The following is a 72,089-nucleotide window of genomic DNA, read 5'->3' as shown; positions in this document are numbered from 1 at the left end:
AAATGCGGGCGTTTCTTTCAGTGTGAGTGGGCCTTACATTAGCTGTGTCCTTGTATCTAAACTAAATTGGAGCGTACTCATTCCCACTTCAGTCCATTTAGCATAAATAGACGGACGCGGCGTGCATTTGAATGGTTTTCCGGTCGCATTGAGCCTACCAGAGCAGTATACAGCCGAGCGCTGCAGGAGATCACCGGGAAGACTATCTGCAATCCAAGCAAGCCGAGAGGTGAACAGCGCCTTTTCTCTGCAATTTGGGTATACCTTCTCGAGTGCGGCAGTGTTTCCCTTCCGAGGGATCGTTTGATGTTATGATCATGGGTTACAGTGCCAGTCAATTACAACTTCATAGGCGGCGCATGCAAACTGTCCTAGATAGAGGTTCTGAAAGATCGACAACTTGAGTTTCTTTTTTTCTGTTGTTTTTGGGAGGCGGGAGAATGAATTGAAATGAATTATATTAAAAGAACTAGGCTTAATGTTCACTTAAAAATTTTAGAAAAGAGCACTGATTCACTTGACAGCACTTTGCTTTCACAAGGAAAAGGAGCGGATATTCATCCAGTGTACTCTTCAGGAAAGGAGTTTGAGAGCTTGCTTGCATAGTTTCTAAAATTGCCACAAATTGCTTGAACGTTTTCGTTACGTTTTTTTTTAAGATTCAGCCTCAAATGACGATAAAGGCATTACTGCGCTACGCTCATTTTGGCGCAGTTATTCGCATTAACAGACAGCGCAATCGTACGGGGCATGCATTACTTAGCAATAACTCGTGCAATTTCTGAACTACGCGAATGCATTTTTACCATTTTGGAAATTCAGTCGATTTTTCGATGCCGCTCATGGCATTTACGGATTCTTTACTTGACACGCAAGGCGACGGGGATAAATAAAACGTATTTACTATATTGTACAAAATGCACAAAATTGTCGAATAGACTGAATTGAGCTGTACATTCGCGGAAGCCTTTATTTAAAACAAACAAGCAAGCAAGCAAAAAATATGGCAGTAGATGTGCGAAAGCAGGTGTATTCTTTAATTGGACATGACACTTTAGGTCCACCTTAAGGGTATGACGCGAAAGCTTTGGAGAGTTAATGCCTATAGATGCTAAATTGGCCTTTCTTGGTACGTTTTTCTGACCGCTTCTGACGCGTCGCAATCAAAGGCGTCCACGGACATAGTCAATTCCCTAAGAGGCTCATTGTAAAGCCGCCAGCCTTCCTTGTCGCCACACTGCTGACGGCAGCACCAGGCGGCATACAGATGTTCCATGACGGGAAATTGGCCCAGTGCAGTAGGTGCAATGTCCTGCCATTGTTTGCAGCAGAGACAGAAACTATCGCCACTATAGTGCCACTAGGCGCTCCAGCAAAATGTTAGGCTCCACCGTCGTGACGTTTGCGTTGTGCTCCTGGCATCGAAGGCAGGTGGCTCTTGCGAGCCACACGCTCGCGTTCGCCTGCGCTGTGTACTATAGCTCAGCTCTCACGAAGCCCAGGCTGGCGAGTTTCAGTACTTGAGGCGCACTGCTACCGTAGGTGGGCACCACAACAATGTCGGGCCGCCGGCTGATGTCTTAGGACCAGCTGTCGATTTCTCAAAAAAAAAAGGGTTTCCTGCATAAGGATGCCGCCTGTCCCCATTGTTACTTGAACCCAGAAGGAGCCCGCCCCCTCAGCATGAGTCGTTTTCAGTTGATGAGCGGATGAGAGCTCACGTCCTCGCAGCTGGTATAGTTCTGTTCGACGGACTGCTCGTTCAATACACGTTGATTTTCGAAACTGCTACCGGTGTCGGTGTTGTAAGGTGGTTTTCAGTTGTGGTTCGCGATGATGATGCCATAGGCATCGCGCACTGCGCGCCACAATTTTTTTATATACGCTGGTTTTTTAGGAAATTTTTATTGATTTATTCTATAAGTGGTTTCTAGCGAAACTGTTCCCTAACGTACGGTGCTAGGAAAGCCTGACTGCCAGTGTGCTCTATGATTGCGAAGTAGTAGCGGCACTGATGCTCTAGCGTGCTTCTGTGAGCTGGGAGCTCTCTCATGATTCAGGAATCACATATATTTTTTTTTTGCCAGGATTCCAGTGACGTACAGCCTAACCTACGTTGCGCTTGCTCTGCGCCAACAGCATTTGGCAGTGCCATGAATTCCTTGAAGAGCTCGAGCGAATATTTGTAAAACCTCCGCACCGTAGTGGGGTTGAAATAGGGACCCAGTCCTCCCAATGTACTCGTGAAATGCCTTAGGCAGAGTGATGGATTTGGGTTTGTGTGTCTCCCCGCTCCCCCGTAACATGGACACCGACATGCATGAAAACAGACGACAAGCGCGGGCTCGGGCTCTTGAGAGACAACACGGCTCCCGACCCGGTGTATATTATGTAGACGTAGCAGGGCCATCGCCCACGGGATTTTACTCGGCCGCTGTCGTTCACCAGGAAATGCACGTTGATGGACTCTCCTTTCGAGCCCCGAATTCAATGCGGGCCGAGGAAGTAGCGATAGCGCTTGCTGCCGCCCACGCCAATTCGAGAATAATCATCACGGACTCCCGAAAAGCATGTGAACATTACTTGGCAGGGGAGATCTCCCCCTTAGCTGCTTGTATTCTACGACGGACTGCCACTGATCCAACACCCAAACGAATCATTTGGGCTCCTGGCCACCAGGGCTTACGAGGTAATGAGGCCGCTGACGCGGCTGCCCGAGCGCTTACTCACCGGGCTCCTCATCCCAGCTCTTCTGGCTCGGAGACTAACCAGCCGCTGCTGCGATTCCGGGAAATATTAACACATTATAGCGACAACCACCGCCTTTTCCCGGCCCCTGCAAAAGGGCTGAGTAAGACGGAGGAGCGAACTTTAAGGCGCCTGCAGACAGGTACTCTACTCTGTCCTGCAATAATAAAACATTACGACCCTAACACGGATGGGCGATGCCCACACTGTGGGGAGACCTGTGATATCTTCCACATGGTGTGGGCATGTACTCAAAATCCCCACCTCCCCCCTTCCCCTACCCCTTCCAGAGAGGCATGGGAGACTGCCCTCCTCAACTGCTCCTCGCTTGAGTCCCAAAGGGCTCTGGTGAAACGGGCGAGAGACGGGGCCTCGTCGTGCGGTGTCCCGGACTAGGGACGCCGACCATGTAGCGGGGCCACTCTGTGGCTCCCAAACTCTTTTTTTACAATATAAAAGTTTTCACCACCACCTTGGCAACCTTCATCGCACTTAACACCGGTAGAGTCCATGGTGACGTTCCAGCCCATAAACACCCACTTGTCGGAGGTCAACTTGGGCGCTTTATTTTTAGCGATCATCCCCTCCAGCATCTTCAAGCAATTTTGAACCTGAGCACTGACGTCAGCCGCCAGCCTTCTCTCAACGCATGCCTTTAACGACTCGCAAGGCTCCAGTTGGATGGTGACGTTCCAGCTGGAACTGCTCGCGTACGCGAGCCTCATTGGGGCGGCGATTCACCGCTTGACGCCCAAGTAGAACGAAGCGTTGAGAGCTTTCACCGGCCGAGTGCAGAGTGGTGGCGAGTAGAGTCTCGCCTCCTCCGGAATCTTCTCCACGGAGTCCAGGAACGTGTTGTTCTTGCCTACAATGTTCTCGCGCGCATGGTAGCAAGGGTGGCTTTCTACAATGGCGACTGGCCCGTCGGTGGCGGAACATCGTTCCGTGTCAGCTCGGTGATCTTATCGAAGAACTGTTGAAACAGAAAACCTTGGCCTTCCTGAAGAAATAGCCCAATGTCGTGTGTTTGCCTGCATAAAAAACAAAGACCACGTCTCAATCCTATTAAAAGCTGCGCGGACTCAAAAAGAGGCTGCGATTGACCCGGAAGCCAATCGCTTGAACCAAAGATCTGGCAACCAAAACCGGTCCCGCAGCGTTTTTACGTGTGAACTGCTTCTCGGATTTCACCGCAGATTCATTTCGGCCGTTTAACACAGCACAAGTTGTTTGCTTCACTCACCACCGGCCATTAGCAGAAAAGTAGCGTGCACGTTGTTATATGCGCAGAAAAAGATTATTAGGGTGCGCGTAGCATCTCACTGCAAAGAAATGCTTGCACTGCATGCGTATTTTTGTTTGTAATTAATGCTGCGGCATCTGCCGTCATCATCAAATTACGGTAACTTGTTACAGGAGAGACTGTAGAGAGATATAGCATATCGTTACCGTGTTTACGTTACCGTTTACCGTGTTACCGGACGCCGGACTTTCCGGTTAGCGCTGCGCACGCTAGAAGACGTTTTAGCATACCGTCTCTCCCTTAGCAGGTTGCCGTAAGGCGAAAACGAATGATGATGACGGCAAACACCCCAGCATTAATGACAAACAAAAATACGCATGCATTGCAAGCATTTCTTTGCAGTGAGATACTACATGCTCTTTAATCACCTTTTTCTCTGCGTATACTTTCTGCGTACACGTGCACACTACTTTTCTTCTACCGGCCGGCTCAGCGGCTTTAAAAATACCTGACCAGTAGACAAGTCTACTACACAGAACGCACAGGCCTTGTGCACGCTGCGCTTACTACGTTGCGAACGCTGTAAAAAAAAATGCAGCTACAACATCTGTTTGCCGCGCGAAGCGTCGCTTCTTTGGATGTTTGTATAGTGCCTAATGTTTGGATGCATGATTTGGATGTAAACATAGAGGCGCTATCTGGTTAGAGTACGTCAAAGCGCTTGAATTCTGGACTGAAAAAAACTTTTTTTTTTCTAAATTTAGTGGTGAATATCACAAGCATTACAGGATTTTTTTTGTTTTTGAAGGAAGAAAACTATGAAAAAAAGAGGAAAATGTTAAAGCTGACACAAAAACTACAGTGTTGTCGTTGCTGCTTTGGGTACATACGCGGACAGCTAGACTTAACGTCTCGAAAATCACTGAATTATCCCAACAACAAGGGCTAGTCGTCACTTAAACCTCGACGTATGAGTGAGAGTATGCGAAATAAAAGCGAACCGCTATCATTTCAGTGAGCTATCGCATCAAAGAATCCAGCGGCGACATGCATTTATTCCGAAGCGGGCGAGCAGGGCGCCGCCATGTTTGTTTACAAGCGAACGCTAACTCTCTCCGCAACGCTAAAGAGGTTCCGTAAAGTGTTACCGGTCCGGTAATGGGCGCGCATGCGCAGATGTCGCGAGCCGAGCCCTGTAAACGGTAACGTAAACACCGTGACTATGTGCTAAAACTCCCTAGTATGCTAAAACGTCTTCTAGCGTGTGCAGCGCTAACCAAGAAGTCCGTCGTCCGGCAACACGGTAAGCGGTAACGTAAACACGGTAACAATATACTATAACTCTGTAATGCCAACAACGGTTTTTCTGCGACACGGGACCTTTAACGCTCATGCGTTAAAACGAAGCTGAAAGACGAAGAAATGCAATCCGTAGCTCAGACAACAAGACACCAGATGTCGATTCGAAGCACCTATCTTCCCGTCATGCCTCGGCGTCCTTCATCGATGAAATGCAGGGCCGCATAGAGAGTTTTAGCTTAACGACTCTGCGGTCCGCTCCACTCACGCTGACCCTCTGAGCATAAGCGGAGTGAAGGTGCAGCGAGCATGTTTCAGCAAACCACCCCATTGGTACGGCTAAGCGGAGTGGTTTAGACTTACATCTGGCAAAAACAAAGAGCCGGTTTGACAAAGAGAATCAAAATTTGTCTCCTAGATCTGATCTTTTTGTTGCTGCTTCTCTAGTACTTTATTGGTACTTTATTTCTGCCTGTTTTTTCTAGTGCGCTGCTTCTTAGTTAAGGCAAACCATCTAGCCCAGTCTTTCGCTTTACTTTATTGGTGTTCAATGAGCATGCTAGTTGGACACAGGATAGCGCAGCTGAATTAAGGAAAACGACATTTGCAGGGGCAGTTTGATCCATACAGACCAGTGCTGCACTGCGTTGTTCATGCGAGTGGCCGCTTTCACTTCAGTGTTTTTCCTGCTTCCTACCCTCCGCCCAGCAACAATTCAGACTCTTGAGACTAAACAGGAGATAAATGGACAAACATCAACTCAATGGCAAAGTAAACTTTGACAGACGGGAAGGCAGCTACTAACTTTACAAATATGCTTTGCATCCTGCCTAACATAGCCTGCCGAAAATAGCCGTCAAGGGGGTCTACGCGGTTCTTCACAGAGCGCAACGCCGAATCGCTCTTCACTGCGACCACGGCTTTGACTTCCGCGTTTACTTATGTGCACACGCTCTAAAGGATGCACAGTAGGTACGTCGCACTGCAAACAGGAATTCCTGTCGATTTTGAAGCGCTTTCGACGACTGTAGTCAGGGAAATGAGCGCTTAGTCAGTTAAACGTGGAAGCGCTCTGAGACGCGACTGTTGAGCCGGAGGCTGCCATCTCGAACTAACCAGAAAGCCCGAGACGTTTCCGTACGACACGACGCTGAGCTAACAAGCGCGCCAGCGGAATGGAGGCGACACGTCGATGATCCGCAAGCGGGTGAGCGTGCTGCGGTTGCGCGCTTCAGCGCGCGCTCCACTCGGCTGTGGAGCGGACCGCACAACCGGCCAGCTAAAACTCCCTAGTAATAAGAAACTGTATGCCTAGGACGACTCAGAGACGGTAATAACACCACTCAAGACTTGGGGCCTCCGTCATCAGACGCTTTTCCATCCTTTTCATAGGGAGCGACAGCGCGCTCGGCTACCTTCGCCGTTTCTGGTGTATAGCGATCCCCGTGAGCGCCAGCATACGGAGAAAACGAAGTGGTGTAAGGACGCGCTGCAGAACGCGGGCGACTGCGCCTTGCTCTTCCTCACAAACGGTTTTTCTCTTATCCATCTTCGAAAATATGCGCGCTGCAGAACGAACGTATGAAAGAGGATGAAGACGATTTCGAACGAACAACGCGAGAGACTACCATTTGTGCACATGCTGCCAGATGATCGGGGACCTTCATGCCGATAGCGCCTGCATTCTTTCAAGATAATTTAGTTCACGCTTTGCCTACTCTATGGTGTCTTCTAATAGTTGCTATCGTCCTTGTTTCTGGAGGTTAATGTACATATGTGTTAATGCTCTTTTTTTTACTGGTTCGTTTTTCTCCCGACAGTTGTACAGATATCCGACTTTTATGCTTTTTCCTCCGACTAGGTTTTACTTTTTATACTTTGGCCAGTCTGGACTTGATGTACTTTAGTACGCCGCCGTGTACGCCAGCCTCCTCTTTTAATTTGCACAATGAGTCATTGCTGGCTGAAACATGGCTAGGGAAAAAGAATTTTTGCTTCGTCAGTAAAATGTCGCCTATGTAATGTTCCAGAAATCCTGATCAAATAGCGCTAAAAGGCACACAAAGAAAAAAACACAGCGCGTCGCGCTTCGTTCGTCTGTGTTTTGGACGTCAGACCGGAATGGCACTCTTTGGTGATGTTTTTAGCCTTGCGTCCGCACTAGAGCTTTGTTGCCTTAGGGTATCTTCTTTTGAGATAGATTTGATATTTCTTTCTGAAGGGCTTGTTCATATTTCAGTTATTGGCAGTTCTAGAGCTTTGCTAACTGGGCGTGTCTTGATACGAACTGCACTTCATGCTGATTCATAAAGATTTTGGGAATAGTTCTTGTACATAGAACATTATTTCACAGTAAAAAATGCCATGTTTGAAGGGAAGTAAGCGGCGACGGCGCCATCTTTTTGTGTCGCCTCTGGTTGCCGTCCTGCTCGTGGCAGATTTCTCCTGCTGGACACCATTAGGACGTAAAGTTTAAGAATATTTCGCATAAGTTAGCCCTCACGTTCGGTGTCAGGTTCTCTCACATATTCGGCTTCAGGATCGGTCGATGTGAGCCTTAATATGCTGAGAATGGTAGCTAAAAGCATTTCATGCTAAAATGCACTTCTCGTGCTTCTGCACTCTTTTTACGCAGCAATCACATCGCGCAATACAAAACAGCCAGTGAAGCCACCCTTGTCCAGTTTAATGCACGCTTGAATCAATCCAAAATCTTACTCTCTATCGTACCTGCTGACCATTATGAAGGAAAGTGGTCTCAAAGTGACAACAGCTACATTTATTGGGCCGCTGCAGCACATCCGGGACGAGTGACCAGCGCAGAGGTAAAACATAGTCTTAAAAAAAAACAGTTTGAACGCTTCTCTCTTCATCCACTCGAAATGGCTGAAAGGTTATTGCTTACAACGAACTGGTTTCGTTCGAAAACACTTCAACTGGCTGTTACTGCTGCTGCTGCAACAGGCGCTCGGCTACTGACCAGAAAGACGCGGGTTTGATCCCGGCAGCTGTGGTCGAATTTCGATGGAGGCGATATTCTAGAGAGCCGTATACGGTGTATTGTATATACATCTTAAAGAACTGCAGGTGGTTTATATTTTCGGAGCCCTTCACTACTGCGTCCCTCATAGCCTGAGTCATTTTGGGACTTTAAAGCTAACTTGAACCAAACTTCAAAAGGGAATTCAAAACTGTCATGCTAGTGAGCAACGTTGCGACAAGGTAAGTGGCAGCAATAGGACAAGAATGACTAGCTGCATGCGTAAAAAGAGCAAAACTGATGCCTAATTTATGTGAGTAGAGAGGAGGAGGTCAAAACAAATTTTCAGGATGATCTACCCTTAGGATGATCTCAATTTATTGATTCACAGTACCTCGGCCATATCAGCTGCTGCTTGTTTCTTTGGATGCGTATGCGCATGAAGAAAACTGCCAGCAGGAGGACAGATGCTCAGCTTATCCGGATAAACGCTGGTTCTTTCTTCCTGCGGTCGCAGCCTTTTTTGATGGCAAATCTTTGCCGTCCGACGGCTTCGTACTTCGAATTGTGCCAGTGGGTGGCTTTACTGTGCCCGCGCCCACTATGATCGGGAGCTGGCGACCTTTGAGGATGCCTGTACACGCTATCTGTGTCTGAAGCATGCCGGTATTAGTTGCCGCAGCGCCATAAAATTGATCACGACAGAAACGTGTTCGCACGACAATTTTAGAATGTTTGATGCGACGGCCAGTTCTAGGAAACCAGGGAGTGTATCCTCTTGAGCACTCCCCTTCTTCATCGCGCTACAAAAGTTCAATCCCAAGCATTTATCACTTCTCTTATTTCACGCCCAAGATTGCTACATATAGACGAGGAACTTCCATTTGACTGAACGAATTCGTATTTCGCACGACATTTGTTCAATTCATGAGGTGTAATCCGGTGTCGCGAAAACATTTATACGCTAATGATTTGCCTCCTGCTTTAGCTATTCCTTTACTCGGGACGCAGATAGAGGAAAACTATCTCCAGTGCCATGCATAATCGAAAACTCCGGGTTTCTGCATTCGGCGAATGAGAACGTAATCCTGTTAATTGATTAGGGACATCTGGAATCCAGTAAATCTACTAAGCGAAACAAAGTGGGTTCAGTTTCGCTACTCCACCAAGCCGAATAGTGGAATAGCTCATAAACAGCCTGACATGTAGGGCTACGGCCAACTTGCTGGCTGTGGTTTTTGAGGCTGCATTCGCAGGCTGTACTTGAGGAGGTAAGTGCGAACTGTTGGAGCAACGAGTCATTCCATGAGGAATGTACTTCTAGTACTTCCTGCGCCTACCTGGCTTTGCAATTACACTGTCTTTGTTGTAGCTTGTTGTATGCATCCTACACAAAAAAGTGCCTTTAATTGTGCCTGCCTTTCTGAAATCAATGACCAAAGATGGACAAGTGGTACTAGAGTCCTGCCAAAATGTTAAAGAAGCGAATGCACGGTACATGCAAATCTATGTTTAATTATTTACACAAATATTTAGCACTCCATCCAATCCATTATGGTTGGAAACCTACAATAATTACTAACAGGCAAGTTGCTACGAGCTCTCTCAGTAGCTCCTCCGGGCTGCCCACAAGTGCCTAGGAAGCCGAGCAGCTCCTTGCAGGCCAGTCTGCGCAAGGGACAAATAAATGAAAGTCGTTGGTCTGTAAACTCATGTTGCTCAAACTAAATTCACTCAAAGATCGTTTTCAGGGCAGCAAATCGCAGACCGGCAATAAGTGAGACTCGTGCAATATATGGCAGAGCGATGCACGAAAGCATAGTTTTCTTCTGAACGGGGTACCCTCCAAAATTCCCACTCCTCTTTTTTGCAGGAGTGGTAGGCGGCATGCGGCCGTGTCCACTTGTCCACATTTTAGGTTAGGTTTTACCCACTCATCGTGGTCATTTAATAATTATTGGAAGAAGCGGGTCATGCCTGGAGCAGCAAAAATGAGTCAAGCTTTCAAGAACGGGTTCATACTCAGCAGGGTTGCCAGATGGCTCCGACCTCAAGTAGCCAAATTGGCCTCCCTAGTAGCCCAAACGTAGCCAAAAGCGAAATTTTCGCGTAGCCCAAAAGTAGCCAAAATATTTTTTTGACGACATTTCTTAAGCATATTGAATTAATTTTCGGCAAGAATATTTACATATTAGATTTATTTCCCGCAGATGATGTCTGAAGGGGTGCGCACGGCATGTTCTTTGCGTTGTTACGTTTCCCATCCGTAATGCGCGCTAACCAGTGCGGCTAACAGGTGCGGCTAACCAGGTCCTAAAGACGGAGCCGCAGTTCCACTTTGCAGGCGCGGCAGTAGGCCATATCACCTGAGGCGGGTGGCGCCCGCCAGTCTGCATGCGGAAAAGAAAGGCGGCGCTAAAAAACGCGATTGCAGCTCTAGTTTAGGGATATTTCACCTTTTAAATGTTCGCGCGCAGATTATAGACACATCGACAGTGGAAATACCTTACTGTATACTTACGCAGCCTCACATTTCAATTTTATGCTTTAAGAGAAAGGTTCTCACTGAGAGCGTCGCCTCAAAGCATCGAGCATGCGCCTTCTTGAAGCTACATTCTACGATATGCATGAGCTCAGAATAAATCAAGGATATATGCCATTAGATGATAATCTATGTCGATTTTATCTTCAGTCTAACAGCACGTTCACAATAATGAGAAAAACAATTACCCTTGAATTCCGGCTCCTTTTTCCATTTCTTTTTGTAGTTCCGGATGTACCTACATCGCCAACTTGCCCATTCTGAAAGTTCTCGTAGCGACGGATCTAATGCCATGTCATGCCACTAACTTCCGCCGCCTTCGATAGTTATAGTGGGATCCGCGCAGCGCCGAAGGATGGCTCCGCATGAGTGCACGCAGATTACGCAACGGACAGGGCGCTCTCGCGTCGCTTGCAAGGAATCTCGAGGGCTGCACGTGTGCCTCTTTAGGCTGCAGAAAAAGCGTAGGCTCTTGCGAGTGGCACGCTTGCTGTGTCCACCACGAGAATAGGAAGAAACAGAAAAAGACCTTATTAATGCGCGTAAGCATTACTTGCCTCATGCGTGTCTTGAGCAGAATGTGTCCACAGAACCAGAATAAACAATACAAGAAAAGAACATGCCTGCCGGTGGGTTTCCAACCAGCCACCTACCGCAGCCGAAGCGGACGCCCAAACCACTAGGCCACGTCTATGGTTAACGGTTAACACGTGAAGATCACGAAACCAGGCAACAGAAGCGAAATAGTAGCATTTAATGCTTACGCATTCGCACCACGTAGGGAGACTTAAGTTCTCTTAATGTTTTCTCTCTATTCTGGTACCATCGTTGTCATGGTCACCCGAGGTGCACCGTCAATGGGAGAACGCTCACATGTGCAGACGGCAACAGTCTATATTCGGTGGCGCGCGCGCGCGGGGGGGTGGCGTTAGTTCGCGGATTAAGTGGAATCCATAGGCCGTGAAGTGTTTCCGGGGGGCAACTTTCACGTAGTGTCCACTCTTTAGAAATCGAAAGGCCATGATCATTGACCGCCTGAAGTACAAGTTTTCTCGAACACAGCGTTTACAAATTGTCATTTTGTAGCAAACGCGTTCAATTTCTTTAACCTTCTATAGCCTGCATTTTTATTCCAGCATGCCTTTTATTTCTGTCACTGTATAATTGTAACAGAGCACATTATAACTACTTTAACTTTTTTTTTTCACGCACGAAAAAGATGTAGCCCAAAAGTAGCCACATAGCCAAAACGAAATTTCTGACGCCAACTCGGACAACAAGTAGCCCAATTTGGCTATTAATAGCCCAATCTGGCAACCCTGATACTCAGCTGAACAATGTTGAGGCACTTCTTTACGAACACCCACCGTTAAAAGTTTATGATAGACAACTCTGGAAATAAATTTATGTGAGACCAAGGCATAACGCTTCTGACACTATGTAATCTTCAAATTACAGTTACACTACACATTTCTGAACATTTCTGTACTTCTATTCTAAAATGCATAAAAGGACTGTGTTATAATTAAATTTTTTGCTCAGTATTGCCTTGCATGAACCTTTGACTGCGAGTCCTGAGTGAACACTATGGTCTTGTGGTCTGTGGTCTACTCGGTTTTAACAGTACTCGCCTGCAACGTATAACTCATGTGATCAGTGACGGCTTTCATGTAATGCGTGCAACTTCGCCAGCCTCAGAAATCGCGCTATTGAGAGTTGGAGGTGAGAATTCCAGATAAAGGGGGTACTACTTCATTACTTTGACGTCATAAATTTGCTGGAACAAATAATAAAGAGATAATTCCGGAATCCGGTAGTTACCTTCGTATTGTTTAGCATTACCCGGGCGATGCATGAAATCAGACTAACGGCCAGATTTCAGCGCTTTTGCCTGACCAGAGCCGCGCAGCCGCGCAGCAGAGCCGCGCAACTGACAAAGCGCAGGGTTAATTGGAGAGGCATGAGAGAGGAATTTGCCCTGAAGGGGGCACAGTCACGCTGCTGCTGATGATGATGATAAATCAAACGCATCATATATGTGTGAGCGCGCCTGTGAGTCCGTGTTTCATCCTGTGTTTACTTACACGTGCTAGCAGGCGTTAAAATAATTTTCGAACCTTCGATTAAGGAGCGATACTCCCCCCTGTCTTCGCTGTCAGCGCCACTTGCTAGAAGAGAATTCAGCTAGACAGCATGGAGGGGGGCTGTGGATCTCATTGCTTGTCCATGAACCACTTAGCTTCTAAGCGTCCGAAATTTGTTATGATCAACTAAACGAATACGTGCATAGCGTAACGCGTTCGCAAGGGTGGCTTTTTACATTTGAATGAAATCTTAAAAACCATCATCTTGTTTCATCATGTGAAGCCGTTTTCTCCTCAAGTGGCATATGGCAATAATTTCATAAGTGAAACATCAACCACACCCAATGTGCGAATACCGAGTCCAGTGTGACAGCTGTGATCCTACTCCTGAGTACAAGCTAGGGGATTCGCCGTCTGGACCACTGAAAGAAATGGGTGTGACAAGAAATGTTGAAAAATGGGCTTCCCAAATTCGGCTTCACTCCGGTGGTTGTCACGCAGCATCTCTCGAACGCGCGGCCGTGTGTATATTTTGAAAAGACTCATTAAAACACAGCCACAGGCGTGGCAATCCAGTGAATTCGACGCCCTTTTCTTTGACATTTCTATCCCAGTCGGATTGTCGCAACCATCCGGTAAACACGATCACCTAGATTGCAGGTTGGGGCACTGAAATGCGCGAGCTACTACCTGCCGACGCCGTGGGCTCGTTTGCACTGTAAAAAAAAATGTGAATGCGATGAACCATAAACGAAGGGCAGAGTAATGGCTATACCGTGCAAAGAAAAAACGAACCAGGGCAAGGAACTAAAATATATGCTTCTTTTTGTACCGGAATGGGGGAACCGCGCCACAAAAAGGAACGATAGCAACAAGCAGACAACACGAGACGTCGTCCGTCATTCATCCATGAATCAATGATGGACCAGTAGAATGCAGTTCATTGTGTCGTCAGAGCGAAGCCATGTGTGCGAGCCTAGAAGAGGAGGAGGTTGGCTATGTCCAAAGAGCGTGAACGAACTTTTATTTCAATTTTCATCGTCATTCAGGGTATGCATGGATGTAATATTTAACGGAGACGATCACAACGCCACGAACTCCATACTGGGCTTGTTTACTCGACATGTCCAAACCTTGTCAGGGACCTTTTGAGCGGATTTTGAGAAGAAATATAGGTTATCCTGCTTCCATTCGGTACTATCTTCTAATCACAGTGAAACCACACGCAGCGAAGACCGAGCATTTCAAAGCTAGAAAAGGCCGAAAACGAGATGCAGGTGTTGCCATTCATGGCCGATTTCGCAGGTAAACTGCATGAGGTGGCACCATTTCTTTTTTTTGCGCGGATCCAAGAGGCCACCCTTCATCACCATTAACTTCAGAATGGCGGTAAGCAGTCCTTTTCGATAAGGTGGTCACGAATTTCATTCCACTGGCGGGAAGATTTCATATCCAGTTTTCTCGCCAATAAACGCGTCTTCTGTGGCAAAAAAAATATTAACACAGGCCGAAAGAGCGAGAGAATCTATTTTTACCGAGAAGAGTTATGCTCAGCGTCGCATTGAAGTGCAACACAAACGGTTGATTTGAGCTGAACCCGCAAGAAGCATCAACATAAAAACTTTCTACGTGGTGCTATTAGCGCCTCTCAACTCGTCAGGGAAGGACTTACGCCTAAGTTAAGAAAAACAGCAATGTTTGCCTCCAGCAGAACCCAGCGGCCATCCTGACATGCGGCTGAATGCTTTGCCAGCGGGGGCCGAGAAATTTATGAAAATGGAAATACTACGTGCTCCCTCTTCGGGGTTATAGCCAAGCCAGGCCTGTTTGTATACACTCTACAGAGCCTCGGCTGCCGCTTGCTCCTCGCCGAGAATTCTTCCCGAAAATCTGCGTGGAACCCTGACGAGGAGCAGACCGCTTCTGTCTTTGAGGCATCACTTACGGACGCGGTCGGAAGTGGCAACAGCAGAACCGCGGCCAAAAGGCGCCTTCCACATCCGGCGCACCGCTCTCGGGCGCCTCCCAGGTTGCAGCACTTCACTGTCAGGATGGTGGCGACAGCCGCCTGGGCTGCCATCTGCCGATGGGGCCCGCCACGTGTGGAGATGCTTGGAGCGCAAGACAGACCGCCTGCTTCACTGTAACACTGGAAAGATGGCTGTGTCGTTGGCTGTACCTCAAGCGCGCAGAAAAAATGTTCACAGCATAATTTCTGCCAATGGCTGCAAGCTTCCAAACGCAAAAAAACCGCGTGATGAAAATTCAATTCAGAATAACGTCGAGTTCATAAGGAGAAAGCACAAAGATCTTGTCTGTTCTAGGTGAAGAATAATCACCGAATGAGTGCTCCTTCAACTCCTCCCAATTGAGCTATCACAAGAATTCTCACAGTGTAAGCTGTGCCATCTAATTCACAACTAGAACTAGCATTAAGCTTTTGCTCCAAACAACATTTTTATTGAAAGTAAAAAGCATGCAGAAAAGGAACGAGCTTACGGCCTATATTAGCCAAGTATAAGATTTTGGAGCAAGCACCACCGTTGCGCAGTAAATAACCAATCAATTTACATCAGGGGAAACAACTTATTTTGAGTATCTGTCAAGTTTCTTCCTCATCTGTGACACAGATTTATTCGATTTCGACATAAATGGCGCCAACCTTTTAATACACTGGTTAAAACATGGTTACTAGAGTTAAAAAAAAACAAAAGACAGAAGGCTAGACCTTCTGCTCGGCTTATTAAAGGTGAAATTCTTGTTAAATATGTCTCTGATAATACCTTGTGTAAAGAAACAATGGGTATGTCCCACACTTTTTTAGGGCTAGTAACCAGGTTTCAGCCAGTGAATCAAATGTACCAACTAGCCCGTCTTTCTTCTTTAATCGTGTAACCTTTTCAGTAACACTAAATATTAAACACGAAGGACACTACCTTAGCCACAGGCCGTGACACCCAACGTCGAGCCTCCACTATTGTTCTGCTTTTAAAACATGTTCCATATGTCACTGTGTTCACCAAACACTCGCTGGCATCGAGATGCAAGCACTGAGCCCGAAGCCGGAAAATATTTCGCGTTGCCTGGGCAGCGCTCCACGTCATTCGTTGACATCTGGCTGTTCTTCAGTTACACTGGTGTGTGACACCTGGATTGCTAACTTATAGTGGAAATCAGGTTGAACACACATAAACGCGAGCTTTGACTGAATACCTTAGATGCAAGGTGCTACATATAACTCTAGAGGCGAATTCATATGCATCAAGGTAACTCAACAGGCAAGACATTGAACCAGTGTTACCTTGCAGGTCGCTCGGGATACAGCTGGCGGCTGTGCCCTACTGGCTGCTTTCCAGCGCGGTGCTTCTCGGAGCTTAAGATCCCCTTGGCGTTGACCGCGGCAGTGGTGACAGTCCCCAGCGCCTCCGTCCCTTTGGGTGCTGTTCCGGTGCCGGACTGAGGCGAAGAATCTCTTGGACACCATGGGGACCGGGGCCTGCCCATATGACCGCGAGGCGCGTGTTGTGCCGGGCTATCTCCTCCGCAACGCAGGTTGGAACATGGATCCGTACTGAAGCACCTTACCAGACGGCCAATCGGGAGGGCCTTCGTAGAGGAAGATAGCGTGTAGATCTCCCTGCAGGGAAAACGTATTGAAGATGGCGTTTTGTGGAAGTTGGTTGGTTGGTTGGCCTCAAGTAGAATGGCACATACCCACTACGGGGGAGTGGCCAAGACACAGGCGGTGAACTGTTGGAAGTCTCGTGCTGCTCGAGGGATTTTTTTTCCTCTGGCGCCGACTTCGTCTTCTTTCTAGCGAGCACAAGGAAAAATTTTGGCAGTGTTTAAGAAGCGCCAGTGCACGCGAGTAATTTTAATGCACGCGATCATTTCACAACTATGTTCGCATATTGGACGGCAGCGGTAGCCTAGTGGTTCATTAAAGAAACGAAAGGCCATGGTCCAGGGCTTTGTGTATTCGCCAGGCATCCGGCATGAGAGACTGCGCTAATTCTCTGGACCGGAAGATATCGAACCGAATGCAATCTCATTCACGCAGTGCTTCCGAGCCTGGCCTCGCTACAGTGAGTAGGAAGTTTTCATTTGTCTCCAAAGGGAAATGAATAAATTTCAGAGTTTGCAGACAAGCAAGGATGCTTCCAACGGGGGCGAAGCTCTGCTAAAAGGGGGAGAGGTGCCACGAGTGGCGCTGGGAAGAGAAAAGCTTGGATCTAGACAGGACGTCAGCATGCCTCCTCCCCTCGAGCGAAAAATTTTACACCCGAAATCAACTTCGGACCTGTTTTTTTTTTCATAGAAAACAATATTGAAATTACAGTGATGATAGGCCACCCTTCTGCACCCCCACCCTCTTCCAAACACCACCGCTTCCTATTACGAAAGTGAGTGCTCCACGACAGAGTATTACCAAGCTTCATGAGTGCCTGCGGCCGTCGCAGGCACGGGTAGCGGAGCACAAACTACGAATGGACTTGCATTGTCCGCGTTCATAGTTACAAGCATAGTTCCATAGTTCATAGCATAGTTCCAAGCATAGCTCAACTGCATATGTAGAATACTTGCATTTGATATTTGTCACAGCACGTTTAACAAAATAGGCACGAATAACCCGGCTACGTGGCTCCTGTTTGTGGAAGCTTAATTGGATTGAAAACGTGGGCAGAAGTTCCAAAAGTCAGTAATTAAAAACAAGTGAAAGACCTGCTCAAAATAATGGACGACGTAGCACTTCATCGGCCTTAATTTCCTTGACTTGTCAATTGTTATGACTAACTCATGAATAAGCGCGAGTTAAAAAAATGCCTCTCCCGTAACCGAGAGTAGAGTAAGCATGAAATGTTTACGGGCCTAACACAGGCTCCATTGCTTGGCTTAAGCAGCTGTGACGGTGGCGGCATTGAAACCCAGGACGATGCAGAAGCGTACGCGGACACGACGAGACGCAGGCCTGACAAGAATGTATATGCAGCGCGTTCGAATACTTCCCGAGCGTGCCTGCCAGAGGGGGAAAGGGCATGAAGGCCCTGCGGCCGGTCTTTTACATGCGTGAGTGTAGGACCGCAGCGCCATCATTGGGGAGCGCGCGAAAGCAGTTTTTCAGCCGAAAGCCCTTCTCGCCCTGGAGCTCCCGTCTTTCTCTAAGCGGCCTTCTCTCAAAGCCCCTAACAGATCACATATGAGAACGAAGTGTATTGGGGCATGTATGTGCTTTTTGCACGCGTTATTAGAAATCGGAAATTATAATTCCGTGCATTATCAAATGCATAGCTCGACTGATCTCTTGATAAACATTGAGAAGACACTGGCAGCAGTTATTTTTTGTGACTCGTTTGGAGAGCAACCGGCGCTTGTATGCCGGTCCCGTAGGAGGGCTTAGAGAGTCTCGTTAAATCTCGTTAAGTCTCGTACGGTGCCCGGATGTTCTCGTTTCAGAGCCCGGATGAGTGCAATTCAGTGCCCGGATGAGTGGATTTCAGTGCCCGGATGATGGCTCTCGGTCTCAGCGTTACGTCACCACACTGCCGACAACGGCAGCTAAAAGTATTTCATGCTTAATAATCGCCCCTAGCTTCTCTTGATTAAGGCGCGCATGTTCAAAATGGGTGTCCTTTAACAATAGGTTCAGGGCTCAGCAGGCCATCGGCATTCGGCGTGGGGCCGCTCCGAATATTGCGGTCTTGTTTTCTTCACCAGTCTTATCAACAGAAAGATCCAGTCTTTCAAGTCAATGAATTTAGCTTTTTCACATAAACAAATAAACTTTTTACTCACTTCTCAAAATAAGTAAAGTTATAAAATTGCATTACTTTGAGGGCATTAGCGCAACGAGGGAGATGAAAAGACCAACAGCTTTAGTGTGAGGGAGTTTGGATTGGTCGCCCCAAGCAGTAATTCCCTCTCTTGGTTTGCCTTGCAAGGAGAGACGAAAAGAAAAAAAAACGAATTTGGGTAACTGTGAAGAAAGGAATTGACAGAACAATACAATGAACTAAGCATGCAAATACAGAAGGGCATTAAACACGTAGTCGGCTTTAGAGATGGGTGTCCAGGCAGCACTGCTCTCGGTGCGCGCCGACCTGGCTGAATTTCTTTCTTAGCGCCTTAGAGAGTCTCCTTAGACAGAAACCGAGATACCAGTTGTTTAGTAGTTTTACAGAGCGCTGCCCTTTTATCCGCGCGTTGCCCAAACAGTCAAAGAACGTGTAAGAACGGTGTTGAAGGGCTCAGCGAGCTAATATTTCCAAGGCAGTTGAAATGACTGCCGTCACTGTTGTACGTCTTAAACTCCGCTTTCCTCCTCCTCAACGAACAAGAAGTTACAAGGGTGGAGCTCAGTCATCAAGTACATCGCCATTAGGCGCTCGGTGCTCAGGGTGCACCCGCCCGCGGTCACATTACCTATGGGGAGGCTTACGGAGGGCGGACTCAAATCCGGAGAAAGGGTGCGATACACTTTTACTGTAACAGTTACGCTCCATGCATGGGAGCGAGCAGTCTGGTATTTGATCCTTGTTATATGGGCGTGATCACTTGTGTCCTGGAGTCTTTTACCTAACAGTAAGTTATAACAAAACGTATATTATCACTTACGAATTTACCGGGCCCGGCGATGCATGAAAGCGGTCTTGAAATTTTTTCCGAAACTTTTGATCGACGTGTTTATTTGGAACGCTGACCCTTCATTCTATTTATATACCTTGGTTCATTTCATCGTCCGGATTGAATGAATAGCGAAAAAAAAAATAAATTTTGTTTTCCCGGAGAGAAGCCGAAGTGTTCCTGTGTCGCCGAAGTCTGTGACAAACAGAAACGTGTTGGCACTGTGCTTATCCCATACTGCAGGTAAGGACTTTGGCAACTTTGCCACTATTTAGCAGGAAAGCAGCGCGGCGCTCGCTGTAGACGACTCCGTTCATCGCGTTTTTATGCGTCGTGTTTGTTGCTGCTAACTTCTTGGTAGCAACCAGCAGTGAGTACGTCCAGTCGCCGGCATGTTGTGTTTGAGAACATGCAGCTATCTGTGTCGAGGAGCAGCAGCAAAACAAGTCGGGACGTGAATGTGTTCAACGCGATCACACAAAAATAAATATGCTTACGGAAAGATTCGGCCTTATGAGTGGATAGAGCGTTCACAGTGCATTTTCGCCGAAGTAGTCCAACAAACTTTTTGAGTGATCGATCGTGTCGGTTGCCTCTCTCGGTGCGCGAGTTTGTGCTAATGCTAAAGGTGAAGTGGCAGCCCTTAAGATAAAGTTGAGAAAGCGGTTGTGGCGGAGGTAAAACAGCCTATATCGTGTACGTGGGCGCGTACCGTGACAACGCGAGTGTAATAGGGCTACTCGCCAAAAGTCCGCGTGTTGCTTTTTTTGTTTGTCTATCCATCACAGCTATAGCTCGCCATAAACTCGTTCCCGAGCGAAGGCCTCAGGAGCTATCGTTTACGCAGGCACTGCGCTCAGAAGTCCATCAGTAAAGAGGTGTTCACATGTGACTTGGACGACATACGCTGAAACACATGCGGACAGAAGCTTAGAGTAGCCGAATTAGATTCTCTTCATCGTGAGCCTGCGGGGACATAGTGTGTTGTTTTAGTTTTCTGAAACTTCACAAACCTTTGGTGATGAAATTAGAGTAATTTTTTCGCCGATTTCGCTTGGCAAACCTTTTGTGCAGATGGTGGATTTGTATTCACTCTTAATTTTTGTTGACCATGAAAGCAGGTAGGTTACATACCTTGGATCTTTGCCGAGGCTTTATTCACACTTCATTTTATCTTTATGGGATTTCTGCAACCCGTAGTGCTCCTTAATTTCAGCTCACAAACAGCTCATGCAGAACGCTGTAAGACATCCTGAGACATCTATGTGAAATATATAGGAGATAGAGAGTGGCAAGAGACAAATAGAGTCTGTGACACTCAACATTCTCTTGCTCAGATATGAAAAGGGCCCCGCCACTGCAAATATATTGCTTAAACATCAGTAGCTGGTGCAAATCCTCTTCATGCAAAATTCACCTCACACAAATCCTGACAAGAAAACCTTCCTGCAACCTAGCCATGGTTGTTTGAACCACGAAAAATAGCAGTGCATCTCTTTCATACAAAAATAGCATAAAATTGACTCAAGGACTTCAGACGTGCAAGACAGAAATCAATTCACACCAGTTCCCTTTCATAGGGTGCTCTTCTGTTGGTGTTGTCAGTTCCTCAAGTAAGTGCTGTGGGGGCCAGAGATGGAGACCATGTGCCCAATGAAGCCGCAAAGTTAAAAAAAGGGAGCACGAAAATGAAGCTCGTGTTAACGCTGTATAAAAGAGGCCACATCTCCTTTTGAAGTTTTGATTGTTTTTACTTTATTAATGCCCATTATGAGGCCGCTGCATTCCAGGCATTGAAAGACTATGCTGATACAGTGTACACGGCGCATGTTCTGTAACCGTTCCTTCAGAAAGTAAGCTATTGGGCATTCCTAGTTGAGACTGCCTTTCGCACAGGCAGTTCAAAAACTATTAAATCACCACTCACCATCCTGCAGACTAGAATAGCGTGCATCCACAATGGTGAATACTCCATAAATTTTCCCCAATTTAAAAAAATTGTAAATTAGGGCCACACTCTACGTAACAGTTAAATCTCTACAGCATACAGCGAAATGCCGCCAAAATGATTGCCAGTTTATCAGTTGAACATTTACTTACTGGGACCTCATGTCCATCACAAATTGTATCTGTTAGACTTTGGTTTGGTTTCAAAACTTGAATGGCTTATGCTGTCAGGAAGGCTTCATGAAAACCCATGTCACTTTGCTGCCACCCATATTTCATATCTCATTTAAACATTTAGCTTTTTGCTTTACCGCCAGTTGCTGGATGTACTCTGCACATCTGTAGGGATTCACATGAACAATGGTTTTGTGTAGGTGCTCTGTCATTATTCATTTGAGGTTTCATTGTGCGTGGATGTTCCCCAGTGCTGGTGGAAGTTCATACTCATTTTCTACAGAGGACTTTTATAAGGGCGGTAATGTTTTGCAAGTTTGGTTTGGTTTACTGTGGTTTAACGTCCCAAAGCAACTCAGGCTATGAGGGGCATCGTAGTGAAGGGCTCCGGAAATTTCGACCACCTGGGGTTCTTTTACGTGCACTGACATCGCACAGTACACGGGCCTCTAGAATTTCCCCTTTCTACAAAATTCAGCCGCCGTGGCCGGGATCGAACCCGCGTCTTTCAGGCCAGCATCCGAGCGCCGTAACCACTGAACCACCGCAACAGGGTCGTTTTGCAAGCGACTGTGTGTGGTTGCTGTGAGCTAGTAGTTGGAATGGTTGAGGTAAGCGAGTGTCATAAGACGGCATTGTCATTTTTCAATAATAAATGCCACTTCGCACTTACCGTGAACACCAGTGTCGTTTATTTATTTTTATACTCTGGTTTTTGAATGACATCACAGACACTGAAAGGTACTTTTCCCTCCCTGCTGACAAGAAGGCCGATAATGCGTTTTGCACAGCTGTTTGAAGTGAAAACTTTTGAGTAATTCTTCTGTGGTTTATAATAAAAATATGTAATGCACAGTGATTGCGTGAGTACGCTTATTCATGGAAAAACAAGAAAATCCCTTCGCAGTGAAAGCTCATTATAATGATGCTATGGCTGAGGCAGGAGAACACTGCTCGAGAAAGTAAGAATTCAAAAACAATATTAATGTGTACGTCAACTAGAAATGAAGGGATGAAGCGCAGCTCCTGTGGCTGAGCAAAGATTATTTGGGTGCATAGCATACAATAGCGGTGTTAATAACCTTCTCTCTGTGTGTGGTCAAGTTTTGCATTTGATGTAAGCTGCACCGTAGAGCAAGCCATAAAACATGCCTGTGATCCGCGCTTCATGGCTCCGTTTCTTGTTTTCGTCTGATCATACCATTTTATTATTCCGTACAACTCGAGCGTCACCACATTTGCTGCTGTTGCCTACTAAGTCTTGGAGAGGAGTAAACTAAAAGAGTGACATTAGGGCAAGAAGCAATATCAAGAGAAGCGTGTCGGACGTAGGCGCATCATTATATGTAAATTGCGTCCCTATCACGGGGACACTGAAACATCAGTGCTTGTTATGACAGCGTGCACATATACCGAAAGGATTTCCATCAGCTAGCTCGCTGTTGAGCCTATGGGGCTTATTAGTCAGAGCTTAGCATGTTTTAACAGCGAGTGCGGCTGGGCTGACTATGAATGTTAAAACAACTCTATATGTGGACGATGCATGCAGACGCACATCAAATCTAGAAGAATCTCCTCCATGCCAACGTGACACATGTTTCCGAGCCAGCAACGCATACCTTCAAGCGCGCATCCTTGCTTGCCCGCCGCTGAGTGTGTGGACATGACTCCGCGTGCGCCATTCGCGGACCTTATTCGGAATAAAGACACTTATGGAACGGTTGAAGCCTCTGCCGGTTGTCGCTTCCTCGCTGTCCACGCAGTAGAAATAGCGGGTCCATGCTTCAAGTGCAGAAATTTACAGTCCGGCGAGCAGCGCCGATTAGGCGAACGAGAGCGCAACTGACCCATGTCACAGTAACAAGTGCGGTCCAATATTGAGCACGATGACACAGGCCCGTTGAGAAAAGATGCAGCACAAAAAGCTAACAGTTAAAGATTGCTGCCCTCCACGCGTTTAGTAATAGCTTTAACTTAATAGCACAAGATTGAAGAGCGCTCTAATCCAAGCTTTTGGAGTTATTTATGCGTGCCGGTGTTGCGAGAGCAATTCCCAGTACGAGCACAACAGCTGCGCAGGAGATACAGGTATACAAGGGATATAAGGAAAGACGAAATCGTACCACCAGAACTGGTGAAACAAGAACTCTCCGTGTGCTTTCTTCCAGATCCGTGGTGAATCGCAATACGGCCAATCCTCTGGCACCGATTGTTACAGCACGAAGATTTATGGAATGATGTGTCAATGCGTTGGCAAGGACTGTGGAACGGTGCAGATTCGATTTCCCGTTCGTTTTTTCGGTTTTTTACGGCTCTGTGATCGTTTTGATAACGAGTTGCTATGAGCTTGGGGAGGAGAGTCTGCTACTGAACCTACACTCTTCGTTTCTTGGGGCACCGCCAGGTGCCGCATGGATTGGTTAATTCGTGCTTCGCATCAAAGCTGCAGCGGACAGCCCTTCGGAAGTCGCGTGCATTATAATAAAATGCTACTGTTGGCATCGCTTTGCTGTCAACAGCATCATCTCATCACAAAAAATATGGTCCATTCCCGCGACGCGCTGGACAGCGGAGGTAGCGGACGAGTCTGACAGCAACGGCGGGACAGCGGCAGCTGCGATGTTGTTGCAAGGGATTAGCTCGCATCACAATTGTTACAGCTCCCAGTAACTCGGTATTGTTGAACGATACTCAAAAATGATCTGTTTTTCACACTTCTCTATCCCAGAGTTTAATATTTGCGTCAAGAGCCATCTTTAAATTATTTTTGTGGCGCCGGTGGACGGAATCTAGGTTGGCTGGCCTGCAAGCTCGGTGTATTTCCCGTTCGCAAAAGAAAAGACAAAAGAGCCATGCTATCAGTAAGGCTGGCTGCTATATTCGAGCAACGATGGCAGCCTAGCTTTCGACAACGACGCCGCCTGCGGGCGCACCGGGCGATGAACGGCGAGGCACCCTGGGTGCCCTGGTCGTCGCTGAGCCTAGCTGATTTCGCATCGATGCCGCAGCTGAGGGAGCTTCGGAACTCGTCAGCGCTGTAAATGGTGCTACTCTCGTGACCTCTTTGACACGTGAAACTGTCCCATAATAAAATAAAGGTATGCTCGATTTCTGCGACGCCTTAAGCAGTGGAGCTAGCAGACGCCAGGCGAGCCGCGAGCAGGCAGCAAGGCGGCTATGGTATGAAATTTGCTTGTGTGCACACTACTACTAGCAACTCGGCACTGGCCAACGATCCTCAAAAATAATTAATTTTTGACATTAATCTATTAAAGCCTTGTTATGAACGTGAACAAACAATACTAGCGCATTTTTCTGACGCCGACGGCCGGTATACCGGCTCGCAGGCCGGCCCCGAGAAATGGGCCCCTACGTCACCACGACGCGGGCGCTCTGCGCGCTCACTTCTGCCCCTTGGCGCTGCAACGCGCCCCGTACGGCCCGTCGTTAAGATGGGCTGGACGTAGGTGGCGAGCTGGGGTGCTATGCCGGAAGGCCCGAGTTTGGCGCTCGCCCGAGTTTCATCCGAGTTTGCGATGACGGCAGTCAGTGAACGAAGATAGCGCGGAACGTGCGCAGGCAGCGGACAATAAAATGTAGAGATAAAGCCACGTAAAGGCGATACAAGCGCACCCTGCGCACCTGTTTCACACTTCAAACACAATACACTGCGCAATACCAGGCCGCAGCGCTACCTGAAGTTATCAGCGCCATATCAGCAATCGCGAAATCGTGACTTCTCTGCTATCTATCTGCACACTCGCCGCTAGCTGTTTGTCACGCCTTTTCGGGCGCGGCAAAGGCGTGTCTTCTCTTTCAGCTCTATCTCTCTCTCCATTTCCGAAGACGAACAGTGCGCACTAGGTGCACTCTTGTATCAACCCTTTCTCTTCTCTCGAATACGTTAAAAGGCAGCAGATAATATTATGAACATTTTGTTAATTTCCAAATGTATTTTAAAATCTGAATCCAATGAAGCGTTGTTGAAAAGCATAGATTTAGGAAATTAACAAAGATTTGACATTTTCTGCCGTTAGAGGCGATAGTGAGGCCATTGCTTGCAGCGTGGCTTGCATACGAACTAGAGCGGCAGCCCACCGTGTCGAAAACGAGAGAGCTCCTGCGCTGACACGCCGCCGGTAGCGCTGCCTTCGACTAGAAAGACTGGGCAACTACTACACGCTGAATCTGTCTTATTTTTCGGCCATTGCGATAATATATTTTATTGTGTCGTATATCAAAATATAACAGTCATGCATCTTCTGGCTTGCATAATAAACAAAAGCAAAAAACTGAACTTCACTGCACCTCCGCGTCACTGCTGCTCTCTGCAGTGACCTCAGGTGGAGCTCTCCGCTGCTACGGCCGCTGCCGCACCCCGCTATGGCCAACCATTGCTTTTAGTACGCTCTTGGCGAATCTCAGCGGTAGAAATTGGCCGTGCGAGCGGCTGTGATGCGGTGTGAGAAAAAAAATTGCTGTTTGGCTGTATTCAATGATTCATTACGTATGCCTGTTGTGTGTGACGCCTCTTTAGTGCACTGCGGATGCGAAGAGCGTGCTACCCAGCGACACAACTCATCCTATGTCATCAGACGCTGACTAAAAGCTGTGAAGGTGGTGGCGCGCGTATCTGCGTAGTATTTGTTAACGTCGCGCACTTCAAGGTTTTGCGGACTGGTTTGATCACTAACGTTGATCGCCGTTGTATACCGCAGGGACATCGCAATAATATCGTTCGGGCAGATGAGGGATCCTGTTTGTAATAATGGAATCGGACTTATAACAGAGAAAGGTGTTACGGTTGTGAAGTACGCAGTGCTTGCGTGCTGGAAATTACAAACACTTTATTGCACTGGGTCTGGAGCAGCGATCGTTTATCGATCCCAGATGTGATTGACACATTGGTGCTGAGCTTTATCACCGATGAAAGCACGGCCAAGCCAAACACCTGTGATGCGATGTTGTTGGAGTAGGACGTGCTCCAAGCACCGGTTCGTCGTCGTGCTCCGTCTTTGACGCCTTGCAAGCAGGTGTGACGCGCCTTCAGCGTTGTGCTGTGTCTTACGTGGTTGCAACAGGCTATAGTGTTGTGCAATCTTGGTATGCGAGCGAAGAAATCGGCGGCTTTCGCCACGTTGCGTGTCCTTCGCAGAGGTGCTTAGATTTATCAGCGATGACGTCCGTTTTGCCTGTTATATTTCGATTGTCAACATCGTCGATGTCTGTCAGCAATCAGCACAGCCGCGCAGCATACCTGTAGCCGGCAGGGATGTTGGGAGTGGCCCACCCATAGCGCGTACGCCTATAATTTATGTACGGCACGCCGGGGGCGTGACCAATGGTTTTGATTGACAGGTGAACTCGGAGCTAAACTCGTGAACGGTGAAGTGCCCCGAATTCATCTCGGGACTGTCATGTCCGCAGCAGCAGCAGCCTGGGTAATCGCTTCCTCTGACGGCAAATGTCAGTACGGCCGGCTGGACCCGTTTACTGCCTTGGCCGACGACGAATTCCAGCGACATTTTCGCCTCTCCAAAAAATCGGTACGATGGTTGTGTAAATAGTTACGCGATGACCCACGCCTGCGGAGAGTGAGTACCGGGCTTCATTCGCTTTCGGTCGAAGAGCAAGTCCTCTGCGCCCTCCGGTTCTTCGCGACCGGGAGCTTCCAGGGGAGCGTCGGCGCAGACCGCTTTATTGGACGCCAATAAAGCACTGTGAGCCGCTGTGTGAGGGACGTCTCCGACGCGCTTATCGACGCGGCTGTGCAGAAGCGGTGGCTCGCTTTGCCCACGACTGCGGCCGAGCGTGCGTATGCTGAGGAGCGTTTCCTTCTGCGCGGCGGCATCACAGACGTCGTGGGATGTATCGACGGGACCTACATTGGCGTAAAGGCCCCTTCGAAGTCCAGCCCTGACATGGTGAAGGCCAACTATTTCACGAGGAAGGCACATTATGCATTGAACATTGCAATCAGTAAAAGATAATTGTTCTCGCTAAGTCCTTTGTGCTACTCTGCAGCACAGTGCCAAAGTCGGTCCCAGACTCTTTTGGCGAAGACTGGATATCAGCCGCTAACCGGTTCCACAGAACAATTCATAACATGCTAGGTACATTAAGGGAGGCCCACAAAAAAAAAAGTGGGCTCCTCGGCGACGGCGAAATCGAAAGTTGCAGATGGCCACTTGTTAATCGGGCCACTGCAGAGCACTCACCACTGTGCTAATTAATTAAATCCGACGAATGAATGTCATCTTTCGCACAAACCTCTCACTTGCATCTAAAAAGTATAGTCACAATGCTGCAGAATCGGGAAGATAACCGCCACTGCTGACCAAAAGTCGGTGCGAGCTCATTGACAACGAATTTCGGACAGCTCACATTAACGCGGTATGCATGAAATGAACAGATGCATGCAGTTCATTTCAGAACACGGCATAATATTCAAGCGATTCTGAACAAAACGAGTTTTCTCATTCAAGTCACGCGAAATTCAACTTGCGATGAAAAAAAAATGTGAAATAGAAAAGTTTCGCCATGCGGGATTTGAACCCACGCGCTCCCATTGCCTGTCGACTTTCCGGAGACCACACGGCCACAGAACAGCGCGGAGTGAAACACCTCTCTATTTTTTTTTTTTTGCGGACTACTTCCGTAGCGTTGCACATGTACAGTCTTTGTCAAAAGTTTGGAGCCCACGGAATTCGCTTCCAAGCCTTGTACTGGGACTCCTGTAGCATTTGTCGAGGTATTACGCAATGCAGGAGGCAGGACCAGAAATCCTTTTGCGTCCAAGGAATTTAGAAACGCTGGAGATGCATTACGAACGATACGATGTGGCTCTGAAGCAAACCCCTTGGGCTCCAAACTTTTGACAAAGGCTGTACCTCGTCGCCATTGGCGGTCAGCTGATGACGGGCGTTGGTAGCGTTCCCTCGCGGTACAAATCAAAATTTAATAATGCATAAATAACTCCAAAGCGCTTTAAATCCAAATCTTGCACACTATAAAATGCTTATAAAGGTGTATTAAGTGCATTATAAAATTCAACAAACCTCGTTTGTCGAATTGCACACGCAGTGCACTTGGTGGAGCGACACACAAATGAAAAATGCACCGGCGGTTGGCTCACGTGACCCGTTCTTTGTAGACCGCCCAAGAAGCCGATGAGGTGGCGCCGATGTGATGATAAAGCACGGAATATATCCAGATAACCCAATGAAGTTGGAGGCGTGACGAGGGTTGGATTTTGTCTTGCTACCATTAGTTCACTCATCTGAGGGCGTCGCCAGAGCTCGGGAAGATTCCGAGTTTCAGCAAACTCGGGCCTTCCAGCATAGCGCCCCTGCTATCGGTCGTTGCTATGTCGTTCGCATGGCGTGTCGTGCTCCCGGCAAGTAGTAGTCGTGCCGAGATCTCGAGACAAAACCCCTGCCTGCGGAAGCCCCGACCGTGTGCCTCCCGAACCCGGTCATGCGGGTCGAGTAGAATAAGCGGCAGAGCAAGTCGAGCTAACTCGCCTGCAGGGGGTAGGTTAACTCGTATGAACCGCGTTTCTAAAAGCATCGAATCGAAGAGTAGGGTTAGCGGGAGGGGAGATGATAAATGCGAACCTGTTTTTCGCTTGCTCCGTCGCGCCTGTGAGACGGCGGTGCCGAATCGGAATCTTGGAGACTGCCACTGCCCTTTCCTGCTGCGCTGCTCGACACCTTGTGTCGCTTCAGTTGAACTGGTCTCAACTTGCTAAAATCGAATTCATGTAAACACGCATTGGACGAGTTGGGTTCACCTTGCTCAGCTCGATCCCCTGACTGGACCCGCCACGGTCGGGTTCATGTAAACGAGGCTATAGACTCGACTCCTCATCTCCATCGCAAGGGGTGGGTTGACTCGCAGCCCCTTCCACAAATTACACATAATTCTCTTCCACGCCTGGGGAAAGCATTTTCTGCAAGGAAGGACAGAAGCGGGGAGCCGGTCTCGCTGTGCGCGCTGTGCGCGCCTCCTCAAGTACAGCCTGCGAATGCAGCCTCAAAACCCACAGCCAGCAAGTTGGCCGTAGCCCTACATGTCAGGCTATTTATGAGCTATTCCACTATTCGGCTCGGTGGAGTAGCGAAACTGAACCCACTTTGTTTCGCTTAGTAGTTTTACTGGATTCCAGATGTCCCTAATCAATTAACAGGATTACGTTCTCATTCGCCGAATGCAGAAACCCGGAGTTTTCGATTATGCATGGCACTGGAGATAGTTTTCCTCTATCTGCGTCCCGAGTAAAGGAATAGGTAGAGCAGGAGGCAAATCATTAGCGTATAAATGTTTTCGCGACACCTGATTCCACCTCATTAATTGAACAAATGTTGTGCGAAATACGAATTCGTTCAGTCAACTGGAAGTTCCTCGTCTATATGTACCAATCTTGGGCGTGAAATAAGACAAGTGATAATTGCTTGGGGTTGAACTTTTGTAGCGCGGTGAAGAAGGGGAGTGCTCAAGAGTATACACTCCCTGGTTTCCTAGAACTGGCCGTCGCATCAAACATGCCAAAATTGTCGTGCGAACACGTCTCTGTCGTGATAAATTTTATGGCGCAGCGGCAACTAACACCGGCGTGCTGCAGACACAGCGTGTACAGGCTTGCTCAAAGGTCGCCAGCTCCCGATCATAGTGGGCGCGGGCACAGTAAAGCCACCCACTGGCACAATTCGAAGTAGGAAGCCGTCGGACGGCAAAGATTTGCCATCAAAAAAGGCTGCGACCGCAGGAAGAAAGAACCAGCGTTTATCCGGATAAGCTGAGCATCTGTCCTCCTGCTGGCAGTTTTCTTCATGCGCATACGCATCCAAAGAAACAAGCATCAGCTGATATGGCCGACGTACTGTGAATCAATAAATTGAGATCATCCTAAGGGTAGATCATCCTGAAAATTTGTTTTGACCTCCTCCTCTCTACTCACATAAATTAGGCATCAGTTTTGCTCTTTTTACGCATGCAACTAGTCATTCTTGTCGTATTGGTGCCACTTACCTTGTTGCAACGTTGCTTACTAGCATGGCAGTTTTGAATTCCCTTTTGAAGTTTGGTTCAAGTTAGGTTTAAAGTCCCAAAATGACTCAGGCTATGAGGGACGCAGTAGTGAAGGGCTCCGAAAATTTAAACCACCTGGAGTTCTTCAACATGTATATACAATACACCGTACACGGGCCTCTAGAATATCGCCTCCATCGAAATTCGACCACAGCTGCCGGGATCGAACCCACGTCTTTCGGGTCAGTAGCCGAGCGCCTGTTGCAGCAGCAGCAGTAACAGCCAGTTGAAGCGTTTTCGAAAGAAACCAGTTTGTTGTAAGCAATAATCTTTCAGCCATTTCGAGTGGATGAAGAGAGAAGTATGCAAACTGTTTTTTTAAGACTATGTTTTACCTCTGAGCTGGACACTCGTCCCGGATGTGCTGCAGCGGCCCAATAAATGTAGCTGTGTTCACTCTGGGACCACTTTCCTTCATAATGGTCAGCAGGCACGATAGCGAATAAGATTTTGGATTCAAGCGTGCAGTAAACTGGACAAGGGTGGCTTGACTGGCTGTTTTGTATTGAGCGATGTGATTGCTGCGTAAAAAGAGCGCAGAAGCAAGAGAAGTGCATTTTAGCATCAAATGCTTTTAGCTACCATTCTCAGCATATTAAGGCTCACATTGACCGAACCTGAAGCCGAATATGTGAGAGAACCTGACACCGAACGTGAGGGTTAACTTATCCGAAATATTCTTAAACTTTACGTCCTAATGGTGTCCAGCAGGAGAAATCTGCCACGAACAGGACGGCAACCGAAGGCGACACAAAAAGATGGCGCCGTCCCCGCTTTCTTCCCTTTAAACAAGGCATGTTTTACTGTGAAGTAATGTTCTATCTACAAGAACTATTCAAGAAATCTTTATGCATCAACATTAAGCGCAGTTCGTATCAAGACACGCCCAGTTAGGAAAGCTCTAGAGCTACCACTAACTGAAATATGAACAAGCACTTCAGAAAGAAATATCAAATCTATCTCGAAAGAAGACACACCAAGGCAACAAAGCTCTAGTGTGGAGGCAAGGCTGAAAACATCACCAAAGAGTGCCATTCCGGTCTGACGTCCATCAGGGCATTCCTACACCTCCCCGAGGAAAATATTTGTGGATAACAGGAAATTTACTCTGCAACGCATTCACCATGCCGGTACATCGTGCGAATTTTGCTTGGCTGGGAGAAGCAACAAAAAAACTTACCTACGGGATAATCAACGTTTTCCAGAGGGGTAGCGCATCGTACAGTATCAACAGTCATTAATTCGTTTTCTGAATGCCCGGTGTAAGCCATCCCAGAACAGTATTCCGTCTATACAATTGATGAAGCAATGCTAAAAGATTTCTTTAACAATGCACGAGCGGGGGCTAGCTGGTGCTTCATACTGATGAAATCGCGCTAAAAGGCACAGAAAGACGAAAACACAGATGGACGAAGCGCGACGCGCTTCGTCCGTCTGTGTTTTCTTCTTTGCGTGCCTTTCAGCGCGATTTTATCAGGATTTCTTGAACATTACAGAGGCGACATTTTACTGAAGAAGCTAAAATTCTTTTTCTCTAGCCATGTTTCAGCCAGCAATGACTCATTGTGCAGATTATAAGAGGAGGCTTGCGTACACGGCGGCGTACTAAAGTACATCAAGTCCAGGCTGGCCAAAGTATAAAAAGTAAAACGTAGGCGTAGGAAAAAGCATAAAAGTTGATATTTGTACAACTGTCGGGAGAAAAACGAACCAGTAAAAAACGAGCATTAACACAAATGTCCATTAACCTCCAGAAACAAGGACGATAACAAATATTAGAAGAAACCATAAGAGTAGGCAAAGCGTGAACTAAATTCTCTTGCAAGAATGCAGGCGCTATCGGCATGAAGGGCCCCGATCATCTGGCTGCATGTGCACAAATGGTAGTGTCTCGCGTTGTTGGTTCGATATCGTCTTCATTCTCTTTCATCGGTTCGTTCTACAGCGCGCATATTTTCGAAGATAGATAAGAGAAAAACGATTTGTGATAAACAGAAAAGCGCAGTCGCCCGCGTTCTGCAGCGCGTTCTTACACCACTTCGTTTTCTCCGTATGTTGGCGCTCACGCGGATTGCTATACACCAAGAATGGCGAACGTAGCCGAGCGCGCTGTCGCTCGCTATGAAAAGCATAGAAAAGCGTCTGATGACGGAGGCCCCAGGACTTGAGTAGTGTTATTACCGTCTATGAGTCGTCCTAGATATACAGTTTCTTATTACTAGGGAGTTTTAGCAGGCCGGTTGTGCGGTCCGCTCTACAGCTGAATGGAGCGTGCGCTGAAGCGCGCATGCGCAGCACGCTCACCCGCTTGCGGATCAGCGAAGTGTCGCCTCCATTCCGCTGGCGCGGTTGTTAGCTCAGCGTCGTGTCGTACGGAAACATCCCGGGCTTTCTGTGGTGGTATTCTCCCAGTGTCGCTTTTTGCGACATGTCGCATTCGCTCTTCGCTGATTGGCTCGAGCCGCGGTGGCGGCGGCGTGACGACACGGATCCGCCTTCCTGCTACGTCATCGTGACGTCGCCCCAATTTACTACGCTTAGTCGAACAACGGAGTGCGCTGAAATGATTCGCGCCGGCGATGGGCTACGAAATTGATACTAGACGCCATGGACCCCACTCTGCTTGCCTGGTTTTTGAGTTGCGAAGAAGAGTGGCGTGTCCGCGGACATCGCGACCAGTTTGCCTTGGCCGACGAATCTTGTCGGCGGCATTACCCGCTTTCGAAGAGCACAGTACTGTGGCTGCCGTCTGCTGAGCCGGACTGCTACTCGCCATGCGAACTTAGTTTGCACCGTCGTAAACAGATGACGAAGCAGACGTTGCCCGCTGCGACGAGATGGCCTTGGCAGCGCTTGCGCTCACATCTACATGACCCTTCAAGGCGTTTTAATGCACGTTAGTGCAACGAAACATGTCTGCACGAGCCAAAGAGGATTTAAAGCAATGTGCCGACTTTTACAAACCTACAACTCAACATTACAGAGTTTAAGTATTGCGGGCTTTGCGTAATTGCGTGCATAGCGGAATAGCGGGCCCAGAGTGCGCACGCGCAGAACGCTAATGGGGAAATAGCGTTAGGGCACGAATGCAATCGGCATTTGCAGCTTTCGCGCCCTCAGTGTAAAAACATGGCGGCGTCCTTCCAAGCGAGAGCCGCCAGCTTCAGCCAATTTAGCAGTCCTTGCGCTTCCGGTCGGCATGTTCACCGGCAACTACTGGTGTTGTTGCTTTTCGCTATGACTTACCTTGCTTCGACGATAAAGTTTAAGCTGCATTTCAGCGTAGTTTTTGAGATACGCTCTCGATTCTGGAGCGCGCAAGCCTAATGAGACCTCCACCTAGAATGCTACCGTCTGCAACTGCGCGAAACGCAGCCGAAACCTAGCACAACCGTCCGAAACGACACAAAATAGGTTTGGAGCTTTTTCGCGGTGTTTTATAGACTTAAATGAAGCAAAGAGAGTTTATATTCAATTTGTAAATGTTTTTTGAACATTAGACGTCTTGTGATGGCAAATATTCTTGCTATCAAAGATACGAAACTACTGCTGCTAGTGAATCAGCAGTGGTAAATTGTCGCTTCTCGGAGTGAATGAAAGCACCGCCGACGAAAATGCCGGCGGCGTTTTGCGTTTCTTCGAGCAACTGTACGCACTTTTTTAGGCCCCGCCCTAATGCGACATGTCGCAAAAGGCGACACCGGGAGAATACCACCCCTGGTTAGTTAAAGATGGCAGCCTCCGGCTCAGCAGTCGTGTCTCAGAGCGCTTCCAAATTTGACTGACTAAGCGCTCATTTCCCAGACTACAGTCGTCGAAAGCGCTTCAAAATCGACAGGAATCCCTGTTTGGAGTGCGACGTACCTACTGTGCATCCTTTAGAGCATGTGCACATAAGTAAACGCGGAAGACAAAGCCGTGGTCGCAGTGTAGAGCGATTCGGCGTTGCGCTCGGTGAAGAACCGCGTAGACCCCCATGCAGGCTGTTTTCGGCAGGCTATGTTCGGCAGGATGCAAAGTTTATTTTGCCATTGAGTTGATGTTTGTCCATTTATCTCCAGTTTAGTCTCAAGAGTCTGAATTGTTGCTGGGCGGAGGGTAGGAAGCAGGAAAAACACTAAGTGAAAGCGGCCACTCGCATGAATAACGCAGTGCAGCACTGGTCTGTATGGATCAAACTGCCCATGCAAATGTCGTTTTCTTTAATTCAGCTGCGCTATCCGGTGTCCAACTACGCATTCTCATTGAACACCGATAAAGTAAAGCGAAAGACTGGGCTAGTTGGTTTGCCTTAATTAACAAGCAGCACACTAGAAAAAACAGGCAGAAAGAAAGTACCAATGAAGTACTAGAGAAGCAGCAGTAAAAAGATCAGACCTAGGAGACAAATTTTGATTCTGTTTGTCAAACCGGCTCTTTGTTTTTGCCAGATGTCACTACAAGTCTAAACCACTGCGCTTAGCCGTACCAATGGGGTGGTTTGCTGAAACATGCTCGCTGCACCTTCATTCCGCTTATGCTCAGAGGGTCAGCGTGACTGGAGCGGACAGCAGAATCGGTAAGCTAAAACTCTCTATGCGGCCCTGCATTTCTTCGATGAAGGACGCCGAGGTATGACGGGAAGATAGGGGCTTTGGATCGACATCTGGTGTCTTGTTGTCTGTGCTACGGATTGCATTTCTTCGTCTTTCAGCTTTGTTTTAACGCATGAGCGTTAAAGGTTCCGTGTCGCAGAAAAACCGTTGGCATTACAGAGTTATAAGAGAGATATAGCATATCGTTACCGTGTTTACGTTACCGTTTACCGGGCTCGGTTACCGTTTACCGGGCTCGGCTGGCGACATCTGCGCATGCGCGCCCATTAGCGGGCCGGTAACACTCTACGGAATCTCTCTATCGTTGCTGAGAGAGCGTAGTTAGCGTTCGCTTGTAAACAAACATGGCGGCGCCCGGCTCGCCCGCTTCGGAATAAATGCATGTCACCGCCGGATTCTTTGATGCGATAGCTCACTCAAATGGTAGCGGTTCGCTTTTATTTCGCATACTCTCACCAATACGTCGAGGTTTAAGTGACAACTAGCCCATGTTGTTGAGATAATTCAGCGATTTTCGAGACGTTAAGCCTAGCTATCCGCAAACGTTGCCAAAGTAGCAAAAACGACACCGTAGTTTTTGGGCGAGCTTAAACATTTTCTTCTTTTTTCATAGTTTTCTTCCTTCAAAAACAACAAAAATTCCTGTAATGCTTGTCGCATTCACCATTAAATTCAGAAAAAAAAAGTTTATCCAGTTCAGAGTTCAACCGCTTTGACTTACTCTCACCAGATGGCGCCACTATGTTTACATCGAAATCATTCATACAAACATCCAAAGAAGCGACGCTTCGCGCGGCAAAGAGATGTACCTGCATTTTTTACAGCGTTCGCAACGCAGTAAGCGCAGCGTACGCAAGGCTAGTGCGTAATGCTGGGGCGTGTGCCATCATCATCATTCGTTTTCGCCTTACGGCAACCTGTTACGGGAAAGACGGTATGCTAAAACGTCTTCTAGCGTGCGCAGCGCTAACCGGAAAGTCCGGCGTCCGGTAACACGGTAAACGGTAACGTAAACACGGCAACGATATGCTATATCTCTCTATAGTATATTCTTACCGTGTTTACGTTACCGCTTACCGTGTTGACGGACGCCGTACTTCTTGATTAGCGTTGCAGACACTAGAAGACGTTTTAGCATATATCGTCACGGTGTTTACGTTACCGTTTACCAGGCTCGGCTCGCGACATCTGCGCATGCGCGCCCATTACCGGACCGGTAACACTTTACGGAATCTCTTTAGCGTTGCGGAGAGACTTAGCGTTCGCCTGTAAACAAACATGGCGGCGCCCTGCTCGCCCGCTTCGGAATAAATGCATGTCGCTGCTGGATTCTTTGATGCGATAGCTCACTTAAATGGTAGCGGTTCGCTTTTATTTCGCATACTCTCACCCATACGTCGAGTTTTAAGTGACGACTAGCCCATGTTGTTGAGATAATTCAGCGATTTTCGAGACGTTAAGTCTAGCCGTCCGCGTACGTACCCAAAGCAGCAACGACAGCACTGTAGTTTTTGTACCAGCTTTAACATTTTCCTCTTTGTTTAATAGTTTTCTTCCTTCAAAAACAAAAAAATCCTGTAATGCTTGTCATATTCACCACTAAATTTAGAAAAAAAAGTTTTTTTCAGTCCAGAATTTAAGCGCTTTGACGTACTCTAACCAGATAGCGCCTCTATGTTTACATCCAAATCATGCATCCAAACATTAGGCACTATACAAACATCCAAGGAAGCGACGCTTCGCTCGGCAAACGAAGGCGATGTAGCTACGTTTTTTACAGCGTTCGCAACGCGGTTAGCGCAGCGTACGCAGGCTTACGGCGTCCTGTGTAATAATATTGTCTACCGGCCAGGGAATTTATAAATCCGCTGAGCCGGCCATTAGCAGAAAAGTAGCGTGCACGTTGTTATATGCACAGAAAAAGATTATCAGGCTGCGTGTAGCATCTCACTGCAAAGAAATTCTTGCACTGCATGCGCATTTTTGTTTGTAATTAATGCTGGGGCGTCTGCCGTCATCATCATTCGATGATGATGACGTTCCCATTTTCTACGAAGCAAAAATCTCTATTTACATTTCTGAAGCGCCGATATAGCAGGGATGAATTGATTTCGGCGAATGTATTAGGCAAGCAGTTTGTATTACTCAGAATCCATAGCACCGGTGACCCCATCAGGGCTGGGATAATGCGTCAGTCCTATTCACATTCTGTTCTTTCCCGCTCTTTGGTATTGGCGAAAGCACTGTCGCGCTCTTATTGTCATTAAGATTACCTGTTCGGCGTGACGAGTGATAGCGATAGAATAAAATCAACTGAAAAGCATTCTGTGTGTTACTGGTCCGATTACCCTGTGTAAAGGTTATCCTCCATTCAGTGTTGATTTTTTGAACGAGCTATTTAGTTCCTAATGATCCTTTAGCTCTACCACGTTTATGCGAGGAAACAAACAGGGTGTATAAAGCTCATGATGTTCAATACGTACCGAGCCAAAAATTACGAATTTCACTCCGCAGTATTCCTGTTGAACCAAAGCAGATATCAGGTCACCCATGTAGTTTTTATTTGTGAATGTTGCAATGTTATACTCCACAATTATGCGAAGGGCTTTGCGCGAAATGAATATACAAAGAGCGGAATTCTTTCAAGTGTGCATATGCACTCGCTGCTGCCAGATATCGCATCCTTTAATATTTTGCTTTCTTACAGAGCCTTCCTGGAGACTAATTTCCTCTACTACTTCTACCCATTCTATCAAGCCGTGTGCTACTTCACGGGGTGCATAACATTCATCGCCGTTGTCAGTTCGAAGACAAGAAAGATACCTGAGGTGAAAATATTAGAATTTTTTTCTGAAGCTCTGACAGGGGGCAATGTGCCGGATTGAGCTCTAGTTTTCCCAATTTGTACGTAAAAAATGGGTTCACGAGCTAGATTATGGCTATATTAGTCTACTGCAAGCATTAGGCCGACAAAGAATTATTCGACGCACAGGCTGTCGAATTATGTGTACGGCTGCCATGCTTGGGGATGTCGTCTTGAAGTTGTAGCTGGAAGTAAAGATAAGTGACAGGTATTTTGGTGTAGAGGATTGCATTGTGATCTGATAGGAAGGTCATCAGTTGTGGACGTCGTCTTGAAGTTGTAACTAAAAGTAGAAATATGTGACCGGTATTTTGGTGTAGAGGATTGCATTGCGATCTGATAGGAGGGCCATCATTTGGACGGGACGTAATCGTTCAAAAAATCTTCGGAAAATAGGTGTTACATGCTTTGCAGACGGAACTACTTATTATGCTCTCCGCCGCAGCTTAGGGGAAGCCTTTAATTGAACGAGAATTTCTGCGATGACCGTGCGCCGAAACATACAGAAATTAATGCCATGAAAATTTTATGATATTCTTGGCCTTTGACGCTGACGTGTCAGACTATGACATAGACGTGCCGAATAAAATCACTTCATCTCAGCCATGTAAAGAAGTCTCCCGATGCCCATTTCCGCACTGAAAGCGCCATGGATGTGCCAGCTTGCCAACTCCCGTCTAGCTGACCCAAGTAATTTAATCTCTGTTTCCGTTCGGGCACTACATGTGTCTAGCTGTAGTGGCGTTTTGTGCTGTAGCCAAATGCACGCTGACAGCAGAGTGGTCTTCTATATGACAACATTTCTCAATCTCAGTTACAGCAATGTGTACACATTCTTGTAGTTTGCCATAAAGCACACATAAGGCTTCTGTAATACAACCGCCGCATCACCCGCCTACACAGTCACGGTGAACACAACTGGGTAAGTACAGGGGGCTTGTCATGGCGGTTCACAGGGCATGCACTCAATTCGATGTGAAGTAATATGCTCCTTCTGATAAGCATTCGAAGTTCGAGGCGCGCTTTCTTACTGGCAAATTTAGAACACTTTTCGAAATTTACCACAATAAACCTTCATCAAAGATGTCCAAGGCACATCTCATTGAAGTAGCGTACGGATATGCAAGGTTATCCCTGAGAGATATACGAAAGACGACTAAATAGTCCTGAATGAGGCGTCTGCGGTATCATGTGCTTCCAAGGGGTATCTAATTGTCCATACAAGGTATCTCCTGGATATGCTTGTCTGTAACTTTCGCACTGGGGAAACGTCACGCCTTCATGTTTTGTGGCACTACTTTTCCATCCAATTACGCGGTGTGCATGCTGAGTGCAATGCGCTACAAGTATTTAAGCATAAATAAAGATCCCCCCCCCCCCCGGTACATGTTGTTTTCCCTTTGATGTTGAGGACAGCTCAATATCAACGCTTCACAATAGCAATCTTGCCTTATCTAACCGACAGCTGTCTCCCATTTTCCGTGAAGCAATGTCTGAAGTCAGAAATCAGAATTTTTGCATTGTGTCCACGTGGGCCCGTTCATTCGTTGTGAAAACTCGATAAAGCGCGACTTCATTGTCTGCGATGCTGCGTACTCAGTAACAGGTGCGACTGCGAAACCTTTGTTTGGCGAGAGCGAAGGATAAGTCGGGGCAAAAGTAAATGGATCAAGGGAGCTTTTGGAAACGCTTCGTACATAAGCAGCAGCTGTAGCCGAACAGGCTGGTCGAAAGAGTTTTAGGACAAACTGCTTACCGGCGTGTCGTGTCCGGTCGCTGTGTTGAATGCAGCGAAAGACGCACACGGTACTTTTAGACTTCGTTTATTTAAAGCCGATGAGGGTGCGACCAGCGTCGACCGAGGCAGGAGCCGAACTGGCCGCCCGAAGAAAGGAGGGAGTGGAGAAGCGTCCACGGCAGGGAGTGGCTTCCCAGAACAGGAGGAGGGTGCGGGGGCGCACCGTGGGGGGGCATCCGGCGACAGCGTGCGACGAGGGGCAAGCGGTCGTTAGGAGGGGATGCGAGTGGTCGTTAGGAGGAGGATTGAGTGGTCGTTAGGAGGAGGATGCGAACTGTCGTTAGGAGGGGAATGCGAGTGGTCGTTAGGAGGGGGCGCACACACACAAAAGCAATAAGGGGACACAACACTTCCTTCCCCCTTAGAAAGTTGCCTGGTATCGTGCAGGGGGTCGGCGCTCACGCGTGGAGGCGCGCTGGCTTTGTGCGCTCGGGGGAGAAACACTTGTAGGCTGGCTGTTGTTCGCTGTGTCTCCTAGGTCTGTCCTGGGCGAAGTCTCTTCTTCCGGGAAGAGGTGCCAGGCTATGTGGGAAGACGGTGCACGTGTTCTCTCCGCTGGCGGACAGCTCTCAGACGGCGTCGTAAATCTACGCAGCTGGTTGAGATGTCGGCGTGCTACTGTGCCATGTATGTTGACGAGCCAAGAGCGCAGGCCTATGCGTCTGACAATTGTAGCTTCCTCCCAGCGTGGCTTTTTCAGAAACTGTCGGGCGAGGACGCTCTGCCCCTCATTAAGCGTGCCGCAGCGCGGAATTGCTTTTTCTTCCCGGAACGTCTCTGCCTTTGGCTCGGGGAGGATGGCTGTGAGCTGGGTTCGCATTTCACGCTCGAACATCATTTTCGAGGGGGTCTCGCCTGTTGTGCTCTGAACCGTCGTGTGCTGCTTGAAGAGAAAGCGCGCAAGGCGGCGCTGCAGCGAGCCTGTCTGATCTCTTTCAAGGGCGCGTTTTAGCTCGGCTACGTAGCGCTCGGCTTGTCCGTTTGTCGCTGGGTGGTAGGGGGCCGATGTAACTGATGAGATCCCGTTGTCGCGATAAAACTTGAGGATCTCCGCAGACACAAACGGTGTTCCGTTGTCCGACACTACCTTGCGCGGCAGGCCGAACGTTGCAAATAGTGATCGGAGGTTGTCAATGACTGCTGCCGAAGTCGTCTGTCCCATTTGCCTTATCTCAAGCCACTTTGTGTAGGCATCTACGACCACAAGGAAAGTGCAGCCCTCAATTGGTCCTGCAAAATCAATGTGCAGTGTGTGCCATGGTGTGTCTGGCTTTTCCCATTCTGGGACAGGAGCTTTCGGCGGGGCGCTCCGGCTGCTCTGGCAAGGCTTGCATTCTCGCACCACTGTTTCGATGTCGTTGTCAATGCCAGGCCACCACATGTAGCTTCTGGCACACTTTTTCATTGCAACGATGCCCCGATGTCCGGCGTGGATGAGAGACATAGCTTGTGCGCGTAGTTCTCTCGGCATCACAACTCGGGACCCAAATATGATGCAGCCGCGATGGGTGCTCAACTCTGTAGCTCGCCTGCGGTAAGCGTCGAAGTTGTCCCCTTTGAGTTTATGCACGTTGCCTTGTTGAACAGCTGTGTAAACTAGCCGGAGAGCTGCGCACTTCTGCGTAGATGCTGCAACTGTGCCTGCTGTAAGCGGAGGTTCTGGCAGTGCTTCGAACATCAGAACGTCTCCTGGTGGAAATGGTTCGTCAACAGTTGCGTCTAGTGGCAGACGGCTTAGCGCATCGGCGTTTTGATGTTTACTCCCATTGCGGTAGACCAGAGCGTAGTCGTACGCTGAGAGTTTGATGGAATGCTGCGTCGGCTCGATGACACCTTGCTGCTCCAGTTTGTCCAACTCTTTTTCAACTGAATCTCGGAGAGCAAACGGCACCGGCCTGGCCTTCAGAAATTTGGGTTGCGCGTTGTCCAACAACTCCAGTGTGACCGGGGGCCCTTCGTTTCCTGGAATCTCTTCCGAGAATACTCTTTCGTATTTCTCTTGCAGTTGCTCAACCATGTTCTGGCTCGGCGTCTGGTGTATGCCGCATATCATCACGCCTAGTGGAGAAAACCAGTTTCTCCCTAGAAGGCTTGATCCTGTGCCCTTCACAACAAGCAGAGGTAGCGTATGGGTCTGGCCGTTGTAGTTAACCTGCACGTTGGCAGAGCCCAATAGTGGCAGATTCTGTCCTGACCACGTTCGCAGGTGCGTGTCGTCTTGTTGCAGGGCTGGTGCGTCAGATGGCCATGAAGTTCGGAACGTGTCCTCACTGATCAGAGTACAGGCTGCGCCGGAGTCCACCTCGAACTTAATCAGCTGGTGATGTACGCTTACTTCTGTAAAAATCTTCGGTCGCGTGCCGAGATTCATGGTGTTCAGGTCGTACAACACAGATGGTGTTGCTGATGTTGTTCCATGGAGATCAGATAGCGGCGTATTCTCTGAGGCGTTGACGCTGTGATTAGGCTGGGAAGGTGACTTTATCTTGGCAAGTCTCCGTTTCGTAATGCATGCTCTTTCGATATGCCCTCGCTTGTGGCAAAAATTACACGTGGCTGACTGGAATCGACATCCCTGGGGGTTGTGTTGGTCGTCACACCGCCAGCAGCGTTGTGCCTTTTTGACCGATTTAACAACAACAGAAGGCTTGCGCACCTGGTTGCTTGTCTGGTGTACCGGCTCGGTGTTCCGGCGAATCCCTCTCTGCTGGTGACCGGCGCTCTCCGCTCGAACGGCGATGTCGTAAGCTTTGCTGAATGTGAGGTCCTTCTCAGCGAACAGGCGCTGCTGCAGTGACTCGTCACTCAGTCCGCACACAAATCTGTCGCGTAACATCACGTCCAAGGGAAGCATGGTGGTGTTAGCAGAAGAAGCTGCGTCTCCCTCCTGCCCGGTAGCTGTTGTCGACAGCGTTCCAAAATTGCAGTCGGCAACGAGCTTCTTGAGCGCGGCTACGTAGGCGCTCACAGTTTCTCCTCCCAGTTGATCTCGTCGTTGGAAGCGAGCCCGGCTGTAGACCTCGGATGGCCTTGGGTCGTAGTGCTTTTGCAGCGCTTTTACGATGTCGTCGTAAGACACTGCCGCTGGTGTGCTTGGCTGAATAAGGGCGCAGACAGTATCGTAGGTCTGCTCCCCGCACAGCGTCAGCAGGTTGGCCCTCTTCAAGGCTGGGTCTGTGATGTTGTTAGCTTCAAAGTAGAACTGAAGGCGTCCAACCCACGATGACCACGATGAGCCGTTGAACTCTGGTATCTGATTGGGAAACCCTCGCGTAGCCATGGCTTGTCAATAGCGTTGCGTAGCGCGGGTCGAATCCACTTTCTCGTCGCCACTGTCGTGTCCGGTCGCTGTGTTGAATGCAGCGAAAGACGCACACGGTACTTTTAGACTTCGTTTATTTAAAGCCGATGAGGGTGCGACCAGCGTCGACCGAGGCAGGAGCCGAACTGGCCGCCCGAAGAAAGGAGGGAGTGGAGAAGCGTCCACGGCAGGGAGTGGCTTCCCAGAACAGGAGGAGGGTGCGGGGGCGCACCGTGGGGGGGCATCCGGCGACAGCGTGCGACGAGGGGCAAGCGGTCGTTAGGAGGGGATGCGAGTGGTCGTTAGGAGGAGGATTGAGTGGTCGTTAGGAGGAGGATGCGAACTGTCGTTAGGAGGGGAATGCGAGTGGTCGTTAGGAGGGGGCGCACACACACAAAAGCAATAAGGGGACACAACACGGCGCCACCTAGACAGGCCTGGAGGAAAGGCCGCGCTGGACGCGCGTATGCGCGCTCTCAGATGCGGCATCTCTCCAGGCTCTCCTGGTTGCGGCAATCATGACCGCCTAGATTGTGCAACTCCGTCGCTCGTCAAATGGCGACGATGCACATAACGCGGTGCCTACTGGCCGAGGCGTTATGCCCTGCATAACATAGCCTCCGTATCCGTATAGCGCATGGGCCGCCGTTAACAGCCCTTACGGTTGACAGTGTTGCCTACCGCTCTCGGTCTAAGCGTCGTTTCAGTTCATCTGCTTCGGCAACTCTCGTGATTTTGCGTTGCCCCCGCATAGAACGACCGACAACGCCGTCGTTAAGAGAATTACGTTTAGCGGCCCATGATGCGGTTCCCTGAGCCAGCAGTCGCTTGGCCTTCCGACATTGAGCCGGAGTAATTCTGTATCGTCAGTGGCGTCACGTTACTGTAACGTAGTTTTGGGGCGCTGGGACGCGGCTATCCAAGCGCTAACAAAAACCGATAGCGTTGACGTCTCAGGTTTCGCGCTGTGGGTCGCAGCACAGCCCGCCGTTTCTAGGCGCTCCCGGTTTGGCAGCCAGGACGATCAAAAGCTAAATGCTGTTGAATTGACTGAGCGACGAAGCCTTGTCGCATTTGTTTATTGCCTGCGGCTGGATCCGAAGACAGCAGCTACTCTTCGGCGCCTGCGGATGCAGCAGAGCGTATGAGTAGCTGACTGTCGTTGGAGTGTGAGGCGACTGCGATTCATTCGAATGGCTTCCTTTCCCCCAACGATGCAATAAATCTTATGTGTCTCTTTCGAACGAAGTGGATTTCATCGGACGAAGGCTTTATCGAGGTTGTGATGGCAAGCAATATTTTTGGTCAGAGCACTGACAACAGTGACATGACAAAACTTGCTCGGCGTCGCGGAATGAAAATCTCGTGTCGACTCATTTCAGGCCTAATTTTTTTTACTCCATTTCTCCTGTTCGTTAACAGTAGCAGCTCACCAAGGCAGGATTGCGAGCTCTTTCTCATGGCTAGTAGTGCAAGATGCCCAAACAACCCAGTTTTTGTAACCTGTGGCTCTGATGAGTATACACCAGGTTTTACAACATCATACGCTTATATAAATCAATATTGCAGTTTATTACAAACTGCCCTTTCAAGAAGGCCATACAGGGTGTTCCACTTAAGGCTTTCTGAAGTTCTTAAAGGTAGGCTTTTTGAGTTAGAAGGGCGCTTTTTCCATATAGCTTTGTCGGCTTACCATCAGAATACTGCTAAGACATGGTCATTAGCAGGCGGGTTCACTAATATTGAATAGTTAACTTTTTCACTATCACAGTTAGGCACCTTATTTATTGAAGGGCGTGTAGCCTGCCGTAATTAATACTCATATCATTTTTGCTCTCGTCGCCGTGGCTGAACAAATTTGGGTCATTTCTTGCGCCATTCGAAAATCGCGCGCCTGCGAAGAGCGAACAGCGACTCAGCGACGTCCGTCCGATGGCGTCACGCCGTGGCGCCATTTGATGGACGTCGTGGTTCGCTCTCCGCAGGCGCAGCGAAGGTAATGTCGCTATGTAGATGCTGAAAATTGATTTCTATTTTACTTACGATGGTCGCTACACGCCCCTGAGTAAATAAGGAGTCTAACGCTAATAGTTAAAAAGTTTACTGTTCAGTGTTAGTTAACTGAGATGCTAATTAACATGTCAGTTGCATTTGGATGCACTACACTGATGACAGTACTGTGCCAAAAAATCCCTCTTCCAACTTAAAAAGCATATTTTTAGGGGCTGCAGAACGTCTTAGATGAAATACCCTGACTAATATCACGCTGCGTACGTATCAGAATAATTGCGTACTTTGATGGGCTGCATTCCGCACCACTGCGGGCTTTACTTCAGACCTCCGCTGTCTGTTACTGTGTTATGTTCAATATGGATGTAACCTGAGCGGCTCCGCCTTTCGACTGAATCAGGCGTAGTTTTTTTTTATGCGATGTTTATTGCCTCAGGGCATAAAACGGCATGTAATGATAAATGAGGATGCCTAAATAAATGAGTAAAGGTTCGCTGATCTAATGAAATCGAGCAGTGAACGATGATGAGGTCCTTGTGTCCAAGCGGTGTGTGAAGCACTGTTATCGGGCGAAAGACCCGCTGCCGCCAGGTGCCGAATTCTTGTAGGCTTCAGCGCCGGGCAAACCCACAGCAGGTGGTGAATGTCGGCCTCAAGATTTCTGTTCTTGCAGACTGGACACCCGGTTAACAATGGTTAACCCGTAAAGGCGACAGTGGCTTACTTATGCGCCGCGTGGGCAGAGAACGCCGAGAACTCTCCACGTAACCCAGATGCACACAGCGACCTGAGGTTAATGCAATAAAATAACGCCAAACGAGGCCGTGAACGAAGCGCGGCCTTACGCCTCCCAACCGTGGATTAAGAGCATGTCCTCAAAGCTGATAATCTGAAAAAAGAAACTAAACGTGCACTTGAACAGATTGCATAGCCTAGTTTCTGAAGGCTGGCAGTAGATAATTTCGTGTGGGAACCAGATTCAGAGGCCACCCTGCGCAATTAGTCCAATAAAGTTTTTAAATAAATACACGCTTGAACTGCACATTTTGTGTACGGCTGCGTAAACAACTATTGTATGCCTCCTTCCATATGAAGGAAATGGTCTCAAATCTTCTTTAAGTGTAGGAGTTTTACGTAATACGTAAAACTGCCACCAGTAGAAATGCGCTTGCTGAAGAGAAGACTAAGAGAATGAGAAGAGAAAACTCCAGTTCGAAACACGGCGAATTTATTATAGCGGTCTCAAATGCATTCAACAGGCAATTTTTAGGAATGAAGTAATGGTCTTCAAATTGTTGCACGGACGACAAAAACCACGGTTTTCTTTCCGCGTTGTCGAGTTGTACAACACGATTCCATTGCGCAAGATTACAGAGATCAGCTATGCTTTTTACACAAAGGGAGAAAATGATTCAAGGATAGAATGCACTTTTACGCAACCAATTTCTCTTCAGCCGTTGCAGGCCGCAGGGTGGTGCGTAGCCGTCGCCAGCGGGATGTGCTGCATCTTTATGAAGACGACGTGGTACCGCACCAGCGACCCCTCAACCGAGTTCGGGAAACTATCAGCAGCGTTCTTCGACCGCATCCTGTGGTCCGTTTTCTTGGCCTGGATCACCCTCTCCTGTGCCACGGGACGAGGAGGTATTCAGACTGGATAGCATCCCGCGAATGAAGGGGTGAAAGCATACTTAATGGAAACTATGGAGACAGGAAATGTCACCTTACTTCAGCGAGAATAAAGAAAAAAAAACTTGCGGTGCTGGCAAGGGAAGGCACGCTATAATGGGAGCGGGAGGGGAGGCGGCAATCTGTATGCATAAGCAGAAGTCATACTTTCATATCTGAAGTCAAATGTTAAAAAAGACAATTAAGTGGCCGTGACAAGGGAATGTCTATTATCATACGAGCTAACCTCCTAAATAACCATGCTAAGTCAAATGCATAGTCATATAGTCATGTAGTCTCATATAGTCGAAGAGACAACAAGCGTTATTTTAAAAAAGACCGGCAACATTCTTCGCCTTGACAAATGCCAGTGCCTGTGTAGTGAGTCTGCCCATGGCAGCAATTAGGCCCATGTTTTCTTTGCTGCATTTTCACCCTAAAGTGAACCTCCACGTTAAGAGCCGTTTCATAAATTTCTAAAAGTCCTACACTCTCTCTGTCAGGTGAAACGACCTGCTACGTCTCTGTCTTGAGGAAAAGTGATGCATTTGTCTTAGGGTATCCCGGAACACCCAATAATCCGAAAAACATATTCGACTCTAGTATTGCCTTCATTATCCGGACATCAATATACGAAAGTGAAAGAGATAAAATTGTTACAGTGCGTATACGTATCCATATTCATGACCATATTGCATGCTTTCAGGTTGCATGCGAAGTCATGTCGTGTGCCTGGCATCTGTACTGACGCTCTCTCTTTAGCCGTACTTTTAACTTCTGCATTGGCAACTATATATCAGGCTCATGCTAATCCCTTATGCCAATAAAATGACCTTCTTTTGGGATGCTTATATTCACAAGGCGACCTGAATGTTAGGCGCAATACAAACTGACTGCTTTTTAATGCCTTGCTGTGGGCGGTGTTTATCAGTGCTTACCAGCGAGCACCAGCGCAGCCACCGCTGTGGCCCACAAGACGCTATTCTTGAATCATGGCTGCCTAAAACTTTTCAGCTAAGTCACCTCACGATTTCTGCGGCTATATTACCTTAACCTTTGCAGCCACTAACAATGACAGCGCCCTGGGTGATATATTGCTTGAGCAAGCTTGGCGGTGTCTCCTGCCGCACATGTCACTTTGGGGCATGGAAGATTACTAAGTTGTTTACTTCATGTGTCAGTGTGTCAACTACATGAGCTTGGCCACCAAGATGAAATTACAAGGAGAGCCCAGCGCTCGACGGAATAGAAACGTTGTGCTCCTGCATGAGCGAGATTGCCACCTCAGGCTAGAATTCAGATTATTTGTAGAATGGTGAGGGCATAGGTGTAATAACACGCAATCCTCATTAGAATGTGCCGCTCAAAACGCCCCAGGATCGCCAGGAGTATTGCCACTATAGCCAAGACCCGCCACCGTCGCTCTGTGAGGCTTAGGCGGCCTGCTATTCAGTGCGCCATCGCAGAGTCCCATCCCGACCACTGGAGCACCATCGCGATGAGGATGAAATTAAAAAAAAATCCTGTCGATTGGGGTAATTAGGCCAAATGGGGATATGTGCACTAGCACGACGTCAGTTGTCGGTTGGAACTAGGACCCACTAGGTGCTAGGCTAAAGCCTAATTACCACCCCAGCTTCTTCCGTTTAGCTATTGTGAAAATATCATTCCAATTTCGTTCTCCACCTGACTGCTGCCGCTCATTCCACTTAACTCGGTACGCTGAGGGGTTGTGCCACCTAATTAGCGTCTCAGGTTCTCATCTGGTTACCACCGGCTCCACTTTGCCAAGTAAGCCACCCGGTGGGCAGGTGAGCAGTGGCGCAGTTGCACAGGGCAGTTGCTATGGCAGGTGTTGCCATCGGTGGGACTTGAGTTACTTGGTTTGGGTTGCGACCCAGGTTGCTCTCCACGAGCAGCCTCTCACTATTAAATGGGCTGCCGCCAGACACAGTGGACAGGTTGCCCACCACCCAGTGCGCAAGTAAGCAGTCTGCCACAAACCACAAAACCGGCTTCATTCAAAGAGACAGACAAACACACAATGCCCAAATGTGGGGAATATCCGCGACAAGTGCTAGCGCACTAAAAAAATGCCCGTACCCTGTGCAGTCTGAAGGCTAGTTCAAGAACTTAAGGTGTTCGAAATTACTCCAGAGCCCTCCACTACGGCGTTTCGTAAAGGTTTCGGGACGTTAAACACCGCGCAGAAAACCGTCACTATAGCTAGAGCATTACAAAAACCTCGCTTCTTTTCGTTTGCTTCCTTCTGCCAGTATGAAGCATACTGGTAGGAGAGCAGAGCTTCGGGTCATTTGGTGAAACATTCCGAAGGGAGCGTGACCGTGGAGGGCGTAAGGAAGGGTGCAGACGGGACGAGCACCGCTATGAAATTTAGCACTTTCTGCTAGTAGCGTTCATCCTGTCTCCACGCTTCTTTCCATCTATACCTCACGCCGAAATAACCTGCCTTCGACGCATTTAAACCTGACCGGAAGATGGGATCGTTCAACAGAGTCTAACGGTAGTCGTTCCGTATGACCATAGAAGTCTTTGGGTCCTGCTGAACTTTTACTACAGTAAGATACAACTTAAAAATACAGCAGTTGCTAACACTACACCACGGTCCGCGGCGTCTTCTATTACTCCGCTAGGCAATCGGAACTGCAAACGAAATCAGCTTTTTAATTTTTGACTATATCAAACAATCCACGCTTCAAAATGCTAGACGTCATAATTTTTCCCGTGTGATAAGCTTCTTGTTTACGTAGCAAGAAACGTATCAGCAGCGTATTGCTTTTTCGTCGTGGAGGAATTCTGTGCGCGGAGGCTGAAAGTGGGAGAAGCTTCACTGCAGGCTTAAGCCACGGCACTGCTCACGAAATGCCTCGCCACTCACCGTTCCTGCTGTTCCAGGTGCTGGTGCTCACCGGCTATCACCTGCCTGTTTCACCGACTTGCCGACCGGTTCCGCAATCTTGCGGCGCTAGCTGGTTTCTGGACGACTGCGGCTGCTCATCCGATCATCTGTGCGCACCCCTGCCGATTTTGGACACTTTCCACGGTCGGGCCTGGCAACATGCTACATTATCAGCTGACGAGGACACCTACATAAAGCACTCGGATTTCACCGCCCCCTTGGGCCACGGCACTGCTCACGAAATGCCTCGCCACTCACCGTTCCTGCTGTTCCAGGTTGGTTATTACGAGTGTTCTTGTTACCGTGATGATGATGTCTGTCTTGTAGCAGTGTCGTGGCCACCCCATATTCTGAAACGTTTCCGCTCGGCGGCAGTGTACATTTGGCGCATTTTGGTCCTGGGTGGGGACGTTGAAACAAACCCAGGCCCTATGACGAAGGGCCAAGAAGAAAAGCTCGAACTGGTATATGAAACTGTTCAAAGGCTTGAGATGAACCACACGAATATCCTCGAAAGTGTTAACAAGATTCTTACAATTCATATTGGCTTGCAAAATGAAATGAAGACTTTAAACGATCGTGTGCATGAACTTGAACTTAAAATCGAGTCTATTCCAGTTCTTCAAAGTGACTTACTGTCTTTAGCTACCCGTGTGCAGGAACTGGAACTTAAAAAACAGTCAGTGCCTACCACAGTATCTGCCACGAGTTGTACACACGATGTATCCAACATTCAAGTAAAACTTGAAGACCTGGAAAATCGTTCCCGCCGGTCAAACATTCTTTTTTATGGTGTTCAGGACACTGATGAGTCTGAAACTTGGGAAGACTCTGAGCGTCTTGTGAACGAATTCTGTTCTAGCAAACTTGGTATCACGTTGTCTTCCTTAGCCCGTGCTCACCGCATAGGCCGTTTTTCTCAGGAAAAAAAGAGACCCATTATTGCAAAGCTGTTCAACGAAAAAGAAGTCGAAACACTTATGAGTAAGGGCTATAAACTCAAAAATACCGATTTCAGCATTTCGCGAGATTACTCGAAAACGGTTCGTGAGAAGCGCAGCCAACTGTGGAAGTATGCCAAATCAGTAAAAAAAGAAGGTGACAAGGTCCGTTTGTCTTTTGATAAACTGCTTATCAATGGTGTCTCGTATTTCTGGGATGATCAAACCAGTAGCGCAGTGCGCGTGTCCCTTGCCTGACGCATCCCTTCCAGTTCTCGTAAAGTGGCTGGCAAACCACCCGGGCGGCCAAACGCGCAGCGTTGCTCCAATTACGATGTCAGTTTTCTGTACACTAACATAAGGAGTGTTCTTTCTAAAAACGTAGCTCTTTCTTCTTTAATTGATTCATGCTGCTCCTCGGTCATCGCGCTTACCGAGACTTGGTTAAATGACATGGTTCCTGATGATGTCATTTTCGCCTGTGACTCCGAATTCAACATATTTCGTTGTGACCGCACGGGCCGTAGAGGTGGCGGTGTCCTTCTGGCTGTCAGTAAAGTGCTCACTGCTGTGCCTATCGAGGTCACGTCGTACATAGAATCGGTATGGGTTCGATTGAGTTGTGGTCCCACGGTCGCCATCATTGGCGTCATTTACCGCCCTCCGGACATGAATTCTTCATTCGCAAGTCAGTTTTCTAATTTACTAAGCGATCTTACTTGTCGTTTTCCGAATTCAAGCTTACTTTTACTTGGTGACTTTAACTTTCCGGCTATTAACTGGTCGTCTTTAACAGCTCCTGCCAATGATCCCGAAGCTCAGGCTTTCCTCCAGTCCTGTCTCGATTTCTCTTTGCAACAACTTATTTCTGAACCTACGCGTCGTTCCGCCACTACAGCCAATATTCTCGATCTTATCTTGACAAGTGATCCTTACCTTTGCTCCAACATTGCGCTCTTAGAAGGCCTTTCCGACCATTCCATAATCACGGGTAACCTGAATTTTGTGCCCCATAAAAAGGTAACTCGTACTAAACAAATAAGGTGCTACAACCGAGCAAACTTCGGCGAAATAAACGCTCAGTTGTCAGTCTTTGCTGATCATTTTCTTCACGATTTTTCGTCACGCTCCGTGGAAACAAACTGGAACCTGTTCAGCGTGAAACTTGCTACTCTCATTGACAGATTCATACCCGTCATCAGTATCCCCTGCACTAACACAGCGCCTTGGTTTAATAGGCATCTACGTCGCCTTAATAACAAGAAAAAGCGTCTTTACAGACAAGCCGACAAGAACAGACACTCCGAATCTTGGCAACGGTACAAATTATGTGATAAGGAATATCAGTCTGAGTTGATATCTGCACGTAGGCACTTCTTCACACATGATCTACCGGCAATGCTAACAAACAATCCACGGAAGTTCTGGCAGATAATAAACCCCGCTAATCATCCTGACATTACTCTTACTAACGCGGAAGGCAGCAGTGTTCCAGTGGCCGAATGCGCCGAACTTTTCAATAACGCATTCACATCCGTTTTTACCCGTGAAGATCTCCCTCTACCTCCTGTTTCTGTCAGCACTTCTAATACATCAATGTCCGAAATATTTATCAGTGAGACCGGTATCTTATCCTTACTAGAGAAGCTTAAAACAACATCAGCATCAGATCACCTTGGCTTTAATAACAAAATACTCAAAAATTCATCTGATGGTATTCATCGCATCTTGTCCGCTATTTTTTCACAATCTCTATCATCAGGCGTGATTCCGCTGGACTGGCGCCTAGCTAAAGTTGTGCCAATTTTCAAGTCTGGCGATCGTTCCTCACCACTAAATTACCGACCCATTTCATTAACTAGCACTGTTTGCAAACTTCTTGAACACGTAATTCACTCGCAGGTAATTAACTATCTTGAAGAACATAACATTATCTTTAAATATCAACATGGGTTCCGTAAAGGCTACTCTTGCGAAACGCAACTTGCCGGATTCATTCAAGACATACATTCATCGATTGATGCTGGCATTCAAGTAGACTCCATATTTCTTGATTTTTCTAAAGCTTTCGACAGAGTACCTCACAACCGGTTATTAATGAAACTAGCACTGCTTAATATTCACCCTCTTGTCATTGCATGGGTTAAAGATTTTCTGTTTTCCAGGTCTCAATTTACAACTGTCAATAACCACAATTCGTCTTTCAGCCAAGTACACTCTGGCGTCCCACAAGGAAGTGTGCTTGGCCCCTTACTTTTCCTAATATTTATCAACGATTTACCGGATTCCATTTCTTCCCATATCAGACTTTTTGCTGATGATTGTGTAATTTATCGCAAAATTTATTCTAACACCGATTGCCAATCCCTTCAATCTGACCTGGATTCAGTAACAGCATGGTGCTCAACCTGGCTTATGCAACTTAATCATTCAAAAACTAAATTGATGTCTTTTACTAACCGAATGTCTCGAATTCAAACAGCATACTCCTTAAATAATAGCTCACTCGAGCTAGTCACCACGTATAAGTACTTAGGACTTCACCTTCATTCAGACTTAGCATGGAACCACCATATTAACCTTATGCTTGCATCTGCTAATCGGTCATTAGGTCTTTTAAAACATAACCTAAAGCATGCTCCTCCTCACCTCCGTGCTCATGCCTATACCACTCTAATTCGACCTAAAATTGAATATGCCTCGGCTATTTGGGACCCTTACCAATCTTACCTAATAAATAACATTGAATCATTGCAGAACCGCGCCGTTCGTTTTATTTACTCCGATTATTCACGTAACACCAGCGTCACAGCCTTAAAGAAACGCGCAGGTCTCCAGGATTTATGTCTCCGCCGTAAAATTGCACGACTGTCACTTTTTCATAAACTTTATCATCATCCATCACTTCATAACGACTTTTTTTCTTTGCCTACTTCGATTTTTGACCGCCGCGATCATCCCTTTAAAGTTAGACGCTTCACGTGCAGGACATTTATCTATGCGCATTCATTCTTACCACGCACAATATCTGACTGGAACACTCTGCCTTCACATATCGCAACCACCACTGATCCTGATAAATATTTTAAACTTATATCTTCAATAACTACTGCTTAACTCTTCGCATACATTGTTATTTTCTTTGTTCATGGTTCCTTTTTTGCAGGGTTTGTTACTAAAAAGATTCATTGTATTAGTGTTCTGTTTGTATAATTTTAATAATGCAGTAATCTTCGTTCTTTGCCGCGCTGCCATTCTTTTGATTCTTTTGCTTACTTATATGTCATGCAAAGTGTCTTATTTGTGCCTTTGATTGATTCTTTTGCTTACTTATTTCATACAGTGTATCTTATTTGTGCTTTTGTTGTTTGTTTTATATTTGTGGTTTTTTTTTTTATTCTGTTCAATTGCCTGTGCCCCCCCCCCCTATGTAATACCCTCTCGAGGGCCTTTAGGGGTATTCTGTATAAATAAATAAAAATAAAATATCCGACTATAGTGTTAATCACGTGATCCGTCGCGGTGTCCTTTTCATCAATCATCTTGTCTTTTCCCCTAGGCTTTCTTAACAAGTTCCTGTCTTGGAGCGCCTTCACGCCTCTGAGCAGGCTGACCTTCGGCGTGTACATAATCCACCTGCCCTTCATACAGCTGCGGCTTCACACATCCCGGGAGAGGATATTTTTCTCGCACTTCGTTGTGGTGAGTGCTTGAACCAAAATGTTCAGCTTTGTAAGGTGCAACGCCGAAGTGTGACATCACGGTGACCGTCACTTCCATTTGGGTTTATAGCCGCTCTTTCAAACAAGAAACTTTACGTGACTCCACTTATTGCCACGCAAGACACCCCCCCCCCCCCTCTTAGACATTTTGGAGCATTTGCGACGAGCGTGCTGGTCTCGGCCTACCATTTCTTCATCTCTGTGCCACCTCCTCTTTTGCTTTTCTTTTACTAAGCAAGCGCCCTTCGCATACAGAAGCAGCTCCCGGCAAGGAAAGTAGTGGCAGCGTGGCTACTAACGCTAAGAAAAGTAGTGCGTGCGCGGAGCGGGTCTAGCTTACTACACAAAGTACACAAAGCAAGAAGCACTTTACCGGTTTAAGGGATGCGAAATTTGAGCGCTTCCAAAGGAAGTGATACAATTTTTTTTTTTTTTGCGTAAAACAACCGAGGAGCATCGATTCGGCTGCATCGCGTGTCCATTGCCTGATCTTATTGGGTAACAGGGTAATATGTGAAGGCAGATTTCGTAATGCACAAATGCGGCTAAAAATATTCTAAGAGTTCTGTTTGTTCTTTGGTATGTTTTTCGTACGCCCGTATGCTCATAAGACGGAGAGCTGATATAAATTCGAACATTCTTGATAATACCTGTTTTCATGGCCTTCCCTTTTCCTGCGTGGTGCCATTTTTAACTTTTTAAAGCGCACATTTCCTTCTAGTTTCATTGGAATTAATGGTATAAATAAAGCTGAATAAAGTGACGAGAACCACATGGAATAGAAGGGCAGTCCAGTAATTCCCGTAAAATACAGAACAATTCAAAGTAGTTTCTTTCTTGAATATCGAGTTTTGTGTCTGAATTTTTTGAACTGTACAAATTAAACATCACTCATTGATGCCTGAATATTTCCATGAGTACCGTAACGTCAGGAGGTCTACTGACGGCGGCTACCGTACTAACAAATGAAATATTTGCAGAAGCTCATGACTGAAACGTTTTTGACTTTGCGCTTTCAGCATGACTCAAAACATTGAAACTTATTGAACACCAGTAACACAATAGTATGTACGATCGCGATGCGTGTGAACGAAGGGACACAGAATGTGCAATGGCCTCTGCTTTCACTAACTTGACTCCAATGCGCATTGCAAGGACGGCCAATATTATAGACAGAACATCTCGTTGCCTCTGGTTGCATTGTTTTGAAAGTGGCGGCGACCGAGGAAGCCATCAGATTCACAGCATTCGCTTAGCGTCGTGCCTAACGCTTAGACTGAATAACGGCACCTGTCGGGCAACATAAACGCTGTGGCCCAATGGCCTTTACTATACCTTTCGATCGTCCAGGTATCTCTTGAAACGGCACTGCTTAAATACATTAAATGTAGAGTAGATAAGGAGATACACTTCCATCTATTTACTTCTATTCATATACGCTAACTAACTCCGCTACATCTAGTTCGCAGCCTTATGTGTTGCTACTGGCTTCAAATTCAGCGCTCTCATTCGCTGTCAGCTATCTGAAGAAATATACAGGTTCCAAAAGTATGAGTGGAACACTTCCTTCGTATGGGAAGACCCACACCTAGTGGCTCAATGGCTTTGGCAGTTGTGTGCTACTGCGGTAGCATTTTGATGGAGGTAAAATGCAAAAACACTTGTTTGCTGTGCGTAGCCAGCGCACCTTAAAGAACTCCAGATGGTTCTAATTAAACTTGAGCCATCCACCATGGCAGACGTTACCCCCCTCCCCCCCCCCTGTACCAATACCGGTGTTTTGGGAGGAGAGCGTCTACTCAGTTTTGAACAGCATCCCTTGCTAGCGCGGCAGCTGACGTGTTTCATCACGTGCTAATTGGCTCCATACATTTACATGCAAAGTTACAGATATTTTGTTTCTCAATTGTCACGCACTTCTTCATTAGGCATTTTTTGGCACGTGCCTACCACAGCTCTTATCTTTTGACATTGCTTTCTTTACTGTACGTCCTTATGGCACTTTTCGCCATGTAATGTGCGAAGCACAATTTCTCGTACATACTACATGTGTACCCTACTACATGTGTACCCTACAAAGGAGTTGCTCTGCTCAGTAAAAGTAAAAACAGCCAATCAATGTGAGGTGGGAAACCTTCGGTTAAAAATAACTACCGCGGAACGAAAAAGTGATTCGTGCTTTCGGGTCACTGTGAAGGTAGAAAATACATGGTTCTATCCTTTTATAGGGTGTAACGTCCCAAAGCGACTCAGGCTATGAGGGACTCTGCAGTGAATGCATCCGGATATTTTCAGCTACCGTAGGCTCTTTAACATGCATTGACTTCGTACAGCTAACGGGTCTCTAGTATGTCGCTCCATCGAAATGCGACCACCGCGGCTGGCATCGAACTCGCGTCTTTCGGGTGAGCAGCCGAGCACCATAACCACTGAGCTACCCCGGCGGCTTGTAAAACATATGGGGCGCTTTAAACGACCGCGTCATATATAATTTGTTTTCGACATGAGTTATGTGTAGAAAAAAAATATTTTACAAGTGCTGCAGAATTGAAATTGTGAAAGAATTTATTTATGAGGAAAATATTAGAAAAGTTGTTTGTTTCTGCGTTTATTTTCTTCACAAGAACGCCTGCGGCCTTATACTGTGCTATCTTTGGAGCTGCTTATTTTTCAGCTGGAGAACTAGTTCCCCGATCTAAGTGGGAAACATCACTACCCGTGAAACTCATAGCTTGCTACCGAGTACCTTTAACTTGCATCTCCTACTTTTGAGCTGAAGAGAAATCGAAGCCATTAAATGTAGCTAAATCTGCGTCTTATCTCGTTCTTTGTGCAGGTTTCGTTTTTCTTCAGCACACTCGCCTGAAGCTACCTGCTTAGTTACCTTTTGTTCATCTTTTGTGAAGCGCCAACAGGACGGTTGGACAAGCTGATTTCCGACCCTCAACGCCCCAAGACAGACGCGAGAGAAAAAGATGATGCACCGAATGACAACCCTGTTCAAGACAGACTTCCGGACGCGGTTGTGACGTTCGGAGGTAGAAAATTGGGCATCCTGCAAACCAGCTGCGAGAAGAACGCTTCCAGTGGCATTCCTCCCGAGAACTTAAATCGGATATTTTGTCATCTTTGACGTCACTGGTGATGAGATAGTTCGTGGCAGCGATCGAAAAGCCTTGAGAAGGTGAAGTCTGCACCACGGATGAAATCGATGGGTGAAACTTCTTTGTTTATTCTTTCAGCGTATCTGTTGAGAAAAGGGCGAGCAAAGATACCCGAAACGGCGCTTCAAGAAGTATTCCTCGCTTCAGCGCAGGCATCCCATAAAAACCCTCACATCATTGTTGAGAAAACAATTTATCACTTGTTTGCAAGTGCCGAAAATAAATTATATCTGTAAAATTGCCTAGTTCTAAATCATTCCGCTAATCCACTCCTCAGCCATATTCCTCATCGCCACTGAAAAAACGCCAAACTTCTGCACAAACCCTTTTATCTTCACATCATCGTTTCTTGAACGGCGAAGTGGTGTCTAAATATGCTGCTGATATTCTTCCTTCTTCTTGCTTCAAACTAGATTGAAAGATATGCCATGTTCGTAAAGATGTTCAATGCGTTAAATGCATATATCTTCTCCTTTCCCCGCGGAGATAAGTCTTTTCATTGATTTTCAAACTTTCCTTAATAAGCTTTTCACGCTAACCACTACAGTGGAAGTTTTGCGAAACCTTGCTTCCACCATCGAAACTTTGGAAATGAACAGAACAAAGCAAAATAACAGCAGGGTGTCAAGTCCACCCCGCCCAACCATCAACACACTAGAACTTGTGCACAAGCGCATTTTTCAATGCGGAGTTTTTTATTAACCCACTATTTTCATATATTGTTAGATTCCACTATAACAATCAATATATCCGCAGATCTGCCTTCGGCTGCCCTCGGCGCTTTTTTGTTATTAACATTTCTGATATCGTCAAAAATGTTTCCCTTTTGCTACATATATGACAGTCTTAACTACTCGATGCGCGCGATGGACGAAATTTAAAAGAAGAATTTTTCAACAGATCGAGCAACGGTCTATTATACCTGCAATATTTTCATAACAGTAGCTTACAATATTCCACAGTTGTCTCAATTAAAACTGATATTTAAGTCTTGCACTTGCAGGATGTTGAAAAATTTAAACTGCGGATCCCTTGTAATTGTCATGTCACTCGCATGACAGCGGCTTTTCGAATTGAAGCCCCGAATTGTTGTTTCTCGCTAGTGCCACATTCTCGCCTTTCTGTTGCCCTTGTGTCGGATGAAGGCGCGCAATCATGACGGCAGTGTTGTAACGGCATGTACCCCGTGGGCCGAAGTTCCTAGGCCAGTCTTCTGTGTCCGTATCGCGATGAAGCAAATTTTAGCAGCAATAAAACACGAGTGACCGGGACACACCGCCAGTTTCTCTTTTCTTGGCACCATCACTTCCTGCTATCGACGTCGTAGGTGGCTGATGTAGCCCCTTGGCCTCTTTACACGGATCTAGTGACGTGGCGTGACCGTTTCGTGATATGACCAGGAAGGGTTACGAATAAATTGAGACATCCCCCTGCAAATTCCTCCAGAAAAAAAAGTATCTTAATGAACTCAGTCCTTTCACGATTTTCTAGAACAAACAAGACCATTCCTTTTGCTTTCACCGCACACTTCCTGATATGTTGGCCTTTCACTGGAATCCACACTGTTACCCTAAGCAACCATCGGCCATCTCCTTTCCGCATAACATGCCCTGACCATCGCCATTTCCTTTTCTTTTCTCATAACTTAGATATCAATAATCCGTGTTTGTCCCATAACCAACTCTGCTCTCTTCCTGCCTCTGTGTGTTATCGCTAACATTGCCATTTCCATAGCTGGCTGGATTGTCTTGCGTTGATTTTCAAGCCTTTTCATTAGCATTCAAGGTTCTGCCCCATTGGTGCCGTGTCTAAAATATACCGTCTATTGTGCCGAGCATCGCCAACTCACCACGGAAAGGAGGTGGGTGCCGTTTCAAGCGGCTAAAACAGTCGCCAGTTAAGGACGATGCTCAGAGCGAGTGTGCTACTAAGGGCATGGCCTCAAGTATTTTTTTGTGCGTCGCCAGCCAAAGATCTCGTTTAACAGGCGGTGCTGCTTAGCGCAGCCTCTGTTCTTAGGTCCACTAGCGCAATTTTTTCGGTGCATGTATCATCACATTTTCGCATAGAAAGAATGTCCAAGGTGAAGCGACCTTGTAATGAAAAGAATGTGACGTCATAGTGTCCGTCACAGTGTGGTGTCATAGAGAAGATCGCAGTCTATTTGCTGTGACAGATATATACTTTCAAAAATAAACGAATGAAACAAATTGTCGACCTTGTCTTTCGCTTGGAAGGCCAAGCGCGCTCGGGCTTTAGCACACTCCCCGTCGGCAGCACCCCTATGCGGCAGCCACTGGCAATAATTGCTCCTGGTCTCACCTCGGCGCTCTCGGTCGGCACACTAGTCAGTATATTCTAGGCACTGTATCAGTGGTGAGTACCGGTAAAATACAGCTTTCTTATACTTTACTGTTAGTGCCGGTAAGATACAACCTCTATATACTTCCCTATTGAGGAATACTGATAAGCTCCTATTCATGATTGTCACAGACCAGTGGAATGTGTCTCGTCAGGAATTCTCTCGGGGCTCGGCTATCGGCGAACGAAGCCGACTGGAATTCCAGGAGTGGAAAGTTCTACAGCGGTGGTACGGGTGCGCTGTTTTTTTTTTTAAAGTGGAGAATGCAGGCATAGCCGACTCGACGACGCCTGTCACGGAAGACTGACCTTTTACGTTCCCTCCTGCTCTCCCGCGCGGCGCTCTGAGGGAGCTGAGCGGGTTAATGCATCCCCTCTGCCCCGTCGTCACCGCGTTGACAAAAGCGCCACAATGATGAGGGAAAGGGAAGAAGTATGCTATCTGCCGGCCCGTCCAGGTTGCAGAGAGCGGTTGGACAGTCGGGAGGAAATAGGCAGCTGAAGAGGTTGGGTGGTGTGTTTGCGGGCGTGGAGGGCCGAGTTACCGCGCCGAGGCACGCGTTCCATCGCACAAGGCCCGCCGCCGTGGAGCCATCGTCGCATCCACAACCACCCGAACCAGAGTCATCGCCGCAGCCCCCGTATGTGAATTGTCCGTCGGACTTTCTGCTTTTCTAGCTCTGCCTTTTGTATATTACTTCTTTTCATGCCCTGTACGCCTTCTTGTTCTCTGTAGTTGGATTTGTGTGTTCTTAGTATTGTCTCTCTCTTGCTTGTCGCGTTTCGTGTTTTGTATAGTTTTTCGGCTACTCCTCTGTTCGTTTTACCTATTTTTGTGTTTTCCTGCATTCGAGTAAATATTTCTTCTAAACCCGCAACCCCTTGAGTTCCTTTGGAGGACTGACGCACCGACACACGTGCACCTCGCACGGGCTGACCGACCTCAACAAATAAATGTTGCACAACGCTCGCTTTTAGGCCACAGGGGAGCGTAAAGCGGCCCCTGTGCCTCGACGGCTTGCACCAGGCAGCCGGTTGGTGGGCGATAGTTGTGACAATAATTGGCGTCCGCGCGACAGGACCGGTCAGCCGCGTGTCGGGGCTGAGGCTCCGAAGGGACTAAGGAGAGGGTCGTGCTAGTGGTTAGATATCCACTGTTTCCTGAGCACGATGGCAGAGGTCGAGTTTGACAAACTGGTCGAGCAGGGAAGAAGCTTCGGCTTCGACGGGAAAGAACTGTTCTCGTGGATTGAGCAGGAGCGTGCTAGGCGCCGAGAGGAGAGAAATGCAGAACGCACTTGGCGCAAGGAGGAAACCGAACGCGAAGCACGTATGAGAGATGAGGAGTTGGAGAGGCAACGAGAAGAATCCAATATAAGAATGGCTTTGCTAGAAAAGGAAAAGGAGGTGTTATTGTTGAGGCGGGAACCCGCTAGTGTCTCTGAAACGGACTCCAGGTCCGGCTCGGAAGAGAGAGGGGCGGTTAAAGGGAACAAAGTGAACCCGCACAAAGTTATGCCTATTTTTAATGAAAAGCGCGATGACTTCGATGCCTATTTGAGGCGTTTTGAGCGCGTAGCAGAGACCCAAGGTTGGCCACGGGATCAATGGGCCACTTATTTGAGCCTGTGTTTGAGCGGCGAGGCTCTCAACGTTTTTAGCCGAATGTCCGCGCCCGATTGTACGAGCTACGACAAGCTGAAGCAAGCTCTGATGCTGCGATTTCGGCTGACGGAAGAAGGATTCCGAGAGATGTTTAAGGGGGCATCGCCCATGAATGGAGAAACGTGCTCCCAGTTTGTGACTCGGCTGAGGAACTTCCTCGAGCGGTGGGTAGAGCTTTCCAGCACCAAGAAGGAGTATAAGGCTTTGTTTGAGCTGATGGTGAAGGACCAGTTCCTTTCAAGCTGTGCGGCACCGCTGGAGCTCTTTCTTAAAGAGAAAAAGGACCCTACCCTCGAAGAACTGGTGGAAAGAGCGGAGCAGTACGTGGACGCTCACGCATGGGAAAATTTTTCAAAACTTGAAGCGCCAAAGAAAGAGCCGTCAGTTAGAGCCAGCTCTGATAAAAGGGGCGAAATGAAATACGAGCGCAAGTCGGCTGTGAAGCCGAATGATTTGAAAATCCAAAAATGTTTCATTTGCTCACGCCTCGGACACCGACCCGAAAATTGCCACGTGGGCAGAATGGAGGGCAACAGACCACCTCCGAAGTGTTTCAAGTGCGGGCGAACAGGCCACACTAGCTGGAAGTGTTGGCAGAAGAGCTCGACGAAGCCAACAGACGGCGCTGAAGAATCATCATCAGTATGTATCGAGGATGGATACATTGAATTGAAAAATGGGACAAAGGTTCCCGTTGTTGGCGCCGCTTTGACTGATAAGGCTTTAACTATGAGTGAGAAGCTTCCTGTAGTCACCGGTTTGGTTGGCAACCAAAGGGTTCGCGTACTTAGAGACACCGGGTGCAACACGGTGATAGTGAGGAGGAGCCTGGTCAAAGATGCCATCTCACAGGATTCAAATCTCCCGTTTACCTCCTCGATCGGTCGGTTCGCATGCTTCCGGAGGCTTGGGTCAACGTTGACACCCCATACATCAAGGGACGGCTCCGTGCGAAGTGTGTGGAAGATCCCCTTTACGACCTCATATTAGGCAACGTTGAAGGAGCCAGACATGCCGCCGACCCAGATCCCAGTTGGAAATTAGAAACGATGGCTGTGAAGATGCCGTCGTCAAAAGGGTCAGAGCCACCAGAGAGTAGTAGCGCTGCGGAGGTGGACGCCACCGGGGAAAATGGGAAATGGGAATGTGTCTCGTCAGGAAGCCTCGCGCCGTAAGATAGCACGTCTTAACCTTTTTCATAAATTTTTCCATTCTTTGCCTCTTGATAACCCCTACATAAAAAGAGCCCACCGCATCGCCCGGTTCAGCCATAGTAACGCAGTGTATCCTCTACAAGCCCATACTGTGACATTTCAGCAGTCATTTTTTCAGCGTACTGCACGAGACTGGAATGACCTGCCCACCGAAGTTGCCATTATCATCAACCCACTAGAATTCAAGCGGAGCGTCGCCAGCCTTTCATCTTAACATTTTTTACCATTGTTTGCCAGATACCGTCCACTCCCTCATGTAATGTCTGAACCGAGACCTTTGAGGAAATAAATAAATAAATAAATAAATAAATAATTAAGCAGCTTCCGCAGACAGAGATGATGACCGGGCAAACGCCGTGCTGACGAGGGGGCAAGCCCGAGAGAATGGAAAACTACGAGGACTGAGAGTGTCGGTCAACTCTGAAAACGTAAGCAGCGAAGTCCTATGCCAAGAGCAGAAGCGTGACCCCTCGCTTCGGGCATGCTTTGACCGAGTGGATCGGATGGTACAAAGCAGAAAGGGGGATAGCTACCAGTTCTTCCTCCAAGGCGGAGTTCTCCAACGCAAATTCACGTCTAAATTTGAAGGGGAAAACATTCAAGTGGTCGTTCCCAAGAAATTTCGGACATCAGTGCTCGAACACGCTCACGGCGGTGTAATGGGAGAACATCAGGGCCCCAGAAAAACAGTGCGCAAAGTTCGGAGTGAATTTTTCTGGCCGGGACTGCAGGCCGACGCGAAACGTTTTGTCATGTCCTGCGGCTCCTGCCAGGGGACCACTCCCAGAGGCCACACACGAAAGGCACCCCGTGCGAATGTTCCAGTCATTGAGACGCCCCTTTCAGAGAGTGATAACGTCGGGGCAGACTACATGAGTCGGGTAGACTAATGGGCCCAGGCGGGTTGTTTAGATTGCTGTCACACCCTTCTATTGTCAGTTTTTTTTTTGTGTTTGTCCGCTGTCTTGATTACATGCAGTGATCTTTTGTATACCCTTGACTGTGTCCACTGTGATGACGTTGTGTCGTAATATAAATGTAAGCTGTATGCTGTTACGATGTGACACGTGTCATGTGATGCCCGAATTGGACTTCATGAGGACGTCGACAGTGGATTCAGTGCGGTGCGCGTGAACTGACAACCGTCCGCGAGATCGAGTGCAGATACTCTTGCGTGTGTGAAGAGACTGTCGTGACTATGCGGTGGTCAAATGATTGAATAGCCGCTTGTATGGCTGTAGGTTGTAACTGTACGCCACCTTTGAGTGCTCATTGCTTTTTGTGTGTGTTTGTGACGCGGAACGGTTAAAACCTTTTTTCCATGTTCTCGTTGTTGATAGCGATTTGGCGTTGGTCTGTGCCTAGCAAAATATTATGGTATAATATTCTTTAGTGGGGGGCTGTGTCACAGACCAGTGGAATGTGTCTCGTCAGGAATTCTCTCGGGGCTCGGCTATCGGCGAACGAAGCCGACTGGAATTCCAGGAGTGGAAAGTTCTACAGCGGTGGTACGGGTGCGCTGTTTTTTTTAAAGTGGAGAATGCAGCCATAGCCGACTAGACGACGCCTGTCACGGAAGACTGACCTTTTGCGTTCCCTCCTGCTCTCCCGCGCGGCGCTCTAAGGGAGCTGAGCGGGTTAATGCGTCCCCTCTGCCCCGTCGTCACCGCGTTGACAAAAGCGCCACAATGATGAGGGAAAGGGAAGAAGTATGCTATCTGCCGGCCCGTCCAGGTTGCAGAGAGCGGTTGGACAGTCGGGAGGAAATAGGCAGCTGAAGAGGTTGGATGGTGTGTTTGCGGGCGTGGAGGGCCGAGTTACCGCGCCGAGGCACGCGTTCCATCGCACAAGGCCCGCCGCCGTCGAGCCATCGTCGCATCCACAACCACCCGAACCAGAGTCATCGCCGCAGCCCCCGTATGTGAATTGTCCGTCCGACTTTCTGCTTTTCTAGCTCTGCCTTTTGTATATTACTTCTTTTCATGCCCTGTACGCCTTCTTGTTCTCTGTAGTTGGATTTGTGTGTTCTTAGTATTGTCTCTCTCTTGCTTGTCGCGTTTCGTGTTTTGTATAGTTTTTCGGCTACTCCTCTGTTCGTTTTACCTGTTTTTGTGTTTTCCTGCATTCGAGTAAATATTTCTTCTAAACCCGCAACCCCTTGAGTTCCTTTGGAGGACTGACGCACCGACACACGTGCACCTCGCACGGGCTGACCGACCTCAACAAATAAATGTTGCACAACGCTCGCTTTTAGGCCACAGGGGAGCGTAAAGCGGCCCCTGTGCCTCGACGGCTTGCACCAGGCAGCCGGTTGGTGGGCGATAGTTGTGACAATGATCTAAAGCTACCTGCGAAATGAACTCCACCCAATTCTTATTCTCCTGGCTCTTTCTTTTTCATAGATAGGATCTGCGCTCACAACTTGCCCAATATATAAATGCATTCCTTTATATTACCGATACGTCGTCGACTACGGCAAACTGTTAGTCCTTTCCAAGAGAGCTGAAATTTATTTTATTCATATTAGTTCTTAGCTGCATAATCCTGCTTTGAGTGTTTTTCATCAGTCTTCCACTGAAATTGCTCGTGTTGTTAGTATAGTAGCAGTTACCCTTGTAAATAATTTGTAAGTATTTAGAAAGGTAAGTGAATACTTTGTAAATAAATACTCTGCGAACACCGTTTGGCGGCTTAGTTAACTACGCGTACAACGGGTCACGTCCCTTTTTTCTACACGAGACCGTTTTGTTCCTTCGTAGTGCTCTCGCCCGTAATGCCTGCAAGCCCATGCCTGAAAGGACCTGCGTGAGAAGCAGTTGCATCGCTTTTTTTCATTAAAAGCAGTAAGCGTTTGTAAAAAATATGCGCAAGCAATGGGTGTGCTTCTAAACCGCATAGGGCGGCTCTATAGCACATTTGGCAGTGCTAAGCTTCGAAGGGTTGAGGATTCTAGTTTCGTTCTCCTTCGAGAGATTAGGCTCGCTCAGAATGCAAAGGGACCCACGCTGCAGGGCTCAGAAGCAAATCCCTTGGGATGTATACTGTGGCAGAGGGTGTACATTATTGTTTTTCAAGAAAAAAATATTACAAACTGTTAATGGGCAGGGAACCTTACTCCAACACGCCTTCAAGCTGGGTCTGAACAGTCGACACCTTGAAGAATGTCTAGTAGGGGAATCTCGCCTACACACAACGCTTTACCATGATGGCGTGTTGAGAAGGAAGGAAAGGTACACCCTCTCCTGAAATCATGGATCTGCATCGAATGTAACAACGGCTCTGTCAAAGTGTGAAAGTAGGTATAGCAAGGCCTCAAGGGAACACTGAATTGAAGCAGATAGCGCAAACAAAACTGTTTCCGATGCAAGCAAACGAAATAGTGTTATGATATAATACTTGTACGAATTTCCGCGCCAAAACACGAGTGCAGCTTTCTCATTTCGTACTTGAACGTCTACGTTCGTTAGAGCAAAAATATGAGTCATTACGTGGTACCCATGTAACTATGTGGAGCGCAAAACTTTTCCTTTGTATACAAATGAGAATCTCTTTTCATGTACCAGTGCATTCACCTCTCGGGCATTCCGTACAAATATTCAGCAACGTGTTAACGAGTGTCTGCCGAATTCTAATTATTAGAGATAAAGATTTTGGACAGTTTTTAAGAGCATATGTTGTAGAAAGTGTAGTTGAGAGCACTAAGACCATGAAAGAAGATTTGCAAGATAATTATCGCGTAAAAACAAGCGTCTTAAAGCCACGCCCACGAATCGAACGTTTAATTACGCTAAGGTTTAACAAAAACTGATTCGCAAGCCCCTGCAGGAAAACACGAATGCCGACGCGGCAGTATAGCGAATTTTATGCAGTGGGAGTGGAGCGTCAACCCGTCCTTAATAGCCCTAAAAGCATACGGAAAGTAGGTTCTTGGTACATAACCGAATTCTTTTTTCACCTCCCTCTTAGTGAGATAGCAAAAGAAATTTGCCTTCACCTAACGCAAAACTGCGCACCATTCTTCTAGCGGCGCTCAAATCTGCTGCGTTGCTCAGCTTTCAGAGTGCGTTTATGATTCAAACAAACACATTGCCAGTGTCGAAGGGAGGCGAATGTGCGGTTCTGCATAGGCAGAATAACAAAACGACGTTGTTTTTTTCAATTCCAGCCCTTACGCAGATTTTTTCAAACATTGCGACGACGGATCCGGCCATCCTTTATGATCCAACCTAAATGCACCAAAATTTCACTGGCGGTGCGTTCCCTCGTCCTCTGCCATGAAGCTCACTCGCTGTAGCAGGTTGTCGCCGGATGGTTTTTGTTGTGCAGCCGGTTAGAAACCCGCTTTCCCATTATCTGCATTTGAACATCCGAATCGCCGGACACAATCGCCACGGTATGATTGATCTAACGAGAGTGCTATTTTACGGCAGAAAATTTTACCAAACACGATACAAACGGAATTTCAACGCACCAAAACTTCAGTTGATTTCCAGGCTGTGCAATGCATGAAGTGTGCTAACCGCTCTAAATCGCAATGCTTCGACAACGGTAAACAGAGAGCAGGAAAGGAACCCCACGAAAGGAACAACCAGAGGGAGGGAAAGGCTGAGATTGTCGCCCAACGTTTAGACTTTTGAAGCAAGGATATATATTCACCTGAGTCCAGACGAAAACAGCTGCTCTTGTCGATACGTTGATCAGGAATTTCAGGCTTCTCTCGTCTTCACCTCGTCTTCATTTCGTGCAATGTTTCGATATTGCTTCTACCGTAAATCACTGGATTAGCTCTCAATAAATGCCAGCCTGGGTAAATATTAAAGGAGCGCGTTTTCACGACGTAGAGAGCCTTTCAAGTGAAACGTCGCCTCGAACACATGCCCTAGTTGACTATGCTTTCAATTTTTTCTGAAACAATACAATGAACTTATACGCACCCTATAATTTAATGGATTCATTCTTACGAATGTCGGCAAAATGACATAGACCCGTTCTCGTTTGTTTTTCACTACAGGTTATTCTGGCAATGCTGTCTCATGTAAAGCCCGCGTACAGAACATGCCTGACGTTTTTAGAGCTGGCAACGAGCTTGATATGGGGCCAGCCCCTTCAATCGTTTTACTTTACTACTTGCACTTTCAGCCTTTGGCGTGGAGCGGCGCCTAATGCCTGCGCTCTCCGCTAGGAGCGCAACAGGTGCTTTGTGACGTCACGCCGAAGAGAAGGGCGACCGACTCGCGCCGTCGCAAGCCGCGGCGGTGCCACCACGGCGTGGCCTCCGCGATCGAAGCGCACTTTTAAGGCGGAAGCCTTTAATGCCTCATCGTTGTAAGCAGGAGCTGTCGACAGAAATGTCACGCTTTTCAATTGGTCGAAACGGTCGTGACGTCACAGTGCGCGAATTTCAAACGGGGCCAATTGTACTTTGGCTACTAACCATACAACCAATTAAAGGGATCGTTTGGTGATGCTCCAAGTAAGTTTGACTGAGTTTAATTAATTCCCTACTTAACCAATTAGTCAAACCTTTCTAGTCAGACCAGATAAATAAATAAAACCCAGTAACAAATTTGCCGACCTTGGGAATCGAACCCCGGTCTCCGGAGTGCGAGTCGAGCACGCTACCACTCCGCCATGCCAGCTTTTTTTTTCGTTATTGCTCCGCCATGCCAGCTCGATGGTCTGGAATGAACAAAGGTGCGTCTAGTGAATACGGTGTCTTCGTTCACTCCCATCTTCCTCCCTTCCCGTTATGGCGAGATCTAGGTGTCCACCGAGATATCAGAGACAGATACATTTCCTTTCCTCAAAAACCAATTCACCGACGAGCAAGGCGTGTTTGTCCGCGTTTCAGATTGACCCAAGTTGTCGTGACGTCACCGCGCGCGAAATTTGACGGGTGTCCACCGAAATATGTGAGACAGTTACTGCGCAACTTCCTTTCCTCAAATACAATTTTCGACTAGTGTCTACTGAGATATGTGAGACAGTTAATGAGCAATTTCCTTTCCTCAAATACAATTTTCAATTTGTTCATTACGGCCCCTCTTTCTTCTTTCACTCAAACTTCCTCCCTTCCTGTACGGTGCTGCTCAGGTGTCCACCGAGATGACAGAGAATTACAGACCATTTCCTTTCCTCAAAAAGCGTTGCGTTTGAAGGGCAACGCACCGCGCCGAACAGGTGGTGGCGTTCTTTGGACTCCGTGGCAGGGCTACAACACGCTGTCGCGTTCCACTCCTAAAGGCGAAGCTTAAGCGTCATTAATTGGCAGTTAATTAATGTACCAACGAAATGTGCAGCGAACAATCGCGTAGCAGAATGCAGCACTAAGGCTTTCGCCTTTCAACTTGGATTTACCAGGACACTTCCCATGAGTGCCAAGCATGCCGTTGTAGCCAGTGCAGGGACAGCAGTTCTACAGTCTGCATTAACATCACCAGCAACCAAGTATATACTCACAGCGCAGCGATTATAGTTTCACTACTAGTTGTACATAGAATAGCCAAGTGATCACCACAGCAGCACCAAGGTATACAACAAGTTTCACACAAGCACCACAACAGCACGACTATCATGTCAGCGAGGGCGTAGCAATGGGTATTGCTTTCGCGATTTCCCGGCTTAACCAAGTTGAGCCACAGCCATTTTTTTTTGTGTTTGCATTTACGTTAGCACTTGCTTAAACCCTTCGACGAGAATTACAAACCTATGCACGCTGTAGCAAGTAGAATGTAGTGGTGGAGAAAACATGCAGCTAAACCAAAAGTATGAGAACTTACTTCAAAGCGCAGCCTCCAGGGAAGCCTAGGAAGGGGGGTAAGTTTAGCAGGATCGTGCTAAGTAGTGAAAAAGGACAAGAAGCCCTAAGGGTAAGCGCCGATTTCCTGTTTTTCCGTCTGTTTTTTTCCTAAGTTTATTACTGTTTTCTTATGCGAAGCGAACCGCTAAATGCAGAATACATAGTACCATTGAACCCTTTAACACACACATATATACTGGACCTTGTTTTCACATAATGGTGAGAAATTCCGTAAATGTTAACAATGTAAGATATCATTTGGCGCCAGCGGGTGTTGAGGAATAATGGATTGTGGTTCTTAAGGCCGCGAAATATATATTGCACACTGTAAGAAAATAAAACGGGTTACCCATATGTCGATTTTGCTGTGCGTAAAGAAAAACACTGTTCCTGTGAGCAATATCATTTCGTGCTTTATCTATCGTTTCCTGCACTTTCGTGCATTGACCAAGTGTTCACGACAGCAAACTGTCTGGAAGCCAACGCTAAAGTTGTGCGGCTGCATTGTTCATTATCTGAAAACTTTTCTGCTACCAGTTTAAATGTTTTTTTTGCTACAATTCAGACTTAAAGACATATCTTAGAAAGGCCTTATAGAAAGAAAGAAAAATAAAAGTGTTCTGCCAACTTGAAGACAGCAGGAATAATCGCTGGTTTTACTCCCGCTTTAGTGTCATTGCCGATACAATTTCCCGTAATGACAGGCTCGGATGTACGGCGGCCGTGTATTTGAAAGTGGACGACGCTTCTGGCTTGATGCCAAATGCCGGAAGCAGCGTCGGAAAAGGCAACATAGTGGTCCTTGTTTTCCCCCTACGTTTCTGACGCATCTCTACCCCCTACGTTTCTGACGCATCTCTACGTGAGTGCTGTGCGTATACATGATTTTAGTTTCGATACCTGGGCGCCGCCATGTTTGTTTTACTCGAGCGCCGCCTACCGCCGACGCCATCTTGGGCTGATAATTTGCAGCCGCTGGGCTGCAGACGAAGCAGCGTGCGATCTCTGAAAGTGTCATTCGCCCGTTTTATTCCTGCCAAGCCTAGAAATTTTGGATGGGCGTTTGCCTCGTGTCCATCCTCGTGTGTGCTATGCCATTAGCTCCTGCAATAACCAACTGGGAGCAAGCGACCATTCCTCGACGCAGCGAACGATCAGCATCGGTGAGTGCCATGCTCGCAGTTCACGCGTGCTTTTTGGTCGCCGGTTGCCTCAAGGGCGAATGCGGCACGGTGTTGCATGTTAGAAAAACGAAAGCAAAATGTGTTGAAACACAAGATCGCGGAGAGCAATGAATATCTAGTTTTTCGTGGAGCGCAGTTTTTCATGAACGCTTTCGCTGCCTGCTTGGACATGGCGAGTGGGACAGTTAAGATGCTGAGCTTGCGACAGAGTACCCCGTTTACAAACTGAACATTTTGGAAACAGCGAGTACATGACCGAAACGAATCCACTTCTGATGATTAGAATGTTTGTGTGCGGAGATACGCGCGATGAAATTGAAATTCGGCCCCTCCTGCCGCTTGCGTAGGGCTGTTCGTACTACGAGCGACACAAGCCAGTTGACTGAAAGCAATTCGCATTCTCGCCTTCTCCGCTCCTGCCAGTACTCACTGATGCACAAATACCAGAAAATGTGCAATTACACGATCTAATAGATTGGTACGCTAATGGAACCCTATTACCCCTTACTGACAGGCAGAATCGCCGCACCTGTGTTGAGAATTCCAATCTCAATCGGGTCGGGGCACTGCTCAAGTCGCTGCGTTTGTTGTATCTCTGGCACGGTTATGCATAGTGTGGATTTTTTTTTACAGTGCATGCGTTGCGGTTTCAGTCGAATAATTTATTACAATGCGTGGCAGAGTTTATCGTCCTGTGCATGCCGTGTATTTTTTCATCTTACGTTGCCATGGCTGCATTTTTCCTCACTTTGCAGTTGGGTAAAAGTTCATGTCGCCGCTTCTATTCATGCCATGCTGTGCAAATTAGTATTTTTGCACTAACGACATGTTTATTTTTTTCAGGTGGCAATGCCCACACCATCCCGATATTGAAGATCATGAGGGGCGGCGAAACGAAGTTGTGGCCAAATTTGTGAAGTCCTCACAAAGTGTACTGCTGAATTAAAAGAACTCTGCCAAGGCCGTCCAAATACTTGATCTCTTAAAATTCTGCACAGATTATAGTTTGGTAATCCAGGCGCTGCGCTTCGCTCCGCGCCCGATATTAGGCACAGGCAGTGGGTTTGTTTCTGTCTGCATTTCGTTCACAAAGTGCGCTAACGTTTAAGCTTTTTGTTGGCGCAAGTATTTTTTGTTCCACAACTACGCCCACTGC

At 47.5% G+C, this 72,089-nt stretch overlaps 1 pseudogene; it reads left to right on the top strand.

Moving 5' to 3' along the window:
* Nucleotides 1-35,158: 35,158 nt before the first annotated feature.
* LOC149354413 (nose resistant to fluoxetine protein 6-like) lies at nt 35,159-57,679 on the top strand (annotated as a pseudogene).
* Nucleotides 57,680-72,089: the final 14,410 nt, after the last annotated feature.

Source organism: Amblyomma mixtum, chromosome 3 (genome assembly GCF_055824585.1).
Source record: "Amblyomma mixtum isolate Tamu chromosome 3, ASM5582458v1, whole genome shotgun sequence".
NCBI lineage: Eukaryota > Metazoa > Arthropoda > Arachnida > Ixodida > Ixodidae > Amblyomma > Amblyomma mixtum.
The sequence above is the reverse complement of the archived record's forward strand: the minus strand, read 5'-3'. Positions and strand labels throughout refer to the sequence as shown.